The 60,948-nt window shown below is 45.4% G+C and overlaps 1 protein-coding gene across 1 annotated transcript; it reads left to right on the plus strand.

The window, feature by feature from the left end:
* Positions 1–34,088: 34,088 nt before the first annotated feature.
* On the plus strand, positions 34,089–59,394 carry CREG2 (cellular repressor of E1A stimulated genes 2). Its single transcript, XM_040336431.1, has 4 exons — positions 34,089–34,580; positions 42,250–42,419; positions 55,312–55,425; positions 58,779–59,394. The coding sequence occupies exons 1-4, from the start codon at positions 34,125–34,127 to the stop codon at positions 58,918–58,920; spliced, it is 882 nt and encodes a 293-aa protein (XP_040192365.1). The 5' UTR covers positions 34,089–34,124; the 3' UTR covers positions 58,921–59,394.
* The last annotated feature ends 1,554 nt before the right edge of the window (positions 59,395–60,948 follow it).

The raw sequence follows: 60,948 nt of genomic DNA on the forward strand, positions 1-60,948 counted from the left end.
GATACGCCGCCGTAAGTTCTTTGTGGATCTGGCCCATAGAATGTATCCATTTATCCTCACGGATCACTATGTGGCACCTGGTTACACACTGATGTACCTTGTTGTCTATATTGTACATGCTCATATTTTATGTGTGTGTGACTCTAGGGAATCACACTTACTAGAATGTAGTTTCTCCCATGTGATTTTTTTTTTGAAGATCTGTCATGTGTTATGATGAATAAATATGCACCCTTTTATACCTACACCATGTCTACAGTCTCACTCAAAGTCCCAAACTCCTGCTTTATTTTCTATCATTCAAAAATCGCACCTTTGAAAAATCATTCGATTTTTGACTGTTAGTTGGGCCACAGTAATGGTTGATTTACATGCGGCCATCCAATTTGAGTGATTGGGCATGTTGGAAATTGTTTGAAAAACAAACAAATTTCTAATCAATGATGGGAGAATCATGCGAGAAATATAATCTAAAAAGAAATGCACATGAGCTGTGAACTGGAAAGAAATTAACATTCCCATTACATTTCCATAACAACATGAGGTAAAATTGAAGGCTTGGTTGATCTTCAATGGCGACACCATCAGATTAAAACACGCACACCTTTTTGATTTTTGATCGACAAATCGCTCGGAATTCAACCCATGTATGGACTGCATAAGATAGGCTGTCTGCACACAGCAATAGCCACATTTAACAAAAACGCAGATTCACTCTGTGCAGGCCACAGCTCCCATGTGCAGGGCCGATCCGCCCTATAGGCTCACTATGCAAGCCGCTTAGGGCCCCGCAAAGTTGTGGAGGGCCCCCCAAATTAATAGAGACCCCGCCTGGTGAGAAGTAATTTTCGGCCCTTCACCCTGCTTCTCAACTCGCTGGCTGCATGGGAGAAGAGGTAAGAAGTCAGCACCCCCTGCTTCTCATGTTAATGTAAGGCCGGGTACACACGGACAAACATGTATGGTGAAAGCGGTCCGTCGGACCGTTTTCACCATACATGTCTGCCAGAGGGCTTCTGTACGATGGTTGTACACACCATCATACAGAAGTCCGCGCGTAAACAATACGCGGGGCGTGTCCGCGGTGTCGCCGCGTCGATGACGCGGTGTCGCCGCGACAATGACGCGGCGACGGGGGCGGCCCGCCTTTAAAATGCTTCCACGCATGCGTCGAAGTCATTCGACGCATGCGAGGGACGGCGGGCGCCTGGACATGTACGGTAGGTCTGTACTGACGACCGTACATGTCCGAGCGGGCTGAATTCCAGCGGGCTGTTTTAAAACAAGTCCAGGAATATTTGCCCGCTGGGAAAAGGCCCGGCGGGCAAATGTTTGCTGGAATTCGGCCCGCTCGCGCCCACACACGACCAAACATGTCTGCTGAAACTGGCCTGCGGGCCAGTTTCAGCAGACATGTTTGCTCGTGAGTATGGGGCCTTAGATGTCATTTTCGACAGCAGAACACCCCCTCCCCCCGCTTCTCAACTTTAATCTTTAATGTGACATGTCATTTTGCTTAGGGCCCCAGGGAGGTCAGGATCGGCACTGCCCATGAGGATGAGCCCCGATACCCCATTTAGCCTCCGTTCACACTAGATGCGGTACAAATTCACAGTCAATTCGCTGCTGATTCCGCACCAGAACAAAATCGCAACTGGTCCATGCAAACCGATTGCTGAGTGTATGTTAAGTTAACGACACCCCACTAACGATTTGCAAAATGCAGTGCGATTTGCAGAATCACCCATACGATCCGATTCTGGTTCGGACAAAAAAAAGGGTCCTGCACGAGTTTGGTGCAAATGCAAAGCAATTTGAGCTTTACAAATCCATGGCTCAAATCGCACCCCAGAGACAACGCATGTATTTCGCACAGGAATGTGTTGTGATTCCTATGCTAATAAGGTTAGGTAGGCTGTTAGTGTAAAGGACCCCATGATTTCTAACAGCAGCCCTGGGGACAATTGCAGAAGGACACAGAGACTTGATTCTACATGAAGGACAGTTGGGAACTATGAGTGTGCACTGATAACGATCTGCTTTTCTCTCCAGGACAGAGCTATCTTTCTTCAAGCAGTGTCAAGGGTCAGCATCTACTTCCTGGACTGGGATTCTGGCCCCAACATGACACAATCATGTCATTCCTGGTGCCTGTTCAGATCTTAGTTGTGGTCACAAATATTTCAAAATAACAAAACATGTGTAGCACTACCCCCGTAGGAGCTGCTGGTTATATTTTTGGGTGGCACGTTACCTCTATGTTCTCGCTGTCCAGGGTGAAGAGAGAGAGAGAGAGAGAGAGTCTGAAGAAATTCAATGTCCACACAATACACTTATTTTTCTTGGATTTATTTGGGAGAACTTTAGAAGAAAAGAAGGACGAGAGGTGGAATAGGGTGCCCACGTGTCCCAGATTGCCCAGGACTGTCCCGCAATTGACATGCCTGTCCTGGGTCCTGGGTCCCAGGCACCTTCATTCTGGGACAATACAATGTCCTGGAATGAAATAGAGGACACAGCCACCCCATACTAACCAATAACTACATTTCCGGAACTGGTTGATAGGGCCAGCGCTGCCTGGCGTCTTGCAACCAGTGACAATTTACTCTCAGACAGTGAGACCAGGAGCAAGGCCTGCGCCTAGTGCGGCACTGCTGTCCCAACCCACCTCAGCACCTCCTCCTTCTCTGGCACTCAGCGGCAAGCAGCAGGGACTGGTGTGATCTTCCCTCTCCAGATAGTGACGCCACTCCTTTTTTTCTACGCACGTGGCTCATGCAGAGGGAGTGACAGTAGCACTGCATCTGGTGGCAAGTGGCACATTCACCTGACAAATAACCCACCGCCAAATTCCCCATCAACCCCGAGACTACATTATCTCCCCCCCCCCCCCCTCATCTTTTTTTGGGGAAGGTGAGAGAGGGGGTGTGTCCCTGAATGGCAGTTTGGAAATGTGGTCACCCTAGTTAGTGTGTGTGTGACAAAAGTAGTTCTGATGGTACAGGAATAGGGGGGTTGGATTAAAAGTAACATACATACAGACAGATGCGCACGCACACAAACAGACACACGTACAAACACACACACTGTGTGTGTTTGTACGTGTGTCTGTTTGTGTGCGTGCGCATCTGTCTGTATGGATGTTACTTTTAATCCTGACCTCCCTATTCCTGTACCATCAGAACTACTTTTGTAGGGCTTGTTCGAGATAGCAGCGAGGACTGCTGCTCCTCTGAAAAGCAATTTGTGTTCATATTGCTTTTCAGGGACATTTGTCAGCCAGTAAAGAGGCGTATCTTGCCTCCTTACCACCTGTTTTAAGCCCGTAAATGCAATGCACACAGTTGCGGGGTAGTTGCAGTGCAGCCCCAATCACCCTGGGTATACCTCAAGCTGCAGCCACAGCATGTTTACACCCCCAGCTGTTGCCTCTGCAGCTAAAGGGGCTAAAGTTGGGGGTGGTAAAAACAGCTCAACCATGTGGTTTTTCTGCCCCTCCAGCCTGACATGTGAACAAGCTCTTGGTTCTGTGTGGATGCGTGCTGCGTGTAGGGCAGCCCATTCAATTCCTTACCCGCAGTAATGCGGGGAAAGAAGTCCCCGACCCTTTTTTTAAATTGTGCCACAACAAAAGCAACCCATGTTTGCCAATGGATGGTGCACCATTAAGAATTAATGGCACCCCTAAAGAGCAGAGCATTTGTCTGTGTGTCAAGAACGAGCGCGATTTTGCGCGTGTTCCGCAACACACAGCGACGTGAACCAAGTCTTGGACAGGGGTGCCTCAAGACTGAAAATATTTTTCAAGGGCGCCCCGACTGGAAAAAGGTTGAGAAACACTGGTCTAATGGATCAGATAGGTTTATCCAGCAGATCAGGCAGGGAACTGTCCAGCATCCCAGATAGCTCAGTGGGAAGAGTAAATGCCAGACACAGAAGAGGTCCCAGGTTCAAGCCCAAGTCCTGACAGCTGGCCTGCTCAGTCCCTGGCAAGCGCTCTGCTGGCTGGATCCCTGGCTTGATACCCACTGAAGTTTCCAGATTTTTCACTGTCCCTGGTTGGTGAGAATACTACTCTGGTACTTTCTTTAGCTACTCACTGTGGTCCCTGGTAATAAGGTAGATAGTCCCTTAGTGGCGACAGCTTCCCCTCTACCTCTGACCACACCAGGTTCTCCGGCAGAACCGTCACCTCTGGTTGGACTGTAAGCCGCAATCCCAACCCTGCACTGCTCTTTTGCTTCTGGATAGGCCATCAGACGGCCTAGCAGTCAGGTGTGCCCGGGATAGGCTCTAACTCTGGACTAGCAGCCCGAGCAGTTTGACACACGTCCACCCAGACAGCCATCCAGGTGGCACAGAACACGGTTTACCTGACTCCACCGAAATATATAGGTTCTCCCAGCAGGCCAAGGGATTTAAGAAAACCCCTGCCCATTGGCTGGGATACCCAATACACCAGGGATATGCAATTAGCGGACCTCCAGCTGTTGCAGAACTACAACTCCCATGAGGGATAGCAAGATTCTGACAGCCACAAGCATGACACCCAGAGGCAGAGGCATGATGGGACTTGTAGTTTTGCAACAGCTGGAGGTCCGCTAATTGTATATCCCTGCAATACACCCATAATCTGACCTTGCATCGCCCTTCTTATATATAATGCCATCAGGTACCCAGCCACCTAGCGGCAACAGAGAGAAGTGCAGCAATTACAGACTTATGCCGCGTACACACGATCAGAAACACAAAACTGTGGATTTTTTTCCGATGGATGTTGGCTCAAACTTGTCTTGCATACACACGGTTACACAAATGTTGTCGGGAATTCCGAACGTCAAGAACGCGGTGATGCACAACACGTGCGACGAGCTGAGAAAACTTAAGTTCAATAGGCAGTGTGGCTCTTCTGCTTGATTCCAAGCATGCGTACATTTTTGTGCGTTGGAATTGTCTACACACGATCGGAATTTCTGACAAGAACTTTTGTTGTCAAAAAACGTTAGAACCAGTTCTCAAACATTTGTTGTCGGAAATTCCGACAGCAAATGTCCGATGAAGCATACACACGGTCGGATTTTCCGACAACAAGCTCACATCGAACATTTGTTGTTGGAAATTCCGACCGTGTGTATGTGGCATTAGAGTGAAATCAACTGATCCTCAACAATTAGCCAAGGTAGCTAGCTATACCTGGCAGGTAAATTTAGGAGCAACCCTGCCTAAACACCAAGGTGCTACATATATTATGGTTCCGGATTTTAGGTAATCTTCAGGACTAAAAAAATGTTTTAATCGTGTAAACCAAAAATTTGACTCAAGTGGTTAAGTTAAAAATAAATATAATAAAATAAAATAAATTCAGATTTGGTTGTTTTTGCAAATACTTATGGTGATGTCAGATTTAAGTGTTACAGGCTACAGGCTCTATTAGAGCTATGCATAGCACACTGTATAAGCCTTTTAGAAAAACGAGGTCTGTAAATATCATTTTAGAACTATTTATCTGCCTGCATCTGACCTCGGCCTGTGTTGACTACGTCCCTGACTGTTCCTTCTGCTACTTTGCTGCCAGCCTGTTGCCGAACCTGCCTCTACCTGAGACGACGTTCCTGCCTACTCCTTCTGCTACCCTGCCGCCAGCCAGTTACCAAACCTGCTTGTATCTGACCTTGCTCCAGTTTTCACCTGCTTGGGACTTGTGTGTCTACTACTCCAGTCCATCTGCCTGCACCTGCCTGAGCTTCAGTTCCCAGTCTGACAGCTGTTTCCTGGTCCGTTCCAGTTCCGGTCCAGCTCGTCTACCAGCAAGTTTGCCAAGCTCTCGTGCGACTCTGCACTCCTGCGCCTCCTGTCATCCCTATCAGGGGCCTCGAGTCAGATGTGTAAGGGAGGCCTCCCTCTGCATACCAGACTTCTTTCACCAGGTACGTGACACTGATTCTCCAATGTCAGTATTTCCCACGCAGAGAATTCAGCTTCACAAAGCGTTATAAGCAAACTCAGGTAACGAAAATTCTAAGCCCTCTGACCCACTGTTCAGCATCACCACTACTCTTGGCACTGGTCCCTCAGACCTGGTTCTCCACTTTGTAGATTGCAGCCCCTCGCTGCACAGGCCCATTTCTGGCCTCTCAGTAAGAGATTTCCTAGCCTTTCCTGAGACTCAGGCCTCGTACACACGACAGAGTTTCTCGGCAGAATTCGGCGAGAAACTCGGTCAGAGCCGGATTCTGCCGAGAAACTCTGTCGTGTGTACACTTTCGGCCCGATGGAGCCGCCGAGGAACTCGTCGAGAAAATAGAGAACATGTTCTCTATTTTCTCATTGTTCTATGGGAGAACTCGGCCCGCTGAGCTCCTCGGCGGCTTCAGGGCTGAACTCGCCGAGGAACTCGACGTGTTTGGCACGTCGAGTTCCTCGGTCGTGTGTACGAGGCCTTAGACTCTCTCCATCCTGTGGACTTGCGTAGTTGCCTTAGCTCTCCCAGTCTCGTTCAGCTGCCCCAAGATTCCTTATCCTGTGGGTGAGGAATCTCTCCAACATGGGGTGCAGTCTTTTGAGGATATCACCTCTCTTAATGGGAGCAAAAATGTCCCCTGGCTGGAGCACAGAGCTCCCTTGTAAAAGGCCCCTAAGCTATGGCAAGCTCCTTGCTTATAATGAGTGTGCACCTGACTTGGACCCAGAATAGGAGACTTTTTCCTACCTAACTCTCTTCAAAGTCTCCAAGCTCCATACCCTGATTCGGGATAAAAAAATACAGAGAACACTGACAAGCCTCCTCAACTGAGAAACAATACTCTACATTAGTGTAGCACTACCCCCGAAGGAGCTGCTGGTTTTATTCGGGCCTACGCTCTGGCTATTGACCCCTGAAACGGGCTCGAACCCTCCCTTGGCACAACTGGTTATAAGTACGAATTGTGGACCCCACCAACTGCTGAGGAACACAATATTCTATCACACTACAATAAATATGTAAATAGATTGTTACCTTGCATTGCACTGGACCCACAGGATGACAGATAGGCCGCACACAGTATTGCACTTAACCAAAGGGGACTTTACTTGGTAAACATAAAAGTAAAGAACAATGGTAAACAGGTAATAGACTACTTGCAGAGCCCTGCAAGAGTCAAAAGAATAGTAACAATAAATGCAGGTTGAATTACAACAATTATACAGACCTGTGTAAGTGCACAGCCAAGGGATTCCTTCAGTAAGATATTCACACTGAAGCACCTCTTAGCTAGGCCTCACCTAGCTCCCACTGATAACAATGCTGGGCAATTTAATATAAACAAATACTTATCTAAAAGAGCATATATGGGTATTAACAACTCACTTTGTCTAACAGGCAGTCTTTAAATAATATACCCCACTAATGTAGTTTGGTTGATCAGGCCAAACGTTAATACGATCGTTCTTAATTGTTCACACGTGTTTTAATTGCATGCGGAGGTGCACTATGGTTGATTTGTAATCCAAAACGAAGAACAAATGGTTGATGAAAGAAACCAGATAGTCAAACCACAATGGCAAGTCTAAACGATCCACCCTCCTGCAATTCAGTCAGTATGCTTGGGCAAGTGCCCGTCTCACCCAGCCAGACTAGGCCTTGTCTTTCCGGGTTGCTCTGTCTGCGAACTCCAATCCACAGTCCTTACGGCAATGACAATCTCCGGTCCTCACACAAGTCACCGTTGCGCTGGAACACCGTCCGATCACTCCGTCAGGGACCCTCTCTGTATCTCAATGGACGATCCGCACAGACGTGGACAGGCCTCGAGACTCAGGCCTAGGCTTCCGGAGGGACGCCTCACACAGGCGTTCTCCTTGGTTGAAGAGGCGGTCCAGAGAGAAATAAATTACCTCCCCCAGCAGACTGTGCGGGGTGCAAAGCATTCTGGGATTGCACAGTTGCTCTCTGGGTATTGTAGTCTATTAAATAATCAGAGCAATGGAGTATTTATCTCCCTGAACTTCGTTTCCCAACATTCCTTGCTGTACAAGTGCAAACCCAATAGAAGGTAGCTATCCAACAATTGGCCACTGGAGGGAGCTGAGTTCCTTCTATATCTGCAAATGGTAGTATTTGAATCACATAGAAAGTGATACCTTGCTACATTAGGGTGAATCCTGTGTGTATTCTGCATATGTTTATACAGTGTCATTGCTTAGCACTGTCACAGTATTCTTAAAAAAAAAAATGTCAAGTTATAAAATATTGCACACTTGACCTCACTCTCAATGATGCTTAATGCTGCAGTCCTTTAATTCAGTAAAGTATACAATTACGAATTTAAAACAGAGCGAAGAAGCATACATATATAGCATTACATTTGCATGGTCAAATAGGGAAATTAGTAATAGCAAAGGAAAAATAAAGAGGAAAAATTAAGTAATAAAAGAGCAAAAATAAACAGTAATAAACATAATTTAAATTTCCTTTTGATTACTACAGTAAAAGAAAAATATGTCCAGAATGATTTCTCACAGAAGGGCTCATGATTAGTTCATAGATGGATTGTTTCCCATGTAATGTTATGCTATTCTTAAGGGGGGTATTTTTTCTTCCCTCATATAATTGGGAAATAACAGTAATATTAGCATTCCCTGTAGAGATGGTCCACGGTCGCAATTCACATCCAACATTCCAATCAGGAAATCAAATAGTCACTTAAAGTAAAGAAGAGTCTGAAAGAAAAAAAACAAGCCTTCAGCTGGGGTCTTGGGAAAATGTTATAGTGGACGTCTGCTATACATCAGTTTTCACAGGAAATAACAAGAGATAGCTCATATATACCAAAGTGGTGACTGAATGTTATTTCTTTTTGTAATCTTAGTTTGTACCAAACTCATCCTGCACTAGGAGTTGTGAACTTGTTATGCCGCGTACACATGGTCGGAAATTCCAACAACAAATGTTCGATGTGAGCTTGTTGTCGGAAAATCCAACCATGTGTATTCTCCATCGGTCATTTTCTGTCTGTTTTGTGTGGGTTAGGGACAGCCTGAGAAGGAAAGGAGACTCCTTCACCCCCTACCTTCCTGCACATCATGGGGAGCTACAGCAACTGCAGAGATGTCAGAGGGCCAGGGGAAGGAGGAAGAGGAGAGAGCCGTGGAAACCCTCTCAATCCAGTGCCCGGTGTTACCGATGGTGACACCAGAGGGCTGCCAGAGGGGTGACACTCGGCCCGGACTGGCCCCCCGCGGCTTGTTGAGAGGGGCGCCGTGGCTCTTTCCCGTCCTCCTTCCCCTGGCCTCTGGCATCTCTGCAGTTGCTGTAGCTCCCCATGATGTGCGGGGAGTGAGGGGAAGAAGGAATTGTCAGGCAGACAGCTCTGTATTCCCAGATCCCAGTGCCCGCATATTCTGCAGGAACTGGCACCGCCCACTCTATTGGGACAGGTGCCACCTGCCTATAACAATTACACACCTCAGAGCTGACGCTCTTTTACATGTCCCGATTGCGCGGGCGTCTCGTATTGTTGCCAGCAGGCCGCTTTATTTGATTTGAGTACTTTATAAACACATGTGTATACGCTTGCTAGCGATACTGTTTTATATATTTTTTTAATAAAAAAACATCTGGTTTTACCTATAGCAATCTTTCTTGCCCTTTCTGAGCTACCACTGCCTTATTGCCAATCGAAAGGTGTATGGGTCCTCAGACTACAGTGTCAATCACGTTTTTGACCATACAAGTCATCGCGTCTCAGGACCAGACTGAACATCCATAACCGTTGAAGGAAAAGGTCCTGGTTGGATATTAGCCACAAGTTTTCACAACTTGTGCAGCTGGTAAGCATAACAAGTCACAAGATTGTTATTGATACTCTGGTTATTGGTTCGCTCTTCACTGAAAAAACCTTAAAGCAATTTTCAACTGTCATTGGAGGACTTAGTATGAGTTATATGTGTCACAGTTTGCGACTTTTTTTGACTATATATATTGTTTCAACCACTTTTTAATCATTCTTTTTGTATTGGATTTTTTTTTTCTCACATTTATTTGGTTCACGTGTTATTTTAGAAACGCAGGTTATTTTTTACTTCTTGCGATTTGTGTGTGGATTTCACTTTGAGTTTTTTGCTTGATTTATTTAGTTTTCAGCGCAGTTTTTTATTTTTCCTTATTAGTCACTCTAGGTACCTGTAAATTTAGTGGGCAAAATCAAAGGAAATGTACACTAATGAAGAGGCCTACAGGATACTGAGCGTGACAGATGAGAGAACAAGGGAAGCCTCACTGTCAGAATCACAATCAGATTCAGGCTCACTATACAAACCTGTAGAGAGCAGCAGCACCCTGACAGATAGATCTGACAACGGAGTAGTGGTCCCTGCTAAGGCCAGGTGTAACCGACCCTGTTCTCTTGTTGTTGAGGTGCAACAATCGCATGGTTCTGGTATGCAGCAGAGAGCCAGTACTAGTGCTGCTCAACCTTCTGGTGAACTGACAAGCACCAGCGGCCTAGTATGTCCTGTAGACAAACGAGCACTTCAGTAAAACGTGGCGAGTCCCATAAGTGCAGCTTAAGCTGGTGCGTTGGCTAGCAGTAGTGGCCCGCAGCCACCAAGAATTCAAACACAGGCCCATAGAGCCCATAGTGCCCTTTCTGATGCATTTGCAAATCCTACCACTTCTGAAGCACCCGTACTTCCCCCATTCACTGGCCGCAAATCCAAATTTCACCCTTGCCAGGAAATTTGTCTGGAAACCTATAACGGTTCCCAAAATTAAGACATTTCTGGGCCTCTCCCTCCTCATGGACATTACTAAAAAGAGTGAGTTGCGGTTATATTGGTCCCAGCGGCCTGTAGCAACCCGACTTAGATGAGGGGAGAGAGCCTGCTTGATGTCCAATGAATTGCTTGCAGTAAGATGGAAGGACAAACAAAACATTTTCGTTTTGTCTTCCACTCATGCAGACACAGCAGTCCAAATTACTAACTAAGGTGACTGGTGTTATTGAGAAGCCCCTCTGTGTCCATGATTACAACCTTAAAATGGGAGGGGGGAGTACAACGGAAAGATGATGGGGCCGAACTTAATTGCCCTTAAGGCCAGACGCTGGTACAAAAAAGTGTCTGTATACCTATATTATAATTGGCTGTGTTCAATGCTTATGTACTATACAAAACATCTGGAAGAACTGGATCCTTCCTAAAATTTCACCGCCTTTCCGGTTCTCCTTCCCATTGGGGAGTCCGGGACTGAACCCGGCTTACCATAGAGATGACTAAGGACTGTAATGTCCCTGATCATTTCTATGGTCTAAGAAAGCTGAAGCGACAAGTATTTTGTCACTTCTGGTTTCGCCGACATATAAACAAGCCATTATTGGCTTGTGAAAGCATCCGATTGAACCAATCTCGGTTTGATCAGATGCTGGAATTAAAACCATTGATTTAACAGTTTCAAAAAACAGTTACATTCCCAGCATGTACTGGGAATGTAACTGTCACACTGTTTGTGCTGTCAACCAAACTTATAAACCATCAAATGGCTGGTGTCATAACTGATCACATGTGCAGCACCATGGCAGTTAATGATCAAACAGAGGTCAAGATGGCAACTTCCTTGGCTGAAAACGATAGGAGGGTTTATTTCCACTTTAGGCAAAGGAGAGATCTGGGTCTCAGTAAAGAGAACCTGTCGCTGCCCATGCTATCACAAGGGATCGTATTCATTACCTTTAATAAATATATGTGCAAACTTTAAAACCACTCTAAGTAATAGCTCTTTGATTAAATACATAGAGTAGCATAAAGTAGAACAATGCAAAAGGCAAAACGTTATATTAGATATAGTAAGCAAGGGTTATATCTTCTGTCAGTTTGATTTTTACCATCCCATTGGGGAGATTTCCCTTCACTTCTCGTCCCATGGCCAAATCAGGAAGTCTAAGGAAATTCCCCTTCACTTCTCGTCCCATGGCCAAATCATGAAGTCTAAGGAAATTCCCCTTCACTTCTTGTCCCATGGCCAAATCAGGAAGTCTAAGGAAATTTCCCTTCACTTCTCGCCCCATGGCCAAATCAGGAAGCCTAAGGGGGTTTCCCTTCACTTTTAGTCCCATGGCCGCCAAATCAGGAAAACTAAGGAGGTTTTCCTTCACTTCTTGTCCCATGGCCAAATCAGGAAGTCTAAGGAAATTTCCCTTCACTTCTCGCCCCATGGCCAAATCAGGAAGCCTAAGGGGGTTTCCCTTCACTTTTAGTCCCATGGCCGCCAAATCAGGAAAACTAAGGAGGTTTTCCTTCACTTCTTGTCCGATGGCCAAATCAGGAAATCTAAAGAGAATGTTTCCTGGATGATTCTAAGAATTTTTATAAAGCGTTACAGTGTTTTTGTCCCCACACTGACTGATATGTGTCTCATCAACATACAGTGGAAGGGCAAGTGAGTATAAAGGTTTATTTTTATAACGTCACAGCTACTTGCTGACCAGCGACATACTCCTACTGGGATGATGCCTGCAGCTGCCCAGTACTATTTTTTTAGAGCTGGCGTTCGGCTCTCTTGTAAAAGCAATCCTAGCAGCTAACTAGCGCCTGATAGCTTTTACAAGCAACAGGAGGGGATGCTTCTCCCTCCCAGCTCCTTCCGTAGCTTGCTAGGGATTTCCTGTCCCACTGGGAGTCCCGATTGAGCAACCAGTGTTTCGGCCAGCTGATCGCAGAGTCCAGCAAAGATCAAATTGGCTTTGCTGGGCTCTATGATATTGGGGGGTTCTAAGATATTTTTTTAGCAAAGAAAATACTGATTGTTACATGTAAACAGAAAGTGCCAGACAAGGCCTGGTCTTCAAGTGGCATGTGTGCTGTGTACAGCAGTGTAATGTGCAGTTTATCCACTAGGTGTCAGTCGCCGCTTAGCAGAGGCACACCTCCCAAACTAAGGCAGACGAATGTGGATTCCAGCATCGTAGAAGAGTCTGAAAATGTCTGCGTTCAGCTTCAACTACAAAAGCATTGCCCGTGCATCGTGTGTTGTGGCTCCTGGGCTGCAGCCTGTTGTCCTATGGTGGAGCATATGTGATTGTGAATTCTGTCTCTTGGTCAGCCACCAATGAACTGGAGGAGAACCTGGACAGCTCCTCCACAGAAGATGCTCTCCCTGTCTAATGCTGGCCACTGGGCTCTCTCGTGCCGGCCGCCGGGCTCTCTAATTTGTGCACTGACACCAACATTGGGGCAATATTCCTTCCACTGACACCAATAATGGGGCACTATTCCTTCTACTGATTCCAATGATGAAGCACTATTCTTTCCACTGACACCAACCACAGGGCACTATTTTTTCCACTGATACCAATGATGGGGCACTCTTCCTTTTACTGATACCAATGATGGAGCACTATTCCTCCAACTGACACCAACAATGGGCATAGCTCCCAACTGACCATGATTTGGATGGACTGTCCCTGATTTGGAGCAATGTCCCTCTGTCCCTCTTTCCTCCTCACTTGTCCCTCATTTTGGTCTGATCTATATAGTTGTATATAAAATGCACTTTTTAGACATCAAAAAGTGTTTTCCAGCGCTAAACCTTTCATTCAAATTCTAAATGGCTGCATTTGTCAATTTTAAAAGCCAATATAAAGGAATAGTAGTGGTAAAAAAAAGTCCTTGTTGATTTAATTAACCTTTTTTTGGTTAATTTGTCTTTTAAGGGTGTGTGTTCTATGCCTACATATGTTTGCAAGTAGGTGTCCCTCATTCCCATCTTAAAATGTTGGGAGGTATGACTGTTATGCCCCTCACTACACGTGACTGATGTGTATTCGGGCACACTGATAACTCTTCTCATACTAATGCATTCCAGTAGGCGCAGAATCCTTATAAACTTTTATTAGCACAAGACAGAGTAAAACTGTAATAGATACAAACAGATTACAATTAATAAACAATAATACAATTAGAGCCTCCCTATCTATCTATCTAGAGAGACAAAGTTGCACGTACCGTAGATGCATCGATATGGCTGACGTGAGAAAGAACTCAGCAGACATGTGCTTGCTTGGAAGGAAAAATGGAAAAGGAGGCTCTGGAGGTGCTGCAAAGCCTCATGGGATAGAAATACGGAAGCTTGCATGGACCAAACTAATGAACTATTCTAGCTGACTATATTAACACAGAACAGGTGCAATTAAACAGAAAGTCCACTAGATGGCAGCATTGATTTAATTCAAACTAAAGTCAAAACTATGAAGAAGATGAGCCTTATGAATGAAGGCATGACACTCCTCGCCTGGTTTCCCACGGATACCACACATCATGGCACTCCGGAGGAGAGTAACAAAACAAGTTCGGAAACAGGTCTGAGGAAAAGTTTAGGCTGGCCTTGCCTAATGACTTTGAGTTCAACTTTCCTGACGTGTCCATCTTCACTGGGAAACACTTGGGTTATCAGACCCAAAGGCCACTCGTTTCTCCTTGATTGAGAGTCTTTCATGAGAACAATGGCACCAGGCTCTAAGTTGGGCTTGCTGTCTTGCCATTTGTTCCTGGTCTGTAGATTAGACAAGTATTGTTTCTTCCATTTGTTCCAAAAGGTGTCAGCTAACACTTGTACTCTTTTCCATTGACATCTGTATAAGTCCTTTGGGTCGAGATTGACAGAAGGAGCTGTGATCACCTCGACTTTCTGAGTGAGCAAAGTGGAAGGTGTAAGCAGGAAAGGATCTTCAGGATCGTTGGGTATAGATGTCAAGGGTCTGGCATTCATTATAGCTGATACTTCAGCCATGAAGGTTGTCAGAGTCTCATGTGTGAGTTTTGAAGTTCCCAATTGTAGAAACATTGAATCTAGGATTCTTCGAGCTATACCAATCATACGCTCCCAGGCACCTCCCATGTGAGAAGAATGTGGGGGGTTAAATGTCCATGTACAACCCTGTTCTGAAAGGTATCTCTCAACATATTCTGTGTCAAGGTTTGAAGTGATATTCAATTCTTTGCAAGCTCCAACAAAGTTGGTTCCTCTATCAGAGCGTATGTGCTTGACAGGGCCTCTAATAGAGATGAAACGTCTCAGGGCATTGATGAAGCTGGATGTGTCTAAGGACTCAATTACTTCTATGTGTACAGCTCTGATGCACATGCAAGTAAACATGACAGCCCAGCGTTTGCTGTTGGCACTGCCTCCTCTGGTTTGACGTGTGATGACAGCCCAAGGCCCAAACACATCAAGACCGACGTTTGTGAAAGGGGGTTCTGTACTGAGACGGTCTGCAGGAAGGTTGGCCATTTTCTGGGTTTGGAAAATACCACGAAGCTTACGACAGGTGATACATTTGAAAATGGTTTTACTCACAAGTCTCTTGGCTCCCACTATCCAGAGTCCAGCCACACGCAAAGCTCCTTCCGTGAACAAACGTCCTTGATGTTTTGTCTGTGTGTGGTAGTGTTCCACAAGTAAAGAAGCAACATGGTTATTTGGTATTATGACAGGATTGCTTTCACCACTATCAAGTCCTGCATTTGAGATGCGCCCTCCAACTCTTAACAGTCCTTCATTGTCTATAAAGGGGTTGAGTTTCCTTAGAGGACAGTTCTTTGGAATGCTCTTGTTATATTGAAGGCATTCTAGTGTTAGTGCATAAGTCTCTTGTTGGATACAGCGGATGATTACATTTTTTGCTTCTGTGAGCTCGTCTACTGTATATGGCTTGTGGCAATAATGCCAACCTTTGCAACAACTTGGTCTTGTAGGGGTGCCTTTAAAGGATCTGGCTATGTGAACCAGGCAAGCTGTAGCTCTTTGTAAGGATTTCCAAGTGGAGAACTTATCGAAGCGCTTGGATCTCAACAGTTGGTTAGAAATTGTTGTATGTAGTGTGGAAACCTGAGGACGGATGTCTGAGTCAGATTCAGGTTCTAACAGTTCATAAGTCTCCCTTTGTGGAGTGGTAGGCACTGACTTGTACAGGAAGGGTGGTCCTGTGAGCCATGTAGTGTCTTTGAGACGGGATGCTGACACAGACCTTGTGGCATGATCTGCTGGGTTATGATCAGTTGAGACATAACGCCACTGGGTGGGCTGTGTAGACTTCCTGATCCTTAGGACTCTGTTGTGCACATAGACATAGAATCTCCTACTTTCGTTGTAAATGTAGCCCAACACTACCTTGCTGTCTGTGTAAAACTCTGTATCCTCGAGTTCTATATCCATCTCAGTTGTAATGAGTTCTGCTAGTTCTACTGCTAATACAGCAGCACACAGTTCCAATCTTGGAATGGTGGTTTCAGGACATGGTGCTAGCTTGGCCTTGCCCATAACGAACCCAATATGAATTTGGCCCTCGATGTCTACTGACTTGAGGTAGGTTACTGCTCCTATTGCTTTGACTGAAGCATCGCAGAATACACATAACTTTCTAGACTGAACCCTTTCAGGAGGAAAGTGGGTGTATGGTCTATGTATGTGTAGGTTAGATAAAGTCTTTAAAGAGTCTCTCCATGTTACCCATAATGTCTCTTTCTCAGAAGGTAGTGGAGAATCCCAATCACATGTGTCTGCAGTAAGCTCTCTAAGCATAATCTTACCTTGGACGGTCACCGGTGCTGCGAACCCGAGTGGATCATACAGACTGTTGATGGTGGATAGGACACCTCGTCGAGTGAAGGGTTTTGGCTCTTGGTCGACCTGAAAGGTAAGGGTGTCAGTCTTGAGGTCCCAGTTGAGTCCTAGGCTGCGTTGCATAGGAAGGGAGTCTGTAGCTAAGTCCAGATCTTTGAAGTCACTGGCATAATCTTGAGAAGGGAAGGCCTCCATGACGACCTTGCTGTTTGATGCTATCTTATGCAGTCTAAGATTTGAAGAGGCAAGTGTGCTTTGAGTCCTCTTGAGTAGACTTATTGCAGCTTCAGGTGAAGAAAGTGATTTCAGACCATCATCTACATAAAAGTCTCTTTCAATAAACTGTGTAACGTCTTTCTCACCTTCTTGAGCAGATAGCTTAAGTCCGTAGATGGCAACAGCAGGGGATGGACTGTTACCAAAAACGTGCACTTTCATGCGGTATTCTGTAATGTCTTTAGTAGGGTCATTGTCTTTGAACCATAGGAATCTCAAGAAGTTCCTGTGTTCTTCCTTGACTTGGAAGCTGTGAAACATTTGCTGTATGTCTGCAACTATGGCAACTGCTTCCTTGCGGAACCTGATAAGAACACCAAGAAGTGTGTTGTTGAGATCTGGTCCCTTTAGGAGGACATCATTTAGTGAGACCCCTTCGTGCTGAGAGCTGGAGTCAAACACTACCCGGATTTTACCTGGCTTCTTGGGGTGGTAGACACCGAAGATTGGTAGGTACCAGCACTCTTCTTTGTCTTTTAAAGGTGGGGCTATCTCAGCATGGTCATCCTCAAACATCTTACTCATGAATGAGAAGAAATGCCCTTTCATTTCTGGCTTTCTTTGAAGATTGCGTTTAAGGGAAGAAAAGCGCTTTAAAGCTTGTTCTCTGTTGTTAGCAAGGCAGGGTCTCTGTGCTTTGAAAGGCAGGGGTGCAACCCAGCTGTTTTCATTGTTTTTGTGGAATCCCTGTCTCATTATTTCCAAGAAGATATGATCTTCAATTGATGGGGCAAGTTTGTGATCTTCTTTAGTCCCTTGGAAAACTGAGCATCCTAAACGATCTCTGTCTTCATCACAAAGAAGATTAGCGGTGTAAGGGTTGGAATGAATTACACTGGCAGGCTTCTCTCTTACGAGGAATCTGTTGGTGCAAGGCTGAAATAAGGATGGACGCCCACCCTCTAGTGTCTTTGTAAAGAGAGAGTTCACGCTGGTTGGTTTGTGAACACTCCCTAGGCATACGTTGCCTATGATGACCCATCCGAGATCCAGCTTCTGAGCATAGGGGGAGTTGTGGGGACCATTGATTTGTTTTCTTACCTTGTGAACTCTGATGATGTCCCTCCCAAGGAGAAGTGCTATCTCAGCCTGGGGATCCAGTTCAGGGATGAGGTGTGCTATGCCCTTCAGATGTCTGTGATGAAGTGCCACCTCTGGTGTAGGGATCTCCTCTCTTTCAGTTGGGAACTGATTGCACTCGATTAGAGTTGGCAGAGGCAGGGTTGTCTGACCATCAAAGGATTCGATTTGGTAACCGATGGCTCTTCTCCCAGTTTCTTCACTTACCCCTGTACAAGTCTTGAGTAAGTATGGAGAGTTTGCTTCCTTGATTTTGAAGGTGTCAAAGAAGGTTGAGCTGGCGAGTGATCTGTTGCTTTGATCGTCCAGGATCACGTATAGCTTCACTGCTTTTTCTCTGTGGCCTGTGGGGTAAACTGTAACAAGACAAATCTTGGAGCAGGATTTGTTAGACGAACCTTCTCCACATACTTGGGTGCACTGGGGTGTAACTACAGGAGGTACTATGTCTTGTTGCTCCTCGCCGTGCTCTTCCACCTGGAGTGAGGGGGTAAGAGTCCATGGCGCTGGCCCTGGATGTAGAGCTGTGTTGTGTTCTGTGCTGTTACACTCGGAGCAGTTGATGCTCACCTTACAGTCTTTACCGATGTGAGAAGTTGATGCGCAGCACCTGTAACAAATTCTGTTTTCTTTGAGGAAGGTTCTGCGATCTTGGAGAGTCTTTTCTCTAAAACCTCTGCACTTTGACAATGAATGAGGCTTCTTGTGAAGAGGGCACTCTCTGCTTGGATTCTCAGCTGGAGATACACTTGTTTTGCGTACTGCAACAGGTGTGACTTTGAAGTTGCGGGTTAGAGCAGGCTTACTGGGCCTAGGGAGAGCAGAGTCAGATGATGAGATGTCAAAACTAGGATCATTTTTAACCTTTGCTTGATGGCGAATAAAGTCCACAAAATAAGAGAATGGTGGGAAGGGAACGTTGTGCCTTTGCTTGTAGTTGGAGCCGCGTGTAATCCAGGCTTCTTGAAGGCTGTAAGGTAGCTTCTGCACTATAGGGTTAACACCACGGGCTGTGTCCAGAAAGGCAAGGCCTGGCAAGTCTCCTTCTGATTTGGCTATTTGGAGTTCTGTCACTAGGTCACTCAATTCTCTCAGCTTCTGGAAGCCTTTGTTAGAAATCTTGGGAAAGTCCTCTATTCTTTTAAAAAGAGAGTTTTCTAGAACTTCTGGGGAACCGTAACATTCATCAATCCTCTCCCATATCATGCTCAGCCCTTTGGTTGGGTAATTAATGTTAATGTCTCTGATTCTCCTTGCATGCTCTGATGACTCATTCCCCAGTGATTGGACTAAGAGATCGGCTTCCTCACTTGCTTTAAAACCAAGATCCTTAATTGCATTTCTGAAGGACGAACGCCATGCTCTATAACTTTCAGGGCGATCGTTAAACTTTGCAAGTCCTTTTGCTAACAGTTCACGTCGTGCTAAGAGCTTGAAGAAATCTGACATACCTTGATCGTTGTGTGAGTAGCCAGGGGGCGCTTTGTTGTGCCAGGAACTTGTGGAGTAGATGCGGTCATCAGAGATGCTGTCGCTGGGTCTTTTAACTTGTTGTTCTTCATTTTCGACTTGGTCAACTGTGGCGTAGTGCTTTGATAGCCTGGATGCAGAATGTGCTGAAAACTGACTAAGTGCAGGTTTACTTTCTTGCTTGATATAAGGCGTGTGAATGGCGGGAGTTGATTCCGCTCTTGGCGCTGTAAGCGGGCAGTTGTCTGGTTTGGCGTGTCGCCGCACATATTCTGAGGTACGCTCTGTACTGTCATGAGGAACGGATTCTTCCCCTAGCACGTTGCTGTGCCGCTCACTGGTGGGCTTTGCAAGTTCTTCTAGGATGTCTGCCTCGGCTGCAGCAGCCGCTGACTCCTTTTCTGCAGCTAGTTTCTCTAATTCAGTTTCCATGCGTAACTTCTCTAATTTGATTTGCATCTCTTTTTCAGCAAACCTAGCCTTTACTTCGGCCTCTTTTGCTACAAAGTCAGCTTTCACCTTTGCAGATTCTGCCTTTGCGCGGGCAATGGCGATTGTTTCGCTTTTCACTGACCTCCTTGAGCTCGTGGAGTAAACTTCTGACCTTGTCACGAGGTGCTCTGACTTTGTCTGCGACATGGTGTCTAGCTGTATATGGAAGCTGTGGCTCTGATGTCTCTTTGGCGTTCTATGTGGTAGCTGTGCGTAGAAGCCTTGGTTTCTATGGCGTTCTGTATGCTGGCCGTGCTTAGAAACCTTCGTGTTGCTGGAAGTTCTGTATGCTAGCCATGTTTAGAAGCCTACGTTTTACTGTTATGCCCCTCACTACACGTGACTGATGTGTATTCGGGCACACTGATAACTCTTCTCATACTAATGCATTCCAGTAGGCGCAGAATCCTTATAAACTTTTATTAGCACAAGACAGAGTAAAACTGTAATAGATACAAACAGATTACAATTAATAAACAATAATACAATTAGAGCCTCCCTATCTATCTATCTAGAGAGACAAAGTTGCACGTACCGTAGATGCATCGATATGGCTGACGTGAGAAAGAACTCAGCAGACATGTGCTTGCTTGGAAGGAAAAATGGAAAAGGAGGCTCTGGAGGTGCTGCAAAGCCTCATGGGATAGAAATACGGAAGCTTGCATGGACCAAACTAATGAACTATTCTAGCTGACTATATTAACACAGAACAGGTGCAATTAAACAGAAAGTCCACTAGATGGCAGCATTGATTTAATTCAAACTAAAGTCAAAACTATGAAGAAGATGAGCCTTATGAATGAAGGCATGACAATGACAATGGGGCACTAATCCATCTTCCTGACACCAATGATGGGGCACTATTCCTTCTACTGATACCAATGGTGGAGCACTATTGATCTTTTATTGAAAAGAATCAAGCAACCAATTTTATACAAAAGTAAAAAACAAAACTATAGTACAAAACTTCAAACATAAATCCAAGGAATACACATCCAGGTTCAGAATATATACAATATACACCTCTACCAAAACATTACTACAAAACTATTTACACAAAGTAGCAGAGAGGGCCTAAGAGGCACAACCCGTCACCTATGTACGCAGCCATTTATCAAAAATGTATCAAAAATAATAATCTAGGGTGATAAGAGACAGACAGCCACACCCGGGAAAGAGACTCCTGGCAGTCAGGGAGGCTTGAAACCCCTCCACGCCTTCAGCCAAGCCCCCTGACCCCGCTTGTCTCTCTCAAGCCCCCGAATCTTCCCCACCTCATGCACAATGTCATACACCACCACCTCAACAGGAAGGATTTTTTGCCGAATGCTGACCTGACACCGTGCGTTCCAGGTGAAATAACGGACCACTAGGCTAACTAAAAAAAGTGTATCCAAACAAAAACCTCCACCGGTACTGAATGCTCCGTACACCCACTCGGCATAACCCAGCCTGGGGAGGAAAGGAACACCGAGCGCCCGCCCCACCTGTTTGTACACTTCTATGTTAAAAGGGCAACGAAGCAGAAAATGGTCCATAGTCTCCTCCTCACCTGCACACTCCTCCCGAGGACAGCTACGATCCACCCCACTGCGGAATTTCAAATTGCCCCGAACATAGAGCCTCCCATGGAAGCACAACCAGGCCAGATCCCTAAATTTAGGAGGTATTCTATCCAAATTAATTAGTCTCAACCCCGCCCTCAAAACTGGGCCTGGGCAATCCCTTAAGGCCAGTGGGTCATGAAAGACTTCGCTCAAGACTCGACTCATAAGGTCTTTCCTCGGAACCGATCTGAGATCTTCAGCCGACAATCGCCACTGCCGCAGTAACTTCAGGCACGGAGCTACATAGGCTGGTAGCTGACCACGATGACCCCTGCGATTCTTCACTTGGCCACCTTCTTCCCAAAGTCGCAGAAAAGGACTAAACCAAGATCTAAATATGCCTGCCCATCCAGGAGGTTCCACTGCAAGCATACTACCAATGTTAAACTTGAGAAATAGCAGTGAAAAGAAAAGAACTGGGTTGACCATACCTAAGCCACCCTCCCTCCTGGATAGGTAGGTGACATTCCTCTTGATGGGGTTCAGTCTGTTCCCCCACAGCATCTGGAAGAACACACTACTGACCCTAGCATAGAGAGACACTGGCAAGATGCAGACAAAACTGACATACAAGAAGATCGGAATCAGGTAAGTCTTAATCAGATCAACCCTTTCCCTCATAGATAACTTCCATCTCTTCCAGTTGACCACCTTAGCATTGGCAATTTCCAGTCTGCCTTCCCAGTTTTTGAGGCCATAATCGCCGGGTCCAAATTCAATGCCTAGTATCTTAATTCTTTCCCGGGGCACTGGAAAGGTGTCCGGGAGATCAAACCCCTCACCTTCCTTTCCCATCCAGAAAACTTCGCTCTTTTCCTGATTGATCTTGGAGCCTGATGCTTCAGAATACCGTGATGTCAGAGAGACCACCTCCTCCGCCTCATCCGTCCCAGTGACAATCACCGATACATCGTCCGCATAAGCAACAACCCTCAATGGCGGCTCACCCGGGAGCCCCACTGGTACCCCACACAACATGCCGCTTTCTAGCCTCCTGATGAAGGGGTCGATTGCAAACACATAGAGCAGGGGACTCAGGGGACAGCCCTGGCGCACCCCGGAGCCAACCTCAAAGGACTGCCCAACCCAACCATTAACAAGAGGGAAGCTTTCTGCCCCCTTATACAAGACTTTCAGCCAATCAACAAAACCACCCGGCAGACCGTACTTACTAAGGAGCAACCACAGGTACTCATGGTTAACACGATCAAAAGCCTTTGCCTGATCCAATGTCAGCAAATACTTTCCCCAGCCTGCAGCCCTGCACCGCTCCAAGGCCTCCCGGACAGCTAACACCGCTGTGAAGGTGCTCCTACCCTGGACCGAACAGTGCTGATGGCGAGAAAGCAAAGACTCTGCTACTGACGACAGGCGCCAGAAAAATATCTTCGCCAGTATCTTTCTATCGACATTAAGAAGGCTGATGGGGCGCCAATTCTCAATCATCGAAGGATCTTTACCCTTTGACAGAAGAAACACAGCCGAGTGCCTCATGGAAGGGGATAGCACCCCCTCAGCAAGACAACTGTTAAAAACCTCTACCAAATGTGGGGCCAGAATAGACTTAAAGGCTTTGTAGAACTCAGCCGTCAAGCCATCCGGTCCGGGTGACTTTTTGATGGCAAGCTGTTCAATTGCCCTCATCACCTCTTCAACTGTGATCTCCTCTGTCAAATTCATCAATGGAACATCTCCACCATTTAGACCTGGAGTAGAGTCCAAAAAGCTTTCCATCTTGTCACGGTCAAGCTCTTTCCTTCCAAGAAGGTCGGCATAAAAGGACCTCACGACCTCCAGAATCCCTGACCTGGACTTTGTCACGGAACCTGTACTGTCCTTAAGGCCAACGACCGCTTTAACAGCTACACCTTGTTTGCAGTTCTGGTAAGGGTCAGGCGAGTGGTACTTCCCATAGTCCCTCTCCAGAACCAAAGAGGCATGCCGGTCATATTGACACTTCCTGAGAAGGAGTTTCACTTCGGAGATTGCCCCAGGATCTCCTCCTCTCGAGACAAGAATATCCAGCTTCCTCCGCAAACGTTGGTAGGTCATGTATTTATTAAACTGTGTTCTATTGGCTAGGCCCCTGAAGAATCCAGCGATCCTCTTTTTGGTCAGCTCCCACCACTCAGCCTTGCTGCTACAAAAGTCCAGGAGGGTCACCTGTGCCTGAAAGAATTCCTCAAAGGATTGTCTAACATGTTCTTCCTGGAGTAGAGTCGAATTCAATCTCCAGATGCCCTTTCCTCTCTGAGGGGCGTCTGAAGCATTCAGGGCCACAGATAGCATACAGTGATCAGAGAACTCTACTGCCAGCACCACTGGGGGTGAGAAAGCAGAGGCCTCCTTCAAAAAAAACCTGTCTATCCTACTCTGACTATTACCACGATGAAAGGTGAACCCGGTGTCATCCGGGAGGTGCGCAATGTGCACATCCACAAGACCAGCATCCCTAACCATACTATTTAAAAAAACGCTATCATATCCCAGCCTGTCCTTGAAGGCCTTCCTGTCCTTGGGCCTAGTTACTGTATTAAAGTCACCTCCAAAGACCACTTGCCGGGATGTAAAAAGAAATGGCTTGATCCTTGTAAAAAGGCATTTCCTGTCCCACTTTGTGTGCGGCCCATAGATATTAATTAGGCGCAGGTCCTGCCCTCCCACAAGGACGTCTAAGACCATACATCTCCCAATCTCCACCTCAATAACCCGCCGGACAGTTACCATGCCGGTTTTAAACAACACCGCCACACCGCCGTAAGGCTCGGCCGCAAGAGACCAGTAAGATGGACCATACCTCCACTCTCTCTTGGCCATATGAATATCTGCCAAGGAGGTGAGCCTAGTCTCTTGCAAAAATAAAATTTCAGCATCTAATTGGCTGAACAAAAAGAAGGCCATAGAACGAGCTCTCACTGACTTAATGCTGGCGACATTTATTGTCGCCACTTTTAACGGAGGGGGAACCGCCATTTGGGTTATTGGGTGGATTGCTTCTTAGCTCCCCTCTGCTGCTCATCACCAGAAGCCTCCCTCTTTCTTGAGGCCGCCTCCAACTCCATCTCTGACTCAGAGCTCAGCTCTGAAGAAGCGCCAGATGATGAAATGTCCCACCTAGAGGACCTACGACGGGTGGAGACATGCACCGGAGCTTCCCGTCCCCGTTCCGTCCTCACCGCCTGCTTCTTCCGCCGCCCAACCTTCCTTCTCTCCTCCAGGTACTTGAGGTCAGCCTCAGAGATGCCCTCATCCCTTGTTTTTTTCTCTGAAGCGACCTTTTTAGTACCCGCTATCACTCCTGATGGGGGGGGGTAAATCCGACTTAACAGGGATAGACTTCTGGGGGGTAACTGACTCAGGGGGCACAGACTTGGAAGGTTCTGACACAAGAGGAGCGGGTACAGTAGGCTGGGGGGACACAGATACAGATACAGAAGGAGTACTTACAGACACAGAAGGGGTGGTCACAGGAACTGGGGAGGGAACTGGGGAGGAAACTGGGGAGGGATCCTGAGCAGGACCAGGGGGGTCGGTCACCGCAGCGGAGGATGGTACACCAGGGGCCTCCCCCTCCATCCTGTCCAGCCTTGACATCTCATCCACTACCTCCTTCTCCATATTGTGCCAGGCCTCAGGGCATCTGCTATAAGGGTGGCCAAGTCGCAGGCACAGGTTGCACCTGATCTTCTGGGTGCAGTCCTTGGCCATATGACCCTGACCCCGACACACTGAGCATATCAAGGCCGAACAGGAGGAGCTAAGGTGCCCCCTCTCTCCACAGCGGTGGCACAGCTTCGGCTGACCAGGGTAGAACACGGTCATCCTATCCCTCCCTATGAAAGCCGAGGAGGGCAGGTGACGGACAACATTTCCATCCCTGGCCAGCCTGACTGTTACCGACCATCCCCCAGTCCAGATGTTACGCTCATCTAATATTTTACTGGGTTTGGTCAAAACCTCCCCGTAGTTCCTCAACCAGACCTCCAGATCCCTGGCAGGGACGCTCTCATTGGTGAGGATGATAGTGATCTTTTTTACTGTTGACTGCTGCGAAATCGCAACTGGGGCCAGACTCTCCCATTCGGGTCTTGACCTGCACCGGGCCTCATATCGTTCCCAGAACAGGTCAAGACCCTCTGGCTTGGTGAAACTGACTGTATACTCTCGCGTCCCTGACACATGAATAAAAGCATACAAATCATTTACCCCAAAACCCATTTCCAGGATTAAATCCACCACTGCACGCCTTGCAGGGGGGATTGCACCACCTTCCCATTTCAAGATGACAACATTACGTCTTGGGCCCCCAGCAGAAGCCAGAGACCCAAGACCATATCCCGGGGGGCTCCAGGTAGTAGCTCTTAGAGGAAAACCCTGCTTGGGGGCGGAGCTACCAGGGGCAGAGCGCAACACCTGAGCAAAAGTGGGTTTATCCGGGCCAAGACCCCACACTGAAGTCACTTTATCTGCATGAACAGAGTTAGTATTGTCCATCCCACCTGAAATGGGACCATTGTCCATCCCACCTGAAATGGGACCATTGTCCATCCCACCTGAAATGGGACCATTGTCCATCCCACCTGAAATGGGACCATTGTCCATCCCACCTGAACTGGGACCATTGTCCATCCCACCTGAACTGGGATGATTTTTATCAGTCACACACACATTCCCATCAGGAACAGTCACTGTTGCTGCTGCAGTACCGGCCGTCGCCTGATGCTGCGCTGTGGAGTCCAGAGCAGCAGTGGGGCAATCAGCTCTGGTCTCAGCATCAGGAGGGTTAATGGGTTCTGCTGGGACTTGCAGTTCCTTCACAGGAATGTCATTTTTTAAACGGATCTCTTGCTGCATTGCAGCCTCAGCAGGCACATTATTACTGCATACATTCTGATTATTAGGCACATTATCAGGCATGGTGCTAGATGGTACATACACAGTCTTATTCACAACATGGGGCTTAGCTGGCTTCACTTTATCAGGTACACCATCTGCAATATCTTCATCATTAAAGACCATCTGATCCCCCCGCACAGGAGACTCCATTACCTGGATCACCCTCAGCATGCCTCCTGAGTCCTGGGAAGGTATTGGGGTGCTTACCTCTCCCTGGGGGGGCAGGGGGTCAGAACTGGGGGTCTCCTCCTCCTCCACCTCCATCTTTGTCACCTTTGCAAACCTCTTGTCGTTGCAGAACTTTTCCTTGAAAGGACCATCCCTTCCTTCCATTATGGCCACGATGGTCTCCTGGTGGTCCACACGGACCTTGGCCAATTGGATCTCTGGATCCATGGATCCGCGTTTCTGGCTATGTAAGCCTTCACGTTGCCTTCGCAGGCGCTTCAGCTCCGCACGTAGCTTGTACAGCTTATCCCTCTCCCGGTTTAGGACTTTTATGCCGGCCACCACTCGCTCCCGAATGGCCTCCGAGCCTTCATCCACACCAGGGGCAGAGAGATCACCAGCTGAGGCTTGTAGAGGGGCAGACATGTCAGCAGATGGCCCAGGAGATGGCTGAGAGCCTCCAGCAGGGGAGGCCCCGCTGCCCTCCATGGCTTCCCCAGAAAAGGGGCCAGGAGAGCTGGGATAGATTTCCAGGCAACTCCCTTCTCACACAGCAGCTTCCGACACACCTTCCTCCTCACACACCTGTGCTCCAATGGTGGGTGGGGAACTATTGATCTTTTATTGAAAAGAATCAAGCAACCAATTTTATACAAAAGTAAAAAACAAAACTATAGTACAAAACTTCAAACATAAATCCAAAGAAAACACATCCAGGTTCAGAATATATACAATATATATACACTATACACCACCACCAAAACATTACTACAAAACTATTTACACAAAGCAGCAGAGAGGGCCTAAGAGGCACAACCCGTCACCTATGTACGCAGCCATTTATCAAAAATGTATCAAAAATAATAATCTAGGGTGATAAGAGACAGACAGCCACACCCGGGAAAGAGACTCCTGGCAGTCAGGGAGGCTTGAAACCCCTCCACGCCTTCAGCCAAGCCACCTGACCCCGCTTGTCTCTCTCAAGCCCCCGAATCTTCCCCACCTCATGCACAATGTCATACACCACCACCTCAACAGGAAGGATTTTTTGCCGAATGCTGACCTGACACCGTGCGTTCCAGGTGAAATAACGGACCACTAGGCTAACTAAAAAAAGTGTATCCAAACAAAAACCTCCACCGGTACTGAATGCTCCGTACACCCACTCGGCATAACCCAGCCTGGAGAGGAAAGGAACACCGAGCGCCCGCCCCACCTGTTTGTACACTTCTATGTTAAAAGGGCAACGAAGCAGAAAATGGTCCATAGTCTCCTCCTCACCTGCACACTCCTCCCGAGGACAGCTACGATCCACCCCACTGCGGAATTTCAAATTGCCCCGAACATAGAGCCTCCCATGGAAGCACAACCAGGCCAGATCCCTAAATTTAGGAGGTATTCTATCCAAATTAATTAGTCTCAACCCCGCCCTCAAAACTGGGCCTGGGCAATCCCTTAAGGCCAGTGGGTCATGAAAGACTTCGCTCAAGACTCGACTCATAAGGTCTTTCCTCGGAACCGATCTGAGATCTTCAGCCGACAATCGCCACTGCCGCAGTAACTTCAGGCACGGAGCTACATAGGCTGGTAGCTGACCACGATGACCCCTGCGATTCTTCACTTGGCCACCTTCTTCCCAAAGTCGCAGAAAAGGACTAAACCAAGATCTAAATATGCCTGCCCATCCAGGAGGTTCCACTGCAAGCATACTACCAATGTTAAACTTGAGAAAAAGCAGTGAAAAGAAAAGAACTGGGTTGACCATACCTAAGCCACCCTCCCTCCTGGATAGGTAGGTGACATTCCTCTTGATGGGGTTCAGTCTGTTCCCCCACAGCATCTGGAAGAACACACTACTGACCCTAGCATAGAGAGACACTGGCAAGATGCAGACAAAGCTGACATACAAGAAGATCGGAATCAGGTAAGTCTTAATCAGATCAACCCTTTCCCTCATAGATAACTTCCATCTCTTCCAGTTGACCACCTTAGCATTGGCAATTTCCAGTCTGCCTTCCCAGTTTTTGAGGCCATAATCGCCGGGTCCAAATTCAATGCCTAGAATCTTAATTCTTTCCCGGGGCACTGGAAAGGTGTCCGGGAGATCAAACCCCTCACCTTCCTTTCCCATCCAGAAAACTTCGCTCTTTTCCTGATTGATCTTGGAGCCTGATGCTTCAGAATACCGTGATGTCAGAGAGACCACCTCCTCCGCCTCATCCGTCCCAGTGACAATCACCGATACATCGTCCGCATAAGCAACAACCCTCAATGGCGGCTCACCCGGGAGCCCCACTGGTACCCCACACAACATGCCGCTCTCTAGCCTCCTGATGAAGGGGTCGATTGCAAACACATAGAGCAGGGGACTCAGGGGACAGCCCTGGCGCACCCCGGAGCCAACCTCAAAGGACTGCCCAACCCAACCATTAACAAGAGGGAAGCTTTCTGCCCCCTTATACAAGACTTTCAGCCAATCAACAAAACCACCCGGCAGACCGTACTTACTAAGGAGCAACCACAGGTACTCATGGTTAACACGATCAAAAGCCTTTGCCTGATCCAATGTCAGCAAATACTTTCCCCAGCCTGCAGCCCTGCACCGCTCCAAGGCCTCCCGGACAGCTAACACCGCTGTGAAGGTGCTCCTACCCTGGACCGAACAGTGCTGATGGCGAGAAAGCAAAGACTCTGCTACTGACGACAGGCGCCAGAAAAATATCTTCGCCAGTATCTTTCTATCGACATTAAGAAGGCTGATGGGGCGCCAATTCTCAATCATCGAAGGATCTTTACCCTTTGACAGAAGAATCACAGCCGAGTGCCTCATGGAAGGGGATAGCACCCCCTCAGCAAGACAACTGTTAAAAACCTCTACCAAATGTGGGGCCAGAATAGACTTAAAGGCTTTGTAAAACTCAGCCGTCAAGCCATCCGGTCCGGGTGACTTTTTGATGGCAAGCTGTTCAATTGCCCTCATCACCTCTTCAACTGTGATCTCCTCTGTCAAATTCATCAATGGAACATCTCCACCATTTAGACCTGGAGTAGAGTCCAAAAAGCTTTCCATCTTGTCACGGTCAAGCTCTTTCCTTCCAAGAAGGTCGGCATAAAAGGACCTCACGACCTCCAGAATCCCTGACCTGGACTTTGTCACGGAACCTGTACTGTCCTTAAGGCCAACGACCGCTTTAACAGCTACACCTTGTTTGCAGTTCTGGTAAGGGTCAGGCGAGTGGTACTTCCCATAGTCCCTCTCCAGAACCAAAGAGGCATGCCGGTCATATTGACACTTCCTGAGAAGGAGTTTCACTTCGGAGATTGCCCCAGGATCTCCTCCTCTCGAGACAAGAATATCCAGCTTCCTCCGCAAACGTTGGTAGGTCATGTATTTATTAAACTGTGTTCTATTGGCTAGGCCCCTGAAGAATCCAGCGATCCTCTTTTTGGTCAGCTCCCACCACTCAGCCTTGCTGCTACAAAAATCCAGGAGGGTCACCTGTGCCTGAAAGAATTCCTCAAAGGATTGTCTAACATGTTCTTCCTTGAGTAGAGTCGAATTCAATCTCCAGATGCCCTTTCCTCTCTGAGGGGCGTCTGAAGCATTCAGGGCCACAGATAGCATACAGTGATCAGAGAACTCTACTGCCAGCACCACTGGGGGTGAGAAAGCAGAGGCCTCCTTCAAAAAAAACCTGTCTATCCTACTCTGACTATTACCACGATGAAAGGTGAACCCGGTGTCATCCGGGAGGTGCGCAATGTGCACATCCACAAGACCAGCATCCCTAACCATACTATTTAAAAAAACGCTATCATATCCCAGCCTGTCCTTGAAGGCCTTCCTGTCCTTGGGCCTAGTTACTGTATTAAAGTCACCTCCAAAGACCACTTGCCGGGATGTAAAAAGAAATGGCTTGATCCTTGTAAAAAGGCATTTCCTGTCCCACTTTGTGTGCGGCCCATAGATATTAATTAGGCGCAGGTCCTGCCCTCCCACAAGGACGTCTAAGACCATACATCTCCCAATCTCCACCTCAATAACCCGCCGGACAGTTACCATGCCGGTTTTAAACAACACCGCCACACCGCCGTAAGGCTCGGCCGCAAGAGACCAGTAAGATGGACCATACCTCCACTCTCTCTTGGCCATATGAATATCTGCCAAGGAGGTGAGCCTAGTCTCTTGCAAAAATAAAATTTCAGCATCTAATTGGCTGAACAAAAAGAAGGCCATAGAACGAGCTCTCACTGACTTAATGCTGGCAACATTTATTGTCGCCACTTTTAACGGAGGGGGAACCGCCATTTGGGTTATTGGGTGGATTGCTTCTTAGCTCCCCTCTGCTGCTCATCACCAGAAGCCTCCCTCTTTCTTGAGGCCGCCTCCAACTCCATCTCTGAATCAGAGCTCAGTTCTGAAGAAGCGCCAGATGAGGAAATGTCCCACCTAGCGGACCTACGACGGGTGGAGACAGGCACCAGAGCTTCCCGCCCCCGTTCCGTCCTCACCGCCTGCTTCTTCCGCCGCCCAACCTTCCTTCTCTCCTCCAGGTACTTGAGGTCAGCCTCAGAGATGCCCTCATCCCTTGTTTTTTTCTTTGAAGCGACCTTTTTAGTACCCGCAACCACTCCTGATGGGGGGGGTAAATCCGACTTAGGAGGGATAGACTTCTGGGGGGTAACTGACTCAGGGGGCACAGACTTGGAAGGTTCTGACACAAGAGGAGCGGGTACAGTAGGCTGGGGGGACACAGATACAGATACAGAAGGAGTACTTACAGACACAGAAGGGGTGGTCACAGGAACTGGGGAGGGAACTGGGGAGGGATCCTGAGCAGGACCAGGGGGGTCGGTCACCGCAGCGGAGGATGGTACACCAGGGGCCTCCCCCTCCATCCTGTCCAGCCTTGACATCTCATCCACTACCTCCTTCTCCATATTGTGCCAGGCCTCAGGGCATCTGCTATAAGGGTGGCCAAGTCGCAGGCACAGGTTGCACCTGATCTTCTGGGTGCAGTCCTTGGCCATATGACCCTGACCCCGACACACTGAGCATATCAAGGCCGAACAGGAGGAGCTAAGGTGCCCCCTCTCTCCACAGCGGTGGCACAGCTTCGGCTGACCAGGGTAGAACACGGTCATCCTATCCCTCCCTATGAAAGCCGAGGAGGGCAGGTGACGGACAACATTTCCATCCCTGGCCAGCCTGACTGTTACCGACCATCCCCCAGTCCAGATGTTACGCTCATCTAATATTTTACTGGGTTTGGTCAAAACCTCCCCGTAGTTCCTCAACCAGACCTCCAGATCCCTGGCAGGGACGCTCTCATTGGTGAGGATGATAGTGATCTTTTTTACTGTTGACTGCTGCGAAATCGCAACTGGGGCCAGACTCTCCCATTCGGGTCTTGACCTGCACCGGGCCTCATATCGTTCCCAGAACAGGTCAAGACCCTCTGGCTTGGTGAAACTGACTGTATACTCTCGCGTCCCTGACACATGAATAAAAGCATACAAATCATTTACCCCAAAACCCATTTCCAGGATTAAATCCACCACTGCACGCCTTGCAGGGGGGATTGCACCACCTTCCCATTTCAAGATGACAACATTACGTCTTGGGCCCCCAGCAGAAGCCAGAGACCCAAGACCATATCCCGGGGGGCTCCAGGTAGTAGCTCTTAGAGGAAAACCCTGCTTGGGGGCGGAGCTACCAGGGGCAGAGCGCAACACCTGAGCAAAAGTGGGTTTATCCGGGCCAAGACCCCACACTGAAGTCACTTTATCTGCATGAACAGAGTTAGTATTGTCCATCCCACCTGAAATGGGACCATTGTCCATCCCACCTGAAATGGGACCATTGTCCATCCCACCTGAAATGGGACCATTGTCCATCCCACCTGAAATGGGACCATTGTCCATCCCACCTGAACTGGGACCATTGTCCATCCCACCTGAACTGGGATGATTTTTATCAGTCACACACACATTCCCATCAGGAACAGTCACTGTTGCTGCTGCAGTACCGGCCGTCGCCTGATGCTGCGCTGTGGAGTCCAGAGCAGCAGTGGGGCAATCAGCTCTGGTCTCAGCATCAGGAGGGTTAATGGGTTCTGCTGGGACTTGCAGTTCCTTCACAGGAATGTCATTTTTTAAACGGATCTCTTGCTGCATTGCAGCCTCAGCAGGCACATTATTACTGCATACATTCTGATTATTAGGCACATTATCAGGCATGGTGCTAGATGGTACATACACAGTCTTATTCACAACATGGGGCTTAGCTGGCTTCACTTTATCAGGTACACCATCTGCAATATCTTCATCATTAAAGACCATCTGATCCCCCCGCACAGGAGACTCCATTACCTGGATCACCCTCAGCATGCCTCCTGAGTCCTGGGAAGGTATTGGGGTGCTTACCTCTCCCTGGGGGGGCAGGGGGTCAGAACTGGGGGTCTCCTCCTCCTCCACCTCCATCTTTGTCACCTTTGCAAACCTCTTGTCGTTGCAGAACTTTTCCTTGAAAGGACCATCCCTTCCTTCCATTATGGCCACGATGGTCTCCTGGTGGTCCACACGGACCTTGGCCAATTGGATCTCTGGATCCATGGATCCGCGTTTCTGGCTATGTAAGCCTTCACGTTGCCTTCGCAGGCGCTTCAGCTCCGCACGTAGCTTGTACAGCTTATCCCTCTCCCGGTTTAGGACTTTTATGCCGGCCACCACTCGCTCCCGAATGGCCTCCGAGCCTTCATCCACACCAGGGGCAGAGAGATCACCAGCTGAGGCTTGTAGAGGGGCAGACATGTCAGCAGATGGCCCAGGAGATGGCTGAGAGCCTCCAGCAGGGGAGGCCCCGCTGCCCTCCATGGCTTCCCCAGAAAAGGGGCCAGGAGAGCTGGGATAGATTTCCAGGCAACTCCCTTCTCACACAGCAGCTTCCGACACACCTTCCTCCTCACACACCTGTGCTCCAATGGTGGGTGGGGCACTATTCCTCCCACTGACACCAAAGATGGGACACTATTCCTCCCACTGACACCAATGATGGGACACTATTCCACCCACTGACACCAATGATGGGACACTATTCCTCCCACTGACACCAATGATGGGACCCTATTCCTCCCACTGACACCAAAGATGGGACACTATTCCTCCCACTGACACCAAAGATGGGGAACAAATAATTCCCCTAATACCAAAGATAAGACATTGTTTACTCCCACTGATGCTAGGACATTTTCTACTCCCACTGGTCACAATTCGGGAGATCCCTGCTTCTAGGGCCTCTACTTTAATAAAATATATAATATTTGGGGGGTTCTAAGATATTTTCTAGCAAACAAAATACTGATTGTTACATGTAAACAGAAAGTGCCAGACAAGGCCTGGTCTTCAAGTGGCATGTGTGCTGTGTACAGCAGTGTAATGTGCAGTTTGTCCACTAGGTGTCAGTCGCCGCTTAGCAGAGGCACACCTCCCAAACTAAGGCAGACGAATGTGGATTCCAGCATCGTAGAAGAGTGAAAATGTCTGCGTTCAGCTTCAACTACAAAAGCATTGCCCGTGCATCGTGTTTGTTGTGGCTCCTGGGCTGCACCCTGTTGTCCTATGGTGGAGCATATGTGATTGTGAATTCTGTCTCCTGGTCAGTCACCAATGAAGTGGAAGAGGAACTGGACGGCTCCTCCACAGAAGATGCTCTCCCCTCTCTGCTGGAGGATACAATCAGCATGTGGAAGCAGAGCTACCCAGCATCTGCCTACAAAGAAGAGAGGGAGAAGATGAAGTCCAGGCCAGGGCCTGACATCACTCAGCAAATCTCCTCACCTTCCAGGATGTTCTCCTATAAAAGGGAGAGCAGTACAGGCACTGAGAACCCTCCTTCTACAGATCCCTTCCAGACCAAGCTGGCCACCTATGCCCGAACACTGGTCCACAAGAGCAAGTGGGGGGTCCTAGCTACCATTTCATCCCAGGAGATGGTAAGTACCTTCCATGGGTCATGTCCTGTACTCTAAGAACATCTCCTGTCCCACTCATCACATTCTCCAACATCATGTATACAAAACTGCTTCATGGCAACCAATCAGCTTCTAGCTTTCATTATCAAAGCTTACCTAAATAAGCTGAAGCTACAAGCTGATTGGTTATTGTGCGCAGCTGCTCCAGATTCTGCCTGCTCCTCCCTCGGCCGCCGGGCCAATAGGAGAGAGGCGCAGAGCCTTGCGCATATGCAGTAGGGTTCCCAGCGTGAAGCCGAAAGGCCAGAACACCGCTTTAAGCCTGCATTTACACCTGAGCAGAGCCTATTGCTAGTGATTATGGGCCAGATTCTCGTACTTTTGCGGCGGGCGTAGAGTAAGCCATTTACACTACGCCGCCACAACTTACTGGAGCAAGTGCCGTATTCCTCAAGCACTTGCTCCGTAGTTTGCAGTGGCGTAGTGTAAAAGGCCCGGCGTATCCCCGCGTAATTCAAAGGGGGCGGCTTGTATTTAAATTAAGCGCGCCCCCGTGCCAATTGAACTGCGCATGCGCCGGGCTTGAAATAGCCCAGTGCGCATGCTCCAGTTCTCGACGGAAAACGTCAATGACGCCGACGTGTGCGTCATTGACGTAAAGTCGTATTCAAGAACGACTTAGGAAAACGACGTACCCGACGGGAAAAGACGACGCGGACCCGACGCCATACTTAACATGGCATACGGCGGACTGGCGTAAGGTTACCCCTCATATAGCAGGGGTAACCTTACGCTTACGTAAGCGACGGCTACGCAACGCGAATTCGTTCGGGAATCGGCGTATCAGGCTCATTTGCATAAACAAATGAGACCTGAACGTAAACGCCACCTAGCGGCCGGCGGCGAATTACATTTAAGATCCGACAGTGTAAGTCACTTACACCTGTCGGATCTTGGCCGTGTCTATGCGAAAATGATTCTAGGAATCACTCGCATAGATACCCGGGCCAAAAAACATAGATACGACGGTGTTTCCTGAGATACACCGTCGTAACTCTGCTGAGAATCTGGCCCTATGAAGTGTTTCCTTTTCAGGCATTTTTTAAGCTTTGTGCAAGTGTTTGCATGTTTCTCAAGCTTGGGTTGGAAGAGAGAAGAGCAGTTCTAGAGGTAGGGAGGCAGAAACACATTTACAGGTGTACCTGTTCAAGTAATATTTTTCAAATAGGTTTATGGTAAGTGTTATGATATTGTTATGTAAAATGCCTACCGACATCTTTAAAAAAAATTACCTGGGATGCCTGAAGATGACTAGAGAGCAGCCTTTTTCAACACAAAGGAACCCTTAAAATAACCTTTGAGAACCCGTGCTAAAAATGACTGTACAGTGGAACCTCGGATTACTAGCATAATCCGTTCCAGGAGAATACTCATAATCCAAAGTACTCGCATATCAAAGTGAGTTTCCCCATTGAAGTCAATGGAAACAAAAATAATTTGTACCGCATTGACTTCAACGGCATGCAATACCGCATGCAGCCAGAGGTGGGGGGCGCCGGAGAGACTCTTAAATGTCCGGAAAGGCCCAAGGACACCTCGGCTGACCTCGGCAAACTTTGGGAAGACGCCGTTCCCGAGGTTTGCAGACATCAGTCGAGCTGTCCTCGTGGCGATCGACGGGGAATGAGAGAGCACCCCCCCCCTCCTGAACCGTACCAGGCCACATGCCCTTAACATGGGGGGTGCTTCGGAGTCACCCCCAAAGCACCTTGTCTCCATGTTGATGGGGACAAGGGCCTCATCCCCACAACTCTTGCCTGGTGGTTGTGGGGGTCTGCGGGTGGGGGGCTTATCGGAATCTGGAAGCCCCCTTTAACAAGGGGACCCCCAGATCCCTGCCCCCCCCATGTGAATTGGTAACGGGGTACATTGTACCCCTACCATTTTACCAAAAAAAGGGTAACATTTTTTTAAAAAGACAAGAGACAGCTTGGGACCTACCGTATTTATCGACGTATACCACGCACTTAAAGGGGAAAATCGTGGGTATGCGATATACGCCGATACCCGCCTCCCGCGCTCAGTTTGAAGCCTCCGCCGACATATACCGAGCGCAGTACACTCGGGTACATTCGGCCAGGCTCGGCTTCGCTCGTGGTCACGCTCTGTGACGTTTATGCGTGAGAAGCCGAGCGTGGCTGAACGTGCCGAGTGTACTGCGCTCGGTATATGTCGGCGGAGGCTTCAAACTGAGCGCGGGAAGCGGGGATTAGACTCGGAGACAGCGCGGGAGGACACCACCGAGGCCACAGACGGACGCCGGGCAAGACACCAAAACTGTAAGTAATAAAACATTTTTTTACAGGTTGTTGGGTCAACATGAGGGGTGCGCGTTATACGCCGGAGCGTGCAATACCCCGATAAATACGGTACGTTTGACTCCAACATCGGGCTCATCCCTAATCATGAGATGTAGATATAGTCATTTTTAGCAGGGGTTTCCGGAGGCTCAAAGGTTATTTTAAGGGTTCCTTTGTGTTGAAAAAGGCTGCTCTATAGTCATCTTCAGGCATCCCAGGTAATATTTTATTAAAATCACTGCTCCTGAAAAAAATTCAGTTTTTAAAACTTTTTTTTGCATTGATACATGTCCCCTGGGGGAGGACCCAGGTCCCCAAACACTTTTTATGGCAATAACTTGCATATAAGCCTTTAACCACTTAAGCCCAGGACCAATATGCTGCTAAATGCCCAAAGGCGTTTTTACAATTCGGCACTGCGTCGCTTTAACAGACAATTGTGCGCTCGTGCGACATGGCTCCCAAACAAAATTGGTGTCCTTTTTTCCCCACAAATAGAGCTTTCTTTTGGTAGTATTTGATCACCTCTGCGGTTTTTATTTTTTGCGCTATAAACAAAAATTGAGCGACAATTTTGAAAAAAATGCAATATTTTTTACTTTTTGCTGTAATAAATATCCCCCAAAAACATATATAACATTTTTTTTCCCCTCAGTTTAGTCCGATACGTATTCTTCTACCTATTTTTGGTAAAAAAAAATGCAATAAGCGTTTATCTATTGGTTTGCGCAAAATTTATAGCGTTTACAAAATAGGGGATAGTTTTATTATTTTTTTATTTTTACTACTAATGGCGGCGATCAGCGATTTTTTTTCGTAACTGCGGCATTATGGCGGACACTTCGGACAATTTTGACACATTTTTGGGACCATTGTCATTTTCACAGCAAAAAATGCATTTAAATTGCATTGTTTATTGTGAAAATGACAGTTGCAGTTTGGGAGTTAACCACAGGGGGCGCTGTAGGAGTTAGGGTTCACCTAGTGTGTGTTTACAACTGTAGGTGGGTGTGGCTGTAGGACTGACGTCATCGATCGAGTCTCCCTATAAAAGGGATCACTTGATCGATGCAGCCGCCACAGTGAAGCACGGGGAAGCCGTGTTTACATACGGCTCTCCCCGTTCTTCAGCTCCGGGGAGCGATTGCGACGGAGCGGCTATAAACGAATAGCTGCGCCATCGTCCCGGATCGCTCCCCGCGGGAATCCGACCGCCGAATGTAGCGGGGGGGGGGGGTCCCGATCGGACCCCCGACCCGCTAGAAGGCAAGGACGTACCTGTACGCCCATTTGCCTGTATGTGCCATTCTGTGGACGTACATATACATGCGGCGGTCGGGAAGTGGTTAAAAAGAGCACTTTTGATTTTTCATGTTTGTGTCCCATAGACTTTAACGGTGTCACAAATGTTTTGCCTGTTCGCAAGTTTTGGTGCGAACCAAACCGGGGGGTGTTCGGCTCATCCTTACTCATGATACATTAGTGTGATGGTCAGTGGGAAGAATGCTCCTTACACTTGTGGACATTGGGAAGATTATCCTTAACATCGTATTTCAATGGTAGCTGTTCACATATGAGCACTTAGGCACCTGTAGCTTGACCCCTGAGGCTCCAAAAGCTGTATGAGCTACGTTTGAAGCTAGTTTTTAGCCTTAAGATGGCGCAGCTCATTTCCCCCCCTCTCCGGCCGGCGCTGCACCATCTGATTGGACAGGCTATCGCCTGGGACCTGTCACATGTCCCAGGCGATCGCCTACAGGGAGGGGCTGCCAAAAGACGATATGACTAATCGCCTTAGCAGCCCCTCGGCGGAAGGAGGAAGTGGGACAGGAAGCCCCACTCCTCCTGAAGCCCCCACTCCCCCCCCCCCCCCAAAAAAAATTACATGCCAACTGTGGCATGTAAGGAGGCGAGGAGTGGATTAAGCGGAAGTTCCACTTTTGGGCGGAACTCCGCTTTAAAGACTTGACAGGATATGCCAAAAAAGGTGCAAGCCTGGAGGTGTGTGCCTGTAACATTCATATATGGCTGTACAAATAACCGTTTGTTTGGAAAAAGATTCTGTCAGTTGGTTCCTTTCTTTATATGGGGAAAATAGAAAATAAAATGTCTGATGTAGTTCGTCTGTCATGATCGTTGGCACAGCAGTCTCATAGTTTTGTTATGTTATTTTTTGGGTAGATCATGCTTGCAGTAGGTAGATGGGTGTAATCTCAAAAGGTATGTAATTAGTAAATAATTTCATATAAAGTTAATTTATTTCCCACACATAATTGTTTGCTAGACCACATACCGTTGCCATTACTACTAAACACTAAATGTGTTTGCAATCAGAAGGGAAAGAGGAAGTTTTAGGCATAAATATGTGCAATAGTACAAAGGAACTCAAAATAGTTGCACAGACCTTGAGGTTAAACTATAGGCAGCATGGTGCGTGTAATACCGTTTTCTCTGGAATGTACTGTACCTACACCCTTGCGTGAGATACTTTGTGGCAGCCTTTCTCAACATTTTTACCCCAGAATCACCCCTGAAATATTTTTGTATAGAGAAAACTTCCTAAAACCAGCTCATTAGGGGTCTATGGCGAAAATGCCCTTTACATTGGTGGTCCGTAGGGAAAATGCATCCCTTACAATGGTGGTCAGAATGCCACCCTTACAGACAGATAAGATAAATGGGTTCATACTGCTTGTTTTGCCAAGTAGCGTTGACCTCAAATATATGCAGGCACCATCAAATGAGAAGTCAATCAGCCACAGCCCAAGTAACCCCCTGACACCTCTGGAGGAACCCTGGTCGAAAATGGCTGATTTATGGTGAATGCTATACTTTTAAAGGGATACCAGGTACTGCTGTACACTGATGTGACTATAATTAGTATACTTATGTGGAGAATAAAAAAAGATAAGGTGTTTTTTTTTTAAATATATTTTATTACATTTTCCAAAAGAGGAACAACATAAAGTAAAGCATCTACATATAGCCAGATTCACGTAGGAGGGCGCATCTTTAGTTCGGCGTAGCGCATCCTATTTGCACTACGCCGACGTAACATAGTGAGGCAAGGCCAGTATTCACAAAGCACTTGCTCCGTAAGTTACGTCGGCGTAACGCAAATGGGCCGGCGTAACCCCACCTAATTCAAAGTTGGCATGTAGTGGGCGGGCTAAATTAACCGTGACCCCATGTACATGAAGGCCGTTTGTACGACGCATGCGCCCGCATGCTCAGAATCACATCGCAAATACTCAATGCTTTCGACGTGAACGTAACCTACGCCCAGCCCCATTCACGTACGCTTACGCAAACAACGTAAAATACGACGGCTGTTCCGTCGTCCATACCTTGCATGGGCTGCGCCATCTTTTTGGTGGTTTATCTTTACGCCGGAAAAACGCCTTATGTAAACGGCGTATATTACTGCGAAGGGCGTACGTACGTTTGTGAATCGACGTATCTTGCTCATTTACATATTCAACGCGTAAATCCACGTACACGCCCCTAGCGGCCAGCGTAAATATGCAGCCAAGATACAACGGCGTAGGAGACTTACGTCGTTTGTATCTTGGCCAAATTTAGGCGTATCTGGTTTCCAGAATACGCCTAAAGATACGACGGGGCTCAATGGGACTTACGACGGCGTATCTACTGATACGCCGTCGTAAGTCTACGTGAATCTGGCTAATAGTGTTTACATGTGATTCAATTCAACACTTGCAGGAAAGAAAATAAGGAACACAGAAAAAGAACAAGAGCTGTGACCCCTGTTCAGGATGAACTAGTTGTAAATAGAAAAGTGAATTACAATAGGTAAAAATTGTTTTTAATAAGTAGCAAAGATCTCATTGAAATTTGTAAGTCACATGACTAGCCTAGCAGATCTCTTTATGGTGCTATTATGCCATAATAATGTACATGTCTGGGTGATGTCAGCTGTCAGTTGGGAGGGCTGGATTTAAGTATGTTTACCCCTAGGCGAAAGTTTGTATTGCCTTCTGTAATAGCAAATCTTTTGGGCCACACATTTCTTAGCACATAATACATTAATATAACTGTATTTATCTATATGTGCATGTAATGAAATGTATATTTGCTTTTTACTTTATTGGTAAGATTTAGCCTTTGTCCATGTAAACTTTTTACAAATCTAGTCAGGGCCAGTGCTACCACTAGGCAAACTAGGCAGCCGCCTAGGGGGCACTGCTGCCTAGGGTGCCCCGGTCACTAGTGTTTCTACTCTCTTCTCTCTGTAGCAAGCAACTAAGTCTCAGCATCAGCAGGCAGTGTCTGTGTCCTGACTCCCGAATGAATGGAAGCAAGCAAACATTCATTGATGAGCACTGGTAGGCTGCATTGATGGGCACTGGTAGGCTGTATTGTTGGGCACTGATGGGGTGGAATTAATGGGGACTGGCAGGCTGTATTGATGGGCGCTGGTAGGCTGCATTGATGGGCGCTGGTGAGGCTGCATTTGATGGGCACTGGTGAGGCTGCATTTGATGGGCACTGGTGAGACTGCATTTGGTGGGTGCTGGTGAGGCTGTATTTGATGGGCACTTCATTAAAAAGGTGGGTTTTCATGGGCAGAGCAAAGGGGATGAAGTCAGGGGTGGAGCCAAGGAGGGGTGGCAAAATGATGTTTTGCCTAGGGCAGTGGTCATTAACCCTGTCCTCAGGGCCCACTAACAGGCCAGGTTTGCAAGATAACTGAAATACATCACAGGTGATATCATTTGCTGCTCAGTGATTGCAGTATTCTAGTCTGCATCTCCCCAAGGTAATACATAAAACCTGGCCTGTTAGTGGGTTGATGACCACTGGCCTAGGGTGTCAAAAATTCTTTCACCAGCCCTGAACCGTAGTTATTCAAAATAACTTGCTGACAGTGGCATAGCTCGACACACCTGACCCTAGTGCAATACGTGAGCCAAGACCCCTCACCTTTAATTATTTACCACTGCTCTAGAACTAACACCTTCAACCCCTATGACTCCCCTTCAGCTACCCAGCTCAATACGTCCTATACCCCTCATACAGTTCCTTTAACTCCCTCTGATTTGTACAGTACACAGCATGTTCTCCTATTCCAGGAGAAGCATTTAGTTGCATATTTGCTAAAAGTGATGGCAAAGGTAAGGAGATTTGGATGAGGATAGGTAGGCCTTTGTGCCCCCCAAGAAGCAAGGGCTAAGTTGCATTCCTGCTTGCAATAAGTAAATTAATCAACTAAGTCTTTCTTTTGTAAGGTGTTTGATCATTTTTTTTAATATATATATTTTGGAGAAATAAGTTGTAATTGTTATATTTTGTTGGCTTTTTTTTTTCAGATTCAAGGACTGGCGTTTGGGCAGGTTCTGCTAACAAGTGATGGACCTATGCATAACAGCACTGGTGTTCCATTGTTTTATGTTACTCCTAAGGCAAGCTTCATCTCTGATTTGATGAAGAATCCAGTTATTTCTTTCACATTTGCAGATCCAGATGGTGACATGTTCAGGTAATCCCAACCACATGTAAGATTATCTTTTTTTAAAGTACTTCCTAGCTTCACCAACTTTTCTGCTTTCTTTCACAATGTTTGTACAATGCATTTGGGACACTGAGGCTAAGGGTGGCCAAAAATGGCCCAATACAACCCCAACGGCTTGATGTCTGAAACAATGTTTGGGTGACAGTTCAGCCATTTAGGACTAGCTTAGGGTTGCAAGTGGTTACTTTTAACTCTCAATGTTTGTGAATAATCACAAAGAGGTGGCCAGAGCTGGGCATTAACATTCCAAAATGATGAAACAGATATTCCTTAAAAACATCATTTTTTTCAGGGAGATTTATTAAAACTGGTGCACTCAAAATCTGGTGCAGTTTTGCGTAGTAACCAGCTTCTAACTTCAGCTTGTTAAATTCAGTGTTGACAGTGAGGCTGGGTTCACACTACTACACTACTTTCATCCTACTTTGCTCTGCTACATTTATCCTACATTGGTCCTACATCCATCCTACTTTCATGAACAGGATACTACTTTGGTCCGACTTCAATGATATTCAATGGGCCTGAAGTAGGATCAATGTAGGACCAAAAGTAGTACAGGGAGCATTTTCAAAGTCGGACCGACTTGTGTAGGACGCTACAAGACGCTCTCATAGGGAAACATTGAACACAGAGCAAAGTAGGATGAAAGTAGTGTAGTAGTGTGAACCCAGCCTCAAACCTAGAAGTTGATTGGTTACTATGCACAAGCTGCACTGTGTGCACCAGTTTTAGTAAATCTTTAATAAAACACGTTAAAATCCTTTTCATGACAGGACAAATTCTGACCTGGGGAGGTCTCTAATACTTTTTCTCCAGTGGGTAGTTAATTCTGCCGATTAGGAAGCTTTGATATGGAGTTGGGAGCATCTCTATGAAGGAAGATGTGTGGCCAATAATGAGAGTGACGCTCCATACCATTATTTCTCTGAAGTAGATGATGATCAAGGTAAGGCATCAAGAACTTGAAAATTCATATACTGTATATTAATGTATTTCATTGTAATGAACAAAACTACATACATAAACTATGAAATATAATACTGTATATATCATAAAACTGAAAAATCTAAATCTGCTCACAATACACAAAACTCAAAACAAAAGGGAAAAAGTGATTCTGTGCAATAATGAATTGAAACCAATATTAACCACTTAACGCCCGCTGCACGACTATATACGTCCGCAAAATGGCACGGACAGGCAAATGGGCGTATATATACGTCCCCGCCTTCTAGCGGGTGGGGGGTCCGATCGGGATCCCCCCCCCCCCCGCTGCGTGCGGCGGGCGGATTCCCTCGGGGAGCGATCCGGGACGACGGCGTGGCTATTCGTTTATAGCCGCTCTGTCGCGATCGCTCCCCGAGGCTGAAGAACGTGGCGGCGTATCGATCGAGTGATCCTTTTTATAAAGGGAGACTCGATCGATGACATCAGTCCTACAGCCACACCCCCCTACTGTTGTAGACACACACTAGGTGAACCCTAACTCCTACAGCGCCCCCTGTGGTTAACTCCCAAACTGCAACTGTCATTTTCACAATAAAGAATGCAATTTAAATGCCTTTTTTGCTGTGAAAATGACAATGGTCCCAAAAATGTGTCAAAATTGTCCGAAGTGTCCGCCATAATGTCGCAGTCACGAAAAAAATCGCTGATCGACGCCAATAGTAGTAAAAAAAAAATAATTAATAAAAATGCAATAAAACTATCCCCTATTTTGTAAACGCTATAAATTTTGCGCAAACCAATCGATAAATGCTTATTGCGATTTTTTTTACCAAAAATAGGTAGAAGAATACGTATCGGCCTAAACTGAGGAAAAAAAAAAATGTTATATATGTTTTTGGGGGATATTTATTACAGCAAAAAGTAAAAAATATTGCATTTTTTTCAAAATTGTCGCTCTATTTTTGTTTATAGCGCAAAAAATAAAAACTGCAGAGGTGATCAAATACCACCAAAAGAAAGCTCTGTTTGTGGGGGAAAAAGGACGTCAATTTTGTTTGGGAGCCACGTCGCACGACCGCGCAATTGTCTGTTAAAGCGACGCAGTGCCGAATCGCAAAACCTGGCCTGGGCATTTAGCTGCAAAATGGTTCGGGGCTTAAGTGGTTAAATAAGTGCACCAAATAAAGTCCAAAAAGCACTAAAATCAGCAAACAAAGGTTCCAAACAATTATATCGCCACAGGTTCCTCTTTATGGTGTATTACAAGCTTCCTGAGATACTAATAGTACCGATATCCCGAATCCACAAAACCAGGCTTTAAACTTCTACCATATGGCTATAAGCAGTCCATGAAGTCCAACTCCGTCTTCAATCCAAAATGGCAGCTGTCTTTGTTTACTGTAACAGCGGGGACACCTCCAGGTTTTGGCCGGTAAAGTAAACAGAGTGAGCCACTCTTTATGAATTCCCCCCGGTATACAGTTATAAATGACAATCATGTATTCCTGTCCTTAAGCCATGGACTTTCAGACTTGAGGATAAAGAAAGCCATTGTTTGAGGCCTAATTTTTGTATAGCCAGTGTGCAGCAAACCTCAGGGAAAGTTTCCATGTCATAGGTACTCCCTTGTAGACATTTTGCCCTGTCAGGCTTTTTTTCTGAGCTGGGCCTTACAACCTACTTTTATGAAAAAACACAGATCATGACAGAGCACATTAACACATAGCTAGTGCACACAGTTCTACTCCTAATTCTGCTCTCTTTATTTTAAAATCCTTACTCTTTCTACACTACCCCTTTGTAACCATTCAGAAAAGTATCCATACTCTGTTAACCCCAGCCTCATGCAAGTACTTTTTAATAATTCTCCTTGCCGTCTAAGGAATATGGAGAAGGTTTCCAACCATGATTTGGATTTACTTGAATATGCCCAGTAACACATCTCCCGAAACCACCCAGATTCCACTAAGATACCTTTGAAAATGATAGTAAGATGCAATAATGATGACAGCTTTGCGTGGTTTGTGACTAGGGGCAGTTGTCCCGGCCTACAGACCCAACTGCCCCTTGTTGTTACAGAACAGAAATACTTTTGTCTTTAACTTCCCCACCATCAGAATGCACTAATCAGTGCTGCCGGCTATAGCCAGTAGTGCTGATTGAGCAGAAAGTTTCAAACAGAGTCAGCTGTGCAGAAGTCAATCTACAATTTTCCAAACCGCAAAACTGGCCTGATTTACTAATTTGAGAAATGAAGCGTGTGAACCTATATTTGCATCAAACATGCAATTATGTACTTTTCTTTCCTGTCACATTTCAAATACTAACATTTTTACATCACCTTTTTCTCACTTTAGAAAAAAGCCCCAATGACTTAGGCCCCGTACACACGACCAGTTTCCTCGGCAGAATTCAGCTTCCGACCGAGTTTCTGGCTGAATTCTGCCGAGGAAACTGGTCGTGTGTACACTTTCAGCCGAGGAAGCCGACGAGGAGCTCGACGAGGAAATAGAGAACATGTTCTCTATTTCCTCGTTGTTCTATGGGAGCTCTCGTCCCGCCGAGCTCCTCGGCGGCTTCAGGGCTGAACTGGCCGAGGAACTCGATGTGTTTGGCACGTCGAGTTCCTCGGCCGTGTGTACGAGGCTTCAGAGGTTGCAAAATATAACCATAGTTAAACAGTAGCAGACATTTCTACTGAATGGAAATGACTCCCTCTGCACCTTTCTTTAAATGTATTGTTCTTTAGACAATGATTGACACATTTTTCTCATGTTTATCTCCTAGCAGCAAATAATAAAAAAAAAAAAACGTTCTCTTTAGAAATAGTGGATATTTAAATATTTGAAAAGCCTTGCCAGACATAATTTATTTATGTTTTACAGGTATTCAATGGAACGAGTAATAAAACAAGAGAATGTTCTCAAATTCTCTATTCCTATTTTGAAGACTGTTGATTAATGCAGAGTTGTTTTAGATCAGAAAATGTCCAATTCTGTTATGGCAAATGTAAGATGATATCATAAGAAATCCTCAAAATTTGATTTTGAATGCCATTTTGTCCATGAAAAAGCAAAAAACAAAAGCTATTTGCCTTAATAGGATACAAAAATGGGCCTGTGTTTAACTGTGAAAGACTAAGATGGTCATATAGGTATGTACTCCTGTAAGCTATATTTCTGTAATTTATTTTTAGAAAGACCTTGCCATCTTACTAAACTGGCCCGGATTCACATACATTGGCGCATATTTATGCCGGCGTAGCGTATCGAATATACGCTACGCCGACGCATCGCAGAGAGGCAAGCGCAGTATTCACCAAGCACTTGCTCCCACTCGCTCTCAAAATCTACGCTAGGTTTCCTCGGCGCATTCCGGCGTAGGTGGAAGTGGGCGTGAGCCATGATAATGAGGCGTGACCCCATGCAAATGATGGGCCAAGTGCCATACAAGTACTTAAAATGAACGGCGCATGCGCCATCCCCTGGATGTATCCCTGTGCGCATGCTCAGAATCACGTCGGAATTACTCCCTAAGATACGACGGATCACTGCCTATGTCGTGAACGTAACCTACGCCCAGCCCTATTCACGTACTACGTAAACTACGTAATTGTGTGTTCCCTGGTCCATACCTTTGAATGGGTTGCGCCTCATATATGGGGCTTAACTTTACGCCGGACGTACGACTTGCGCAAACCGTGTATATTATGTACGTTCGTGAATCGGCGTATCTCCCTCATTTGCATATGCGCATAGAAAATCCATGGGAGCGGCAAATGTGCCCAGCGTAAATATGCGCCTACGATACGCCGGCGTAGGCAAGTTACGTCGGTCGGATGAAGCCTATTTTTATGCGTATCTCAGTTTGTGGGCACGGCGCACAGATACGACGGCGCATATTTAGACTTACGTGGCGTATCTCGAGATAAGTGCTTTGTGAATCCGGGCCTATGTGCAGTCACATTTGTTTTTCACCTTGGAATAAGAACATGTTGTTTTGGCTTGTGCAAAATGCACAACATCAATATTAATGCAGTGTAACACAAAAAAAACTATTTAAAGGTGAACTACACTTAATATCATACATGATTAAAACACTTAGCGCATTTCAATTAAGCATATGCAAAAGGTTAACATAGGGATATGCAACAAACAAATGCCCTAAGCATAACTTCTACCATACAGCCTGTTATTTATAATTGAAAAACACAATGGGGTTGATTTACTTAAAGGGGTTGTAAAGGTAATTTTTTTTTCTAAATAGCTTCCTTTACCTTAGTGCAGTCCTCCTTCACTTACCTCATCCTTCGATTTTGCTTTTAAATGTCCTTATTTCTTCTGAGAAATCCTCACTTCCTGTTCTTCTGTCTGTAACTACACTGTAATGCGACACTTTCTCCCTGGTGTGGAGAAAGCCTCTTGAGGGGGGAGGGGGCGAGCAGGACCTTTTCTACTTTGCAGATAGAGAAAGGAGCTGTGTGTTAGTGTGCGTCCTGACACTCCTGCTCGCCCCCTCAAGAGGCTTTCTCCACACCAGGAAGAAAGCCTTGCATTACTGTGTGTAGTTACAGACAGAAGAACAGGAAATGAGGATTTCTCAGAAGAAATAAGGACATTTAAAAGCAAAATGGAAGAATGAGGTAAGTGAAGGAGGACTGCACTTGTCCCCAGAAAAGTAATAGAGGGAAAATCAAACACATCAATAGCAGAGATTGGCAGATCTTCCAAGAATGAGGAGATGCATCCCAACGCATTTCATAAAGATCTTCTTCAGGGTAGCAGGGTAAAAATTGTTGCATTATACAATGTGCGAATTAAAGATGAGTTGGCTCTGTATGATGAACGGCTCAAGGGTGAGGTGGAAAGAGGGATGGGTTCCCTTAAAGAGAAGAAGGAAGGGGGAGACAGTAAGGGACATCATCCCTAGGCTTACTTCGGACCATCCGTTGTTGGCATTGTGGGTGGCAAGAGACTCCATGCTATACTTCTAACAAGGATTATATGTTTTGTGAGCGATTATTCTATTTCTGAGATGCCCCTCTCCACTGCAGCATGATCATACTTCAATAGACGAGACAGCCTTATAAACCCTGTCCAAGACTTTGTAGGCTTGTTAGGCCTTCACTGATGTGCGCTGATGAGGCGGCAGTGCTGGGCATTGATGGGCAGCACTGATAGGTGTCACTGATAGCCAGCACTGACTGGCATTGCTAACAAGCCTACAAAGTCTTGGAAAGGTTTTTTTAAGGCTGTCTCATCTATTGAAGTATGATCATGCTGCAGTGGAGAGGGGGATCTCAGAAATAGAATAATCTTTTACAAAGCATATAATCCTTGTTAGAAGTATAGCATGGAGTCTCTTGCCACCCACAATGCCAACAACGGATGGTCCGAAGTAAGCCTAGGGATGATGTCCCTTACTGTCTCCCCCTTCCTTCTTCTCTTTAAGGGAACCCACCCCCCTTTCACCTCATAGTAAGCCTAGGGTTGATGTCACTGCTCAGGCATTACCAGCCATTAGATGAACACTCTCTCCTCTCTCCTGTAGGTAAGTAGATGCATCTTTCTTTTACAGGGTAGTTAGTATAAGTGTTATGCCCTGTACACACGATCGGTCCATCTGATGAAAACGGTCTGATGGACCGTTTTCATTGGTTAACCGATGAAGCTGACTGATGGTCAGTCGTGCCTACACACCATCAGTTAAAAAAACGATCGTGTCAGAACGCGGTGCCGTAAAACACAATGACGTGCTGAAAAAAACGAAGTTCAATGCTTCCAAGCATGCGTCGACTTGATTCTGAGCATAAAGTGACAGTGCTTATGCGCTACTATAGACACTCAATGAATAAACCCTAAACAAAATGTATCAATAAGTTGCTGCAAAACCTAAAGTGTTTACAATACACAAATATATAAATGAAAGAGGTGAGGGGTTCCGCGCAACCTAGCACGCGGACATGGTGAAAGTGCTGAGTATAAATAAATAAATAAATAAATATAAATACTGATCAGTGATAACACAAACACGAGCAAATGACAGCTCAATCCAATCCAGTGAGAGAGTGCAAATATCCAAACATCAAAATAACAATACTATATATACAATGTATATAAAATATAATATGCAGTGAATATATAAAAAATATATACATATAAAAAATATAAATATATGAATGTATATAGTGAAGTCTATAGCCGTGAAAGAGTGTCCCTTCATAGGATGAGAAATGGATAAATAAATAAATCAATCTGGTGATCCAGTGCTAGTAGTGATTCTTCAAATAAGCATAGGCTGCCAGAAGAGATGTAGCTGATGTGATCACAAAACAATCCAATAAATAGTGTTGATAGATGGGTGTAATAATCCCTCCCTGAGCTCCCGGGACTCTTACCTCCGCACAGATAATCAAGTGCATCCACTATAAGTATCTCGACCAGACCTCCGTATGTATGTTCCACTAATCCTCCTTAGATATCCATGACTGGGTCCTCTTATCCATCCAAACAGTCAGTGTGCCCAGGAGAGGAAACAGGGGAAACACAAAAACAAAGGAGGGGACTCCAATCGTGAAGTAGTAAGCACAAGCCGGTATTTATTAAAGAGGAAAGAGCTGCGCTTACATGTGTTCTAAAAATATACAGCAAGGAACTTTTTAAAAACGAGCGGCGTTTCAGGCGCCTGTATACGTCACTCCAGGTGTACGTCCTCCCGTCCAATCCCTACGCGTTACGACACGTGTCACGTGTCTTCATCTGGGGAATCTGATTGGCGGTTGTGGTATTGTTTATGTATCCGAGCGACCGGAAGTAATGGCGTGGCCATTTTGTTGGAGTCCAAAGTCTAACACATAGACTGCCCATTCATTACAATGCATAGCAGAAGGCGTCACTCAATATGACGCTGCGGCTTACAATAGCTAAATTGTGGGATCTCGTCTGCTAGTAATGATAGAGTAGTGGATCATATTAATCCCAAAAGGGAGGGAGTAGAAAGCGCGTACGTATAAAAATATAATATATATAATAATATATATATATAATAAAAATGGTATGGTGTAAAGAAATAGCAATGTAAATATCGGTCAGTTGGCGGTACGTCATACTAACCTCAGGTTGAGACCAGCAAGAACGTCATCCAGCTGGTCAAACCATGATGGCGCTTTTCATTTATGTGTCTACAATTACACCAATAATACAAATAGGCATCTTGCATAGATGTATATCAGAAAACATACATATGCCATACAATTAGATAATTAAAAAAATATATTAAATGAAATATGTATATACAGGCCGGGAACAAGTAGAGAATATACAACCTTATAAACGTCTCTACATGGTAATATATATATATATATATATATATATATATATATATATATATATATATATATATATACACACACACAGCACAGTCTCATATACATATATAAATAAAAATAATTATTTTAAAATAATATATAAAAAATATATAGTTAAAAGATTATATATAAAATGTAATAAAAGAAGTGTATATAATATAGGGAGGTCGCACACCTAGTTTGTCGCATGATAGGAGGATATGATAGAACCCCTGTGCATACACAGAATAGATTTGAACCGATTAGACACTATCAGGAGCCATATCAGGATCAGCGTCAATATCAGGGCTATTATGATTATAATGCACAGAGGTCTTTTTTAGATCGGGAGAGGAGAGATCCCTCCCCCCGACGGCAACTAGAACCCTATCGCTCACCACCGAGAAGAACTCAGGAAGACCGACTCAGTCCCGCACAAAGAGAGGCCATCGAGCGGGAACGCGATTCCAAGCGAAAAAGAGAGTAGTCGGCAGTAATGTGGTCAATCTCAGTGGGAAATCCATTACTGCAGAAGAGCTGGCAGTTCTGGATAAGGGACTTAAACATGCCCCTACAAAAAACCTCAACAAATTTGAAACGTACATCGGAATACAGAAATATGTGAGGAAACTCACTATTAAGAAAGCAATTCTCAATAACCCTTTTACATCGAGTAATGCACCATCCACTACAGTGATTGGACCACTGCATAGCACCTTAAGAAACAATTCTGTATACAACCCACAGGTCTCTAACAATCAATATATTGATGTTTTTAAGAAGCTAGTTTTACAAGACCTGGAGTCTCTGAAACTAAAGAAAAGAAATGATCCGATACATATAAGGAAAGGTATCAAACTACTCACAGAAAGAAGCGATATTGTTATCCGTCCTGCGGATAAGGGCGGAGCAGTCGTAATACAATCAAAAGAACAGTATCAGAGTGAGTTGAATAGACAACTACAAGATGGCAATACTTATGTGAAGCTTTTGGGTAACCCCACATCTAAATATAAAAAAGAATTGAGATTACTTATAGATCTGGGAAAGAAAAAGGAGATCCTAAATAAGAAAGAAGCCACATTTCTATTGCGAGAAATGTGTCGGATACCAGTAATTTACACCATTCCTAAGATACACAAATCCCGCGAAGACCCACCAGGGAGGCCCATAGTCAATGGGATTGACTCCTTAACGTCAAGGATGGGTCAGTATATTGACCATTTTATCCAACCTGCCGTCCAAGCGACACCTGCTTACTTGAAGGATACGAAGCATATATTACAATTATTGGATACAGTGCCAGTCTGTGAAGGAAGAACACTACTGGCCACGGCAGATGTTACATCCTTGTACACCATTGTACAACACCATGACGCCTGCTTCGCCACTAAGTGGCTTTTACGAAATTTTAGTAGTCTTATCTGTAAACAGAGAAAGTTTCTCATCAAATGCCTTGATTTCTGCCTCAAGTCTAACTACTTCTGGTATGACCATAACTATTATAATCAGGCAATTGGCATTGCCATGGGTGCTAAATTTGCACCTAGTGTGGCAAATGCCTTTATGGCACTATGGGAAGAATCGGCTATCTATGAGAATACCCCAGTGGAATTATCTCTTTATAAAAGGTATATAGACGACCTGATTATCCTGTGGAACGGGAGTAGGGAGAGTCTGGAGAACTTCCTGGAAGGACTCAATAGAAACGACAAGAACATCACCCTGGTGTGGAAGATCGATGAGAAATCTGTAGATTTTCTAGATTTGAACATCAGCATAGAAAATGATAAGTTAATTACTAAGAATTTCTTTAAAAACGTGGATACTAACAGTTATCTCTCACTGGACAGTTGTCATTTTAAACCTTGGCTTTTTAATATCCCCAGGGGACAGCTTGTCAGATTGAGAAGGAACTGCACGAAAGAGAGTGATTTTGTACTACAAGCGGGTATCATTGGTTCTAGATTTAAGGATAAAGGATATGAAGAATCATGGATCAGTGACCAAATAGAGTTGGTGAGGAAACTCGATAGGAATGAGATGTTACATAATAAACCCAAAAGTATTTCACAACAAGCCGCACCGGTGCTCATCCTCGACTATAATTCTCAGTACAAAGATGTAGCCAAATTAATAATAAAACACTGGCACATCTTGAAAGGAGATAAAGATCTAGGATGTATACTTCCAGAGAAACCGAGGATAGTCTATAAGAGAGCACCTATTCTGAGAAACCTGATTGTTCAAACGGTAGTTGAACCACCACCGAAACCAGGATACACGTTTTTCTCGGGAAAAGGCTTTTACCCTTGCAAGAACTGTAAGGCATGTCGTAAAGCACAGAGATTCCAAAAGAAACGTACTGAATTTCTAGCTACAAACACAGGAGAAAATCATGTGATTAGGGACTTTATTGGGTGTCATACTGAAGGTGTCGTGTATGTGTTGCAATGTAGTTGTAACCTCCAATATGTTGGGAGGACAAAAAGGGCCCTCAAGGTACGGATTGGCGAACATATAGACAATATTATTAATGGCTACCCTAAACATAGTGTCTCTAGACACTTTGACCAGGTCCATAATAGAGACACTACCCAACTCCAATTTTGGGGGGTTGAGAAATACAACCCCTCATGGAGAGGGAGCCACAAGATTCGCACAATCAGCCAAAAAGAATCCAAATGGATACACCGTATGCGAACACTAGTACCAGGAGGAATGAATGTTGAATTTGACCTCAACTGCTTCTTAAGTAATTTTTGATTTCATATATTGTACAGTATTTTGAAGTATTTTATTTTAATACTTTTATTCATATTTACCACTATGACCATTCATATTGATGTTATAAGACGCATAGATGTTGACTATCATGCGACAAACTAGGTGTGCGACCTCCCTATATTATATACACTTCTTTTATTACATTTTATATATAATCTTTTAACTATATATTTTTTATATATTATTTTAAAATAATTATTTTTATTTATATATGTATATGACACTGTGCTGTGTATATATATATATATATATATATATATATATTTTACCATGTAGAGACGTTTATAAGGTTGTATATTCTCTACTTGTTCCCGGCCTGTATATACATATTTCATTTAATATATTTTTTTAATTATCTAATTGTATGGCATATGTATGTTTTCTGATATACATCTATGCAAGATGCCTATTTGTATTATTGGTGTAATTGTAGACACATAAATGAAAAGCGCCATCATGGTTTGACCAGCTGGATGACGTTCTTGCTGGTCTCAACCTGAGGTTAGTATGACGTACCGCCAACTGACCGATATTTACATTGCTATTTCTTTACACCATACCATTTTTATTATATATATATATTATTATATATATTATATTTTTATACGTACGCGCTTTCTACTCCCTCCCTTTTGGGATTAATATGATCCACTACTCTATCATTACTAGCAGACGAGATCCCACAATTTAGCTATTGTAAGCCGCAGCGTCATATTGAGTGACGCCTTCTGCTATGCATTGTAATGAATGGGCAGTCTATGTGTTAGACTTTGGACTCCAACAAAATGACCACGCCATTACTTCCGGTCGCTCGGATACATAAACAATACCACAACCGCCAATCAGATTCCCCAGATGAAGACACGTGACACGTGTCGTAACGCGTAGGGATTGGACGGGAGGACGTACACCTGGAGTGACGTATACAGGCGCCTGAAACGCCGCTCGTTTTTAAAAAGTTCCTTGCTGTATATTTTTAGAACACATGTAAGCGCAGCTCTTTCCTCTTTAATAAATACCGGCTTGTGCTTACTACTTCACGATTGGAGTCCCCTCCTTTGTTTTTGTGTTTCCCCTGTTTCCTCTCCTGGGCACACTGACTGTTTGGATGGATAAGAGGACCCAGTCATGGATATCTAAGGAGGATTAGTGGAACATACATACGGAGGTCTGGTCGAGATACTTATAGTGGATGCACTTGATTATCTGTGCGGAGGTAAGAGTCCCGGGAGCTCAGGGAGGGATTATTACACCCATCTATCAACACTATTTATTGGATTGTTTTGTGATTCTGAGCATGCGTGGATTTTTAACCGATGGTCGTGCCTACTAACGATTGTTTTTTTTCTATCGATTAGGTATCCATCGGTTAAATTTAAAACAAGATTGCTTTTTTTTAACCTATGGATAAATAACCGATGGGGCCCACACACAATCGGTTTGGTCCGATGAAACAGTCCATCAGAGCATAGCACTGAGGCACTGCAAGCTCTTGTTAATGGCATAGCTACATACCTGTACATTTAGTAAAAAAAGAACAAAATTAAAAAATAGAAGTTGAATAAAATAATTAAAGGTAAATACTGAAATAATCATTTATAATAAAATATGTAAGCACAGAAATGTTTCTGAATATTTTTCCTATTAATGTCATTATGCATTATTTTAAGATACTACAACATACTAATATTTGCGTTATGTAACATAAACTGATGTTTTCTAAAATATACATCTGACATAAGATAATATAATGAACACTTATGTTTTCTGTTCTTACAGAAAGGTGCTTACACAGCCACAAGAGCCACAGTGTGCTGCACTAACCCTAATAGGCCAGATGGTAACTGTACCACCAGATGGAGTTGACTTTGCCAAGAAAGCTCTCTTTGCCAGGTTTGTTTCTAAAAATATATACTGTATATTATGTAATTTCCAGATAAATATAGTATTTCTACAGGATCTTCCTGCTAAGCTAATCTGATTTTCATAATCACCCCTTTCCATACTGTCAGAACTAGCATAAAATGGTAGAGCTTTAACCTTTTCGCTGCCAGAGCCGTTTTTGCACACATACTTCAAAAATCATTTTAGGCCTGAAGATTACATAAAATCCCCAAAACATTATTTATTTTTTTGAAAACGGACACCCTGGAAAATAAAATAGTGGTAGTTCCTTTTTTTTTGTCACATAATGTTACCGCAAAGGTCTAGGAAATGCAAAATTCCAGTAAAAAATACACTAAAGTTAGTTTTGGGGCACAGAAACGCAGTCAATTTCCCCTCTTTTTGATGTCTGTGTTCCATTGGGGAGATTTCCCTTCACTTCCTGTCCCATAGCCAAACAGGAAGTTAGAGGAAATCTCTGCAAATAAGGGAATTCCTTGGGGACCCCCAGATCACCAGAACAGTGTCCTCGTTGGAATATTTTCCCTCTATTACTTTTCTGGGGACAACCCAAAATGTAGGATTTTCTTTTACTTTCAGTTTCAATGAAAATGGTAAACAGGACAAATAGAGAGGGTGAACGGGGACACAGACAGCAATAAAAACCTGACAAGCGTTCTAATCCACCCTTGCACTGCAGGCGCAGCCCCCCTGCAATGGGGGATTTTTAGGTTTTCTGAAGTTCAGCTTTAAGGTCCACATTATCAATAAATAGGGCAAGTTTTCCTTAAAGTGGAGCTTCAATCATTTTTGTGTATATTAAAATCAGCAGCTACAAAAACTGTAGCTTCTGACTTTTCATAAACAGACACTCACCTGTCCCACCGTTTCATTTGGTGGAATAAAACAGAGGAGGGATATACACATTAACCAGTGCCCAACGTTGGGCATACATTTCAAGAGTTAGAATAATATTTTGATCCCCAGGGTCAGTAATAACCTGTTCCACCTGAACAAGGAAGCGACTTATTCAACAGAATGGTCACTCCGACCCCCCCCCGCAATTCGTCCATGGGTTTACCACCGTCCCTATTCCTTTGACGGTTAATATTTGTCTCCTTGGGCTAGTAGAACTGCTGGTATTAGGGAAAGAATGTCAATGAGAGATCTACATTGATAAGCCTGGCTATGCTGGGATATGTAGTTCTACAGCAGCAGGAAATCCACAGGCTGCATAATACGAGACAGATGTTGTCTATAAAGGCTGCTCTGGAATACTTAATTTCTCTTTCGTCCATGGACGATCACAGCTTCCTTATAATCTTGACTGTAGGGTTATGTTCTGTCTATCAGGAGAGGACTAGGCAGACATGTTAATACTTAAAACATGTAATCTTTAGCAACGCTGAACAGCCCCACCCAGGGGGCAGTCCCTCTGGTCATAACTCCTCACACTGCACTCAGCAGCTCAGTTTTTTTCTGCCTAGTAGAGGAGAAGAACCTGGCTCCCTTTGGGCCCATGGTCCTGAACAACTTTTATTTTTTATTTTTGATCCTGAGATCTACTATCAACTGCCGGCTGGGTGACAGGCTGGATAATATAGATCCTTGTAGTCTCCCCAGTCTGGCCATCGAGCGTGATCAGTCCTTAGCTACGCGCTGGGTCGACTACGACATGCCCCGTTTGCTCCAGGGGTGGCCGGTGAGCTATATGCTCTGTGGTTCACATATGACTGGGCTACTACTGTCTAAGTCACAGTGAACCATGGCTGACAGCTACTCCGTACTGCTCGGAAGAAGGTTTGTCAGAAATGCACCAGCAAGTCCTCACACGGACGGGTAAGGTCCAGAGATCCCTGGGCAGACGCGACAGACGCGTTGGCTCCGTGGGGTCGGTATCGGCTAATTTACGCCTTTCCCCCACTTAAACTTCTTCCTTGTCTGCTCTGCAGAGTGGAGGCCAAGGGGATTCCGGTGATTCTGATTGCCCAGACTGGCCTCGGCTTCCTGGTACACCGACCTAGTGCACCTGGTGGCAAAGGTCCCTTGGCGACTGCCGATGCGGGAGGACCTTCTGTCGCAAAGTTCCATACTTCGTCTTGCTTTACAGTCGCTGGCTTTAACGGCATAGCTATTGAAAGCCAGGTACTGAGGAACCGAGGCCTGTCAGATTCTGTAATTTTCACCATGCTTAGAGCATGTAGGTCCTCTTCTCTGAAGATTTACCATTGCACGTGGAAGGCCTACATCACTATGTGTGAGGAGATGGTGTGGCGTCCACGTATATATTCAGTTTCCTGGATCCTGCTGTTTTTACAGCGTGGAGTAGATCAGAACCTTACCTTAACCTCCCTGGCGGTATGATTATTTCAGATTTTAGGTGCTGAAAGCGCTACCATTATTTGCAAAGAAATTTGGCGTTTTATACTGTAGGCCTGTAATTTTTAGGAATAACTCACTTAAATCTGACCAAACAAGAGTCTAGTAGGCATCCCGGGTATGAATTTTTTTTTAAAACAAAATTATAAATTATAATATAATAAATAATTATAAATAAATATAACAAATAATAATATAATTATAATAAAAATTATTCAATAATGTAATCAACTCAAAATCGCTGACATTTGCTCAGTTGCAGAATTGTCGCTGTCATTACTTTTATTTTTTTATGATGAATTTCCCCACAACTTGCTATCGCACAATTCAAGTGATTATAATTTATTATCGCTGTTTTCTAGCTGCTCTAAAACCATTTTGACATAAAAAGACACTTTTGGTTGCTATGGACAATCTACAGTTTGCAGGCAGAAAGTACAGTTTTTATTATATAAAAGTGCATGTAGGACACTGGGCAGACCACTAGGGACAAGGGGGTGTGTATTTTTTACATACAGCACTGTAATCTATAAGATTACAGTGTGCTGTATGTAATGTGTTTGTTTACCTTTTTGAATTTGGCGCCGTTCTCCGCTCCCGTGCGTCGTAAAGTCGCAGGGAATGGAGATCGGCGGCACACAGAGGCACTGTGTGAATCGAGCGAGCACCCGCGCGGTGGCATTGCTGGATCCAGGGACAAGGTAAGTAAACCATGCCTGTGGATTCAGCGAGGCGAGCCCGAGTCTGACTCGGGGTTACCGAACCCCGACAGTCACCAGCTCTCTGCTCAGGGAGCTCTGAGAACCGAGCGTCCAGCGGGCTTTAAACGCTCGGTTCTCAGTTTTAGAGCCCGCAGGGGACAGATGCAGCATAGGACCCTTGCTATATCGACCTAAGAAGGTATGATTAAAAAAAAAAAAGCTTCTCTTTTAACATTCATCCCAGCTGTAACAAAGTTCCGTTTTCTTTTGTTTCTTTTTCAGGCATCCTGATATGCAGAAGTGTTCTCAGGATTACAACTGCCTATTAATGAAGCTGATGGCAGAACATATCTATGTCACAGACTGCTATGGAGGAGCGCACAACATTTCGATGGAAGATTACTACAAAGTAAACCCAAACTGATCTAGATTAGATTACTCTTATACAGCACGGAGTATAACCCTGTACACTGGAAATTATTTGGAATATCATTGATTAGAAGCATAATGCTGACTTCCTTTTGCTTACCAAGACTACTGTTGACAGGCTGTTACATCCAAAGTACAATAAGCTGTAGATAGTGTTATATTTCAGGCAGTTTTACTACAAGTATTTGGTTATGGTGATGTATATATTTAAAATTGTGAATTTTGTTAAATGATGTAAAAAAATACTGGTATTTACAGGTTCTGTTAGAAGCCTTCAAGACTGCCAGGCAAGCCAATGTATTTTTTGTTAGCAGGTTTAAGATATCTATGAAAGTAGATATGCTATGGACAGATTGTTTTATCTGGTTCCATTTTATTTAATGCTGGACACACACGAGGAGACGGCTTCATCCTATTTTCTAGTATCAGATTAATGAGCTGGGTAATAAATCTTTGGAATATCAACCAATCTTGCACAATAGAAATCTGTAAATTAGTTGGAAGTGGTTAAACCAGGGTAAAAAATAAGATTGTTTGCAACTCAACTGGTATTATCATGTTCATCTTCGGAGATTATATGAAGGTGCTACAATGTATTTACAGGGGGAATTTACTAAGCCTGGAGCAGAGTCTGGAACAGCAGTAACCAATCAGCTTATAGGTTTCATTTTACAGCTTAAAGCCCCACCCTGGGATAATTTTTCTGATCGCTGGATCAAAAAACAAATACCCTATCTAAATGCCCTTTTTTACTTACCTTAATTACTTCAGCCTCCACAACATACCCCATACATTGCCAGGTTGAAGGGGTTATACTCTAATGATTCCTGCAGCTACAGGCATCATCCTGGTATCTTTTTTTTAGCCGATGCTCTGTAATGTAAAAGCAATCCTAGCAGCTAATTAGCCAGGGCATCACTTATTTTTTTTAAATATATTAAGGGGGGGGGGGTCACTTTTACAGGCAGTGGAAGAAGGCTTGCCCGCTCCCACCTCCTTTCGGGGCTCTCCCATCCCATCAGGGAGCCTGGGCCTGACCAAAGTGATGACCAAGGACTGGAACATTCCCGAACATCTCTATGGCCTAAGAAACCGGAAGCAACCAGTATTTTGTCACTTCCGGTTTTGGTCTAATGCAAACATGCCATTACCGGCTTGTGAAAGCATCAGATCAAACTGATCTTGGTTTGATCTGATGCTTTTAAGGGCAGAAGAGAGATCTGGGGTCCAATATACCCAGGATCTCTCAGTAAAGAGCATCTGTCAGTGCCCATGCTATCACAAGGGATGTTATTCATCCCTTGTGATAGCAATAAAGTTGATTTAAAAAAATTAAAGAGACAGTATAGAAATATAAAATACTTTTTTTTGAAGCGGCCTTGTGCTTTTGAACAAAGGTGAGCAGACACGTGGTTCCACACACATACAGTAACTGCAATCACACCACACTATTATCGCAACCTTCAGAGTGAGAGCAATAATTCTAGCTCCAGACCTCCTGTGTAAATTTAAAGTGGTAACCTGGAAAGGCTTTTTAAAGTGTCCCTGTTGATAATTTAATGTATAGTAGTTTGTTGCCATTCCATGGGCATGCACAGTTTTAAAGTGTGACGTTTGGCATCTAATGTTTAAGGGGTTCTAAGTAATTTTCTAGCAAAACAAATATGTTTTTTACATATGTGTAAGAAGTGTCAGAATTGGCCAGGGGCTGAAGTGGTTTAGCCGATGCACATGAGTCTTCTCGTTTTCTGTTTAATTTGTGCTTGGGTCCTTCTTGGGGTGTCCACATTAGTGTTTCCTACTGGATGTCCAGTATCAGAGTCCTCTTAAGGTCCAGAAGAGGGCGACATCATCAATCATGTGCTTCATTTGCTGAATATGCCATGCGCCTTCTCCCCCATCCCTGGTGGCAGCGAGGGACAATATAGGTGAGCATATCTGGCTTCACAAGGTAAAAGGAAAAAATACCTAGTAGTATACCTAGTAGTATGGATTAGAAGGTGTTGGAAGAGATGCGTAGTAC

Source organism: Rana temporaria, chromosome 2 (genome assembly GCF_905171775.1).
Source record: "Rana temporaria chromosome 2, aRanTem1.1, whole genome shotgun sequence".
In the NCBI taxonomy this organism is placed as follows: Eukaryota; Metazoa; Chordata; class Amphibia; order Anura; family Ranidae; genus Rana; species Rana temporaria.

Excerpts from the sequence above, each read along its gene's own strand:
- CREG2 (XM_040336431.1), top strand. The coding sequence starts at position 34,125 with ATGTCTGCGTTCAGCTTCAACTACAAAAGCATTGCCCGTGCATCGTGT. Across the intron at positions 34,581-42,249 it reads CCATTTCATCCCAGGAGATG|ATTCAAGGACTGGCGTTTGG; the intron begins GTAAGTACCTTC and ends TTTTTTTTTCAG. Across the intron at positions 42,420-55,311 it reads CCAGATGGTGACATGTTCAG|AAAGGTGCTTACACAGCCAC; the intron begins GTAATCCCAACC and ends CTGTTCTTACAG.